This window comes from Hakea prostrata, chromosome 5 (genome assembly GCF_041222555.1).
Source record: "Hakea prostrata isolate BN-2017 chromosome 5, UWA_Hpros_2, whole genome shotgun sequence".
In the NCBI taxonomy this organism is placed as follows: Eukaryota; Viridiplantae; Streptophyta; class Magnoliopsida; order Proteales; family Proteaceae; genus Hakea; species Hakea prostrata.
Window position 1 is genome coordinate 44,419,261 of NC_142604.1, and position 72,089 is coordinate 44,491,349.

A 72,089-nucleotide genomic window follows, 5' to 3' on the forward strand; every position below is an offset into this window, starting at 1 on the left:
TATTTACCTCTTTTCCACACAATCGACTTATGAGAGATTATAGTACTTCTATGAAGAATTTTCATTAGGTCTGGTCAATCTAGAACTAAATTCAATAAGCTAAGTTAAATTAGCTTGTATACATTGGATTATCACAAAGACTTCATTGGAATTTCTTTATCCAATCTTAGTCTTAGTGTTATGAAAATACAAAGTAGGAGATAAGAGTTTTTTGACCTTTTTTTTTTGTGTGGTTTGAAGAGTAAAAGATTTTATTACTCAAAGAATATAGGCTGAAAATGCTAAGAATTACAAATGAATGGTTGAGCAACAAGAATAGTGGAGAAACCCACCAAACTCGCGGAAATTTAAGACGGGGGATAACCCATGGTGAGGAAATCAGCTATATAGTTTTTCAGTCTCATGAGAGTGGCGCAATTGAATTGAAACAAAATCCAAACATCTAGACTTAATATGACTCAAAATTGCTAACACCACCTGGTCAGTCGAGTCAACCATTCCATTCAATCTAGAGATGACCGCAAGACAATCCGAGTATATCATAATCTTCTCCGACCGTAATTCCTTTGCCAATAAAGACACTCCTCTGCAGGCTTTGCCTCCATAGAGAGACCTGAGATAAAAGAAAGAAAAATAAGTGAAGACAACAAATTAACAAAAACCCCCATCAAAATTCCAGATAATCACAACATGTTATCCTTTAGACTAAGAATTACTAACTCCACACTCTACCGGTATATATAATTATTATTATTATTTTTGATAAAATCGGTATATATAATGATATGGTTTAGTTTCTTGACTTTGATTACCCAAAAAAAAATCACTTTACTTTTAAAACGTAAAAATAAATATTTAAACATCAAAAATCGAACGGACTAAATTTTTTCATTTCGATATGTTTCTTTTATTACTAGATTCAAGGTGAGAAATGGTTTTTTTTTTTTTTTAGGGTAAAGTACTTGAAACTTGAAACTTGAACGGATATGGGTGACGGAAGGGTCCCGTTACGTGAGACCAGCTTCTACTGCCATGTGTCCTCTGCTTTTGCCGTTATCTTTCCTTCTCTTCTCTGCAACAAAATTTCAGTACCAAGGTCCAAGCTAAACTAACCAACCACAGTGTCAGAACAAAACACGACAGATGTAACTGACCATCCTCTGTAGTGGGCCCCACCGGCACGTAGGATGCACATAGATCATAATAAGTTTGACAGACAGTTGGTCAAAGTTGTAGTATAGTATACCTCATGCCTTCTTCATCTTTCGACCTTGTGTGACACCGTATCATGGACATCCATATGGTACATTCACAATTTTCTTATCTTCTTCCCTGCATCCCTGGACAGCAATGAATCATGGAGTCAAAGTGATACGGCTCTGAAGGATCTGTATCTATGGCAATTCTTATTGATTGCAATTCCCTATAATTTCCAATTCTCTATATAGGGTTTTCTCTGGTTGATTAGCACTTGAAAGAATAGTGGGTTGGTTAGAAGTGTGGGGTGCTGAAGGATTAGTCGAAGGATCCATGGCAAATAAGGAAATGTAGGAAGTGAAGATTCGCAGAATGAAAATAGAAGCAAGAAGAGTAACGGAAATGACGGATGAATATGTTTGGTGTTTTCGAAGGATGCAGACAGAGTATGGGCGAGAACAAATGGCATAAGATGAATAAATATAAAGGATGAAGTAAAGCGAAAGAGGTTTCTTGAAAAGTGGAGGGAAATATATGATGTTTCAAGATCGATGGTCGTAACTATTCGTAATCGACGCGTGGAATCAATCGGTGGATTTAGAAGCATTACAGTTGAACACGAAGATAATATATATAAAAGGAGTTGGGAGAGATGTGATAATCGCACACTAGGAAAAGACATAATTTATGATCAAATGGCGCAAGAGAGGATAACATCAAGGAAGACAAAAAGTTATATTTAAGAAAGAATAAAAATGTCTGATAGATGAAGATTTCGGCTGATCTGCAAAATGATTTGGGGGCTGAGCACAGTAACCTTATGATTACGATGGATGATTTGATTTTCGAGAAAATTACAGTTTTATGTAAGAGATGGACCATGGATCAACGCACGAGTTAATGATGACTTGGAAACCTGAGGCTACAGTTTTGAAAAATCGTAATTTTTGGAAAAAAGTTACAGGGCATTGATCAAGTGAAGTTCTGCCACGTGGAAGAAATAGTGAAAAGATTAAAATGGCATATCAAGAGTCGACATTTAAAGAGAAAAATATGGAGAAAATTATTCTACTTGAACGATTCTGATGAAATCTATAAGATCATGACAAACACAATATTCTGGAATTACTTGGAAGAAAGATTCAAACCTCCTGACTAGAGTCTCATACCAATTCAACCTGATCAACAGGCTTGGGGGCTCGTGTTGTAACTAAAAAATCCCAATCCCGGTTCATGCCGGTTCACTCCGATCTTATGATGATTTGATTGGTTTTAACTAGCAAAGAAAAGCGATCTATGGGTCCGCCCATGAACTATGAAGAAGGCCTAATCACGGCCATCCAATCCTATGCTATGATCCGACGGTCACGGTTAAAAGCAAGACAGGTGGGAAATTTATATATAAAGGAACAATGAACTCGTTAAGGATAAGTCTCTCAGATCAACTTGAACACTGATACTTTCTAATTTTACTCCATTAGAACACTTCAGAAGCTCTTTCGAGCTCTGAAGCATCGTCTTCACCATTCTGACTAGACCGTCGGAGACGCAATACCGATCAAGACGATCGGCTCAGTTTCTCACTGGTGTTCTATTTTCCAGGAACGAGAAACTGATTGAGGAATCAAGCAAGTTAGATCGAGCCAGATCTTAGTTGGTTTGGTGTGAAACTATGGTCCAAGATCTCCGGAAAATTTAGCACCAACAATATGCAAGATTAGTAGAGTGGTAGAGATTCATATTTTTCAGTGAAGAAGTTGTGGGTTCGATTCTTGCAGACAGCGTCTCCCCCTTGAGGAATGTATTCAAGATGCACATAAGCTGACCCGGATGAACCTCAGCTACAAAAAAGTACACTGTGTGACATTCTTAAATGGGTTTTATTTGTGATGTGAATTTGGTGTGGGAACCTTTTAAAATGTACATATTTTTACCAATCATATCAACTTGAATGCCCAACAGGGGTAAACCTTTTGGACCAACTGAAAGATTTTATAAGGGTTAGAGTCGGACCCTATATACATCTGAAAGATTCTCAATCAGAAGAACTCACTCCAATAGCAAGCTTACAATTCCGTTCAATACAGTTGATGCATGTATTACATTATTACTCATCCATAAATAACAAAAGTGGTACCGAGAAGTAAGCCAATACATGTTATGTACAAATGTTTCAGCTATCAATTATCTCCTTCTTATTTAATGCATGTGATTTTACATAGGAAAAAAAAAAAAATCCTATTTTCCTTTTCATGAAAAGGAAAAATTTTATTTTTCCAAAAAGAAAAAAGGAAAAATTGTATACGTTAGAAATGAGTTTAAATTAAAAACCTGAATGCCACGCTGGCATATAGACTTTTAGGGTTTTAAAATATATATAAGAATATCAAAAGAGTAACCTGGCAAAGTCGCTTGACGAAATCGTGGGATCGAATCCATTTGGTGGAAGATTCTTTTATGCTTTACTTAAGTTGCTTTCCGTTACTATCTTTGCTGTGGTTTTATAATCATATGATTAGGTACAAAGTCTTATCCAGATACAAGTTAAGTTTTCCTGAGGGCTGGATTTCCAGGATTTAATGCCAATAATGACATAAAATAAAATTCAACAAAATAGGACGGTTTATTTTGTATTTATTATAAAATATAGTATTAGTAGCGTTCTTACTCGAATGATATCCTGACCGTTCAACAGAATCCTGCATTTCTCTAATCTTTAATAATTTCATTTATTATTTTCTAATTGTTTAGATTTTCATTCGAAGAATCCGGTTGGTTCGTTATGATCACGAAACACGGAATTAATGAACTTTCGTGTCGGGTGTCTTTGTTGAATTTAACACGCCTTTAAAACCTTTTAGAGGTTCGGTCAAATAAACCATAAACCAAAACCCATGACCGCAGACCCGACTCTGTAACTGTCAGACCCGCATCAGAAAACATGGCTGCCACTCTAGTCCTGGTCTCTTGACCGCTTTGTAACGAAGGCTTTTCCGTTCACATTAGGCAGATTGACCTGGATTTTTTATTTTCACCATTTTACCCCTCTCTTTATGAAAAATTATTTCAAGTCGTCTAGAAGTCTGAGTCACCCAGTAAATAAATAATTATGATCCACGTAAGCAGAATCTTAGAATAAAAGAGGGAACCCGAAGGGAATCAATTGTAGTGGTGGGCTTCACATAATACTTTCCCTCAGAACCTTCAGATTAGCATCTAAGGTGGGGCCATAGTCACAAGCAAGAGCAGAATTAGCCTTCTTTCTGTCTTCTGTTTCTGTGAGACAGACACACATGTTGCCTTGTCCACATACGTGTAGGCCTCTGCACGGACGCAGCACAGATCGTTCAGGCGTACCACGCATCCCGTGCGCGTCCCTAATCTCTCACTCCGTTCATCTCTATACCGAATCTAGTTATGGGCCCCAAATCGATCAACCACTAGTTTGATGCCACGTGGACAATGTACCATGTGTCAATCATGGAGTACCTAGTTGGCTTACCTCCCGTCTTATTACCATATATTCAGCTACATCTTATAAAAGCCGAATTCAGAGAGGAAATAAAACAAAACGAGGAGCACTGGCGCAGAGAATCATTATAGAAGCAAAACAACCGCCCTGGAATTTGTTCCTCGCCACTTGGACTTGTCTGAATACCGGCGAATATCCACCGGAATTTCTTCGCCTCCGGCGACAGGCGAAGTCATCGGAAAGGTCGCTGTCACTGTTCTTCTTCTCTCTTGCTAGTTGCTAGTTCTAGTCAATAGAGGTATAAATAAATAAATAAAATAAATAAAATTAAAATTTTTATGTATTATAAATAGATAAGAACGCAGATATATATCTCTAATAAATATAAATAAGCAAAACCGTCCGCGTGATTTGCATTCTAGCGGGGCAAAGGTGGCTTGGGCTTTCTTCGTTTTATTTCTCTTCTAATTATAGCATCTGAAAGTCTCCGACGAAGCTCCACCACCACCAGTGATGGTTCTTCGTGAATTCTCCGCCATGATTTGAATCATTTTCTGTTTGTCGTTTTTAATCTAATGCATCCTTTCTGCTGCGTCTCCACAGTTTCTGAACGAAATACGGAGCCGCCGTCGGCGGCGTCGGATTCTTCATTGAAGGAGGTTCTCGATATGCCTCCTCACCAACCACAATCGACGAATACGAATACTACAACGAGATCTGATTTAACGAATCGCCACCGTGAGTCTCCTCCCGTCGATCTTAGCAGTAGCAATAGTCACAATTCCAATGGCGGACTTCGCACCAACAGCCATAACTATAATAACGGGGGTGGCGATTTAGCACGGTTGAGTATGAGGTCTGGTGGTACTCCTTCTATGGAGTTGTTGTCGAGGCTTTCGTCGTTGCACGATGCACACGCCGATCATAGAGAGTGTGTGAAGATCAACGATATTGTAGGGAACGGCATCTGTGGAATCCTTTATAAGTGGGTGAATTACGGTAAAGGTTGGAGGCCACGGTGGTTTGTTCTTCAAGACGGTGTTTTGTCTTATTACAAGATCCATGGACCTGATAAGATCGTTGTCAATCAAGAAACTGAGAAAGGATCAAAGGTCATTGGTGAAGAATCGCTCCGTCGGATCAGCCGCCGCAAGAATGGCCAACCACAACTTCGCCGGAAGCCATTCGGTGAAATTCACCTCAAGGTCTCTATTTTCTGTTCTATCTTGCCCCCTTGACTTTAATCATCAGAGGTTAAAATTGCCAATCGTAATTCTGTTGTTTTTTTCTTTAGATTTCGTCGATCCGCGAAAGCAGGTCGGATGACAAAAGATTCTCCATCTTCACTGGCACGAAGAGGCTGCATTTGAGGGCCGATACGAGGGACGATCGAACTGCTTGGATGGAAGCATTGCAGGCTGTGAAGGACATGTTTCCGAGGATCTCAAACAGCGAGTTAATGGCTCCTATGGAGAATGTTGTCGTGTCAACAGAGAAGTTGAGGCAGAGGCTGCTGGATGAGGGCGTCAACGAGACGGCTATTCAGGACACTGAGCAGATCATGAGGAGTGAATTCTCGACGCTTCAGAACCAACTAGTGCTTCTCAAACAGAAACAGTTTCTCCTCTTCGACACACTGCGGCAGTTAGAGGTACATATAATGATTTGTAAAAAACAACTTGCCATTCGAATTCAGGATTGTTCTTCAGTTTCTTCTCCGAGTATTTCTCATACTACGAGTTTGTAGGGCAGAGGTTTGTCATTTCGTCGTTTTTCCCCATGGAATTGACTTTTTGTTTTGTAACAATCTAATTTGATTCTTTCGCATGTTCGTTCTGTATGGAAGTTCAGATATGAACCAGCCTTGAACTCAGATGTATTCTTTTTTACATCTATTTGTTATAAGGAATTTATGATCATCAAATTTTTTTCAGAAATACAATTCTCATGTTTTGATGGGAAGAGAGCTTTGTGGTTTGTGCTACATTTTTTTTGATAAGGTTTATTTTCTTACTTATTTTCTTACTTAAGTTTCTTACTTATTTTCAAGGACACCCGCTACAAATGAGACAAACTGAAGCGGTTTTGATCACCTGTGTTGGTTTAGTTAGTAAAGTCCATCCAAAACAAATCCTAGCTTCCTTCTTGTTTCCCTGTACTCCCTTCTGCTGTTGTTTGACTTCACTATCATGACTTATACCATGCTTTTAGTTTTATTTTCTAGCCGAAATTTGTATTTCTGTCTTGAAGATGTTTTTCTGTTTTATCCAGTTAATGTTTTTATTTATTCTTTCTCTAAGTTAGGTTCTGATTAGGATTATCCATTTTCAACTTATTCACAGCCTTCATTTCGTTCATGGAATTTTCTTTTATATTGTTTGTCACTTTATTAGGTTGTTTGGAAACTAATTATAAGCTGAAAAAGGATATTATCATTGTGAAGTGGAAAAGGCTCAGGGTTATAGTCTTCATTATTTTCAGTGTGTATTTCCTGTCTCTCATCTATGGTGGCATGCAATACTGTATTAGCGCTATAGCTTTCTTTCAGTTATTCATTGCTATTCTACAATTAAAAGTGGATCCTGATGCACTTACGAAACTTTTAGAATTGCATCACTTTCCAAATGCTGTTGTTTGCATTGTCAAGTATTAGCGCTATAGCATTCTTTCAGTTATTTATTGCTATTCTACAATTAAAAGTGGATCCTGATGCACTTACAAAACTTTTAGAATTGCATCACTTTCCAAATGCTGTTGTTCCCATTATCAATGTTTAGAACTTGGTGCTTAGAGCACCAGTCCATTTAATCATCGAACTAATGTTACAATGTGAAATTGGTGGACCTTGTTCTATGTTTCTATGGGGGTGCAGGTGGGTGACGCTGACTTTTATCACAGTTTTTGGCTGCTAAAATGATTTCCCATGAAATTGACAGCTTAAGCAGACCTTAGTGGAGCATACATAAAAAGCCACATCCTGAAAAGAAAAAAGGGAAAAATATAACAAGCTTCAATGTATTCGACTCATTTCAAATAAATAAACTCAAACAAATATTGCTTCCTTGGTAAACTTCCAACCTTGCCAGACCAGTTCTTGGTTCAAGCCTCTAAAGTGGGTCATGTTGGTCCAGCCAGGCTAAGACAACTGCATCACCTAGCCTGAGACATTTTATTTCACTAGTCTGTGCTGTCCAAAACTTTACATTGTTTTAATGCTTTGACTTGTTACTTGGTGAAGGAGCGCATACAACTTATCTTTTGCTGTAGATTATTCGTAGTCTTGGCACAAAAAGGAAATGATAGAACATTGGTGTTGACCATCTACCATAAAACTCATCTCATGACATTACAAGTCCACAACGTAAAAAGATAAATAGTCTATTACAACTTCACTAGATTCTACGGGATACCCAGGCAACCTATACCACCTTCCTTAATTTTTTTTTTTTGGATGAATAAATAATTCATCATTAACAAAAAGAAAGAAAGGGGAAGGGGAAAGAACACAAATGAAGACTAAAGAAAAGAAAATACAGCTAAACAAATGGCTCGAAACCTTATAGGAAAGCTAGAAATGCAATACAAGCAAATTTTAGGCCAAAATGGATAAAAAAACTAGGCTAGTAGGCCAAGCTGCACCGACACAGTATCCAGTCTGTTTGGTGAAAAGGGGCCTCACAGCGGGCATCTCAGCAGGAGCAATGTAGCATTGCAGAGGGCATCATGGTTGTAGCCTTGCAGGATATACTGAAGTTGCAACTGTAGGGCTGACATCATGAATTGGCAACAGGGCAGCTAAAACCAAAGGCAATGACACAGTAGGGCAGTGGCCGTATGTAACAGATGGCAAGGAGTATGTTTGCTAATATGTAAAGATCCTTGTCCCTGGAGACTGAAAGATGGAGGACCAATCTTGCATAGATGAGACTTACACAAACCATGATAGGAGAGAAGAAGAGAGGAAAAGTAGACGAACAGAGAGGAGAAGAGGAGAAAAGAACAGAAAGGGATAAAGGGACACAAACTAATGAATGAAAGTCTGGTACTTTTGCCTACAATTTGTTGGTTATACTTATGGATTGCCCTTTGGAAGTTATCCTTCCAGCATTAGTAGCTTTTAAGAAAATCTGACACTATCCCTATACAGAATTGCTCCAATGACTGCTATATGGCTAGCTGATCATTTTCTAAATCATTTATGGTGTGGCTTTTAAGAGTTGTGTGTTGCCCTTCTCTTGTGTTTATGTATTGTAGTTGGTTGCTTAGATATTTATTTATTTGAATGGAAGGAGACATCCGTTATATCAATGAAAAGATGGAAATTTTATACAGTTTTAGTTCATGAAAGCCCTTTCTCCACTTTGTCTGAGCACAGCAGGATATTTTTTGTGCATTGATCTGAATGCACATAAGATAATGGATTATGTAAAATCTTAATAGTAAACTTCCATACATTGGAAACTCAATGTGTTAGCTACAGGAAGGATGATTTGGCAGATCCAGCTGTTGAATTGGAAGGGCATGGTCAAGATTGGTTACCTGTCAATTTCCATGCCATTTGCCTTCCATGCATTGGCAATTTTCCCTTGTAGGTTTAGTCACCATGGACTTTTCAGGCTTTATAGTTTATACTGTTGCATGGCCAACTTTAAATTAGTTAATACTGACAGGTAATAGGTATCATGGTGTATTTATACATGAAATCTGGGCCCTAGTTGATCCGCTAATGGAAAATATTGGGTCAAAGCACCTATCATCCAATGGTTGAGCATAATTACTGGCTATTACTGGCTACTTTTTGGTGTACTATACATTATAGGTTGCTTGTAATCTGAGCTTATCCATGCATATATTGACTGTACTCACCTAACTTGTGGGGTGTTAATCATGCTGCCACTCGCCCCACCCTGAAAATAAGAATGGGCATATTCCATTAGAACAAGAAAAGAGAAACTGACGTAGTACATAATGTATTAAGACAAACTGATTTTTCTTGCATGCAGATCAAAAGAAACATGTTTAGTGGCAGTATAACTTTTTTCCTCATCCATTATGTGGTACTCATGGCTTTTGTGATTTACAGCCCACCATTTGACTGTTCATTCATATACATCCTGGACCGTCTGAGCTTGCTGTAAAATCAGACATATCTAATAGTTTGAACAGTCTAGTGGCGATAAAAGATTGTTGAGCTACATTTATAGAGCTGTAAAATTCATGTGGACCTGGAGAAAACTTTTAAAACAGTATTGCAGTAATAACTAGTAAAATTGACGCATTTCCACAGGTGTAGTTCAATTTCAGAAGCACTTTGGTTTGAATGTTTCTTAAGGGGCTTGAGGTTGTAACTTGTAAAACATCCACAACGTGTTAAGGGTCAGCTTGGCAGGTGCTAACTCATTCTGTTTTGATGACGTAAACTTCATTCTCCTGGGGGCTAAGGCTTCAGCATCCTCTGAATACTTAGTCACTAAATGCAAATCAAATGCCTAGTTGATAGAACCTAGCTATTTTATTTTCTTTAATTGAGTTTTTAATAGAATCTCTTGCATTTTCTCTGTGCACCTTCTTGGTTTGATGGTATGTAGAAAATCAATAGTTTGGGATTTCCATAAACTTGTTAACCTTAGCCAATTTTCTTTTAATTTCTATGTCATATATGTAGCATGCATCATTATTTTTTTCTCACAAGATTGACAAGGATCATCTAGGACTAGGAGCCAATTTCCAGGATCTAGGATTGCATCATTCTTATTTAAGGTTGGAAAGCATCCAGTTAGGAGCCAATATCCAGGGTCTAGGATGAACTGGTTGGCTTTGGTAGGTCAGAACAGGGCGTGGGGTCCACTTGAGGGTTAGGTGAGGTCATTTTTAGGGTTTTATGGTAACCAGGTTTAGTCAGGTAGCTGATGGTGAAGGTTTTATGGTTTTCAGAAGGATTTTGAATGCTGAATTTTAAGTTTCTGACAAATAGGAATAAGGAGTTGGCTTTTAAAGGAAGCTTCAGGCAAAAATATGTTTTAGGGTTTGAACTTGGAGATGGGGCTTATGGACGGTATTTGATCCAAATTTGAGAGAATTTGGAAGGCTGGGTTATGAGATCTTGAAACTAAGATTTGGATGGATGGATTATGAGACCTTGAAATTAAGGGTTTTCTTGGAAAAAAATTGAGATTATGGAAGTTAGGGATTCAGTGGGAGAACAAACAGCAGTTTGGATCAAGTATGCTGGTGGTTTGCTGATGCTGTGGACAATTTATGGAAGGATTCTAATGGTGGAATTGGTCTGTTGAGGTGTTAGAGTAGGTTACGGTTTGTGGATTATGAAGATTGAAAAGGAGTTTTAAAGATTTGACTTACTGATTGTGATGAATGGCAGGTTGAATGCTCAGAGGTGTCCTTGACTGTAGAAATTAATACTTGTGGAGATCAATTAGGGCAAAGTTTATGTAAAGCTTAAAGAATTTCATGGAGCACTGGGGGGGGGGGGAGAATTCTGTTGCAGTGCCAACCACTGCTTGTTAATAAAACTTTTATCAGTCAAACCATAAGCTCAACTGAGCAATCACATCAATATTTATAGCCACTCGGGCTGACATAGATTTCAAACTTAAATTAGGACTCAAAAATAGAAACCATGGCTCAAAAGGTGACTAAGATTACTGTCCACCTAAACAGTTGTTTAGGAGCCCCCTTCAAACAATGAGTAATAAAATAACTAACAGACTAACTAAAAATTCAATTATAATCCAAACCTTTTGTAGGGAGTATTCCTATACCTATTTTACACCTAATAGTGCTGGTACAATGGTGAACCCAACACCTAACGGTGCTGGTGTCAGGATGATCTCTGCATCCAACACAGTTGTTAGGTAGCCGAGCTGTATCATCTCATCTGGATGTATAATTTCACAAGGATAGACAGAATTTGTCACCAAACTAATTCTATGTTCTGGGATTAATCTTTTTGCATGTCTGCTGAAAGCAAATTGACGTTAGGTTCTTTTGCTTCTCTCTGTATTATGCGTGATCATGAGGGGACATGAATCTAGATGTTCAGTTTGTATTGCATGTATTTTTAATTGGGTTTGCTTCATTTTGAATGTAGAATAGTAGTTGTATGATTAAATTTTCCCTAAATATATACCTCATGACTGAAAGAAGCTCTGAGCCACTTTGTGGGTTCAGCCTTCTGCTTTTTGAGACTTTAATTTCAGTAGCTTTTTTAAAATTTATGTACAAAGATTTTTGATGAAGATTTTTTTCCTTACTGAGGTCTAATCTAACTTTTCTTTTTATTAGCATATTAATGGTTAGAGATACTTAGGAAAAGTATCCACAGCTAATGGTACTTGTTATCTGTAGACTGACTAGCTTACTGTTGCCTTTGACAGTTCTTAGCATGTTTCTTATATTTTTCTAGAAAGCTTTTCATGGATTTATCATATACATGGCTATTAACTTGGCACGTTGACTTGCTATTTTGGCTGTTTTAGCTCTAGTTTCTTCTTATTGATATGCTAAAAAGCTCCATTCTGCATATTTCATTGTGTAGACAGAAAAGGTTGATTTGGAGAATACACTGGTTGATGAAAGCCAAAGACAGTTGAAAGAGCAAGGAGCTTCTTCAAGGTCAAGGCAGGATAAATACAGTGGTATGTATTCATGAAACAGAACTTCATGATTTTTTGCAACTTGCGAAAGTCCAACAATAATTTTTGCTTATGCTAGATGCTTGGACTTGATTTGTGCACCAAACGCCCCTCCCCCCTCTCTTATTCCTTTTAATGATCACTGTCAAAGCTAGCTTTTAATTAATTTATCCTATTTTATTTCGATTTTTTTTCCTATTAAGTGATCTGTAGGGAATGTTTCTGTTATTTGGAAGGTTGATATGTTGATTTATGAATTGGTAAGATTTCTTTTTGTTGCTTTATGATTGACCGGATGATAAAACCCTAATAATATTTCCCAAAAATTTATACAAGAATGCAAGAAATAACAAGATAACACTGGTTTCTATGGTGCCAGTCACCCCCCACACCTCACAGTGGTGTCCCAAGAACTCTCATAAAACATTCGATATCCTCTCCACTCACTTGTCCCTCCTTTTATAACCCTCAATTATCCCTCTATTTATAATTTCAAATAACCCTAACTAACCCTCATTCCACATGGCCTCTCATCCTAGGGTCCTAACACTACTGGCCCCTCGAAAATCACCTTGTCCTCAAGGTGATGGAATTGTTGAAGTTTAGTCGTGTGATGGTGCCGCATAACCGTAGTAAATCAAAATCATCCTCCCAGGCTGAATAACACACCCACTGCTCAAAATCAGACTTGGAGCGTTTTTTTTTTTTTTTGCCCGCAACAAAATTAATACCCATCACACCGCTGCATCTCAAGGAGCCTGCGTGCAGCTGTTGGAAGACGATGGATTTTCCTCAGTCGCTGCAGCCCCAACGTTGCCGCCTCCCTTTCTATTCTGAAGTTCAGAGGTTGAAGACGATGGTTCCCCAACTTGTTGGTTCGGTTGGACCATTTTCTGGCAAGTTCTTGGTTCAGGCTTGGTTTGGGTTTGGGTTTTGACCCGTTTGAGTTATTTGGGTTTAAAGTAATGTTGAAAATGCTTGGATTTTGGGTATACGAAATGGGCCAGGCCCATGAGTGATGATAAAAAGGAGTAAGGTCCAAATACTTAAACCCATGGGTGAAGAGTAATGGGCTGATCGTTGGTTTGATTGTAGGGATTGGGTTTTGGGTTATGAAACTGTAATGGGCCCAAAATAATTCTATTAAATGGGCTAGACATGAACACTTAAAATCATGGGTTAACAAATATGGGTTGGATATTGAGTGAATGAAATATGATGGGCTGGGGATTAATGGAATGGGCTGGGCCCAAGGGGGTTTCTTAGGAAAACGTGCGGCCCAATCTTTGAACTTAGATCTCTTGGTCTCTAAATCTGATTCTAAGCATACCTGAATTGGGCCCGAATTAGAAGCTCCTTGGTCCTTAATGTTTGAACCAAACTGATTGACCGGTTTGGGTTGAGCCGAACCAACCTCAAAAACCCTAAAACTCCATCGTCTTCTTCCTTTCCTGCGAATAGAATTTTTGGCCGCTTGCAACTTGCCGTCGATTGTACTTGGCCTCCTTCTATGCTTCTTCACTTCACTGCATCTCGATTTTATAGCAGAATATTGCTCCTCCACTCTAGTCCGGTAGGTATCTTCACTCAATCCTATCTTCATCTTTTTGCTCCACGTTTGGTGATGTGTGACTTCCGTAGCCGGCAGTACTTCATCCTTCATTCGATACTTCTCAACCTGGTTGTTGTCTATCTCCAAATTTGATGTCGATTGTCTCCCGTCGCTAAACTCACACCTCAAGGCTTCTTTGAATCCCGTCCAAGAAAATGCCGTCCAATTCTTGTGATAGATCCAGTCAAGTGCCTCTCCTTCCAGATGTTGGATCGCTACCCCCAACCACTGCTCTTCCTCGATCTGGTTCTCCCAGCAGAAGAGAAGAACCTCTAAAATCCATCTCTGAACTCCTCCTTCACCAGAAAACGAAGGCAGTGCCATCACCTCCCTGGATCGTTACAGCTCTGATGCCAATTGATAAAACCCTAATAATATTTCCCAAAAATTCATACAAGAATGCAAGAAATAACAAGATAACACTGGTTTCTATGGTGCCAGTCACCCCCCACACCTCACAGTGGTGTCCCAAGAACTCTCATAAAACATTCGATATCCTCTCCACTCATTTGTCCCTCCTTTTATAACCCTCAATTATCCCTCTATTTATAATTTCAAATAACCCTAACTAACCCTCATTCCACATGGCCTCTCATCCTAGGGTCCTAACACCGGATGATAAAATTGACTGCAAGGGCACGGGTTATTTGTGGATGTGCGTTGATCACAGGGAGGTGAGTTCTGGAATTCTCAGAACTAACCTAGGTGCAGTGCACTGATTAACCATTTTATTATGTTGAAGTAAAATAAAGAAAGTACTGAACCAAAAAACTTGTGAACTGGTTGCTGATTTTCCTATGAAGTCTTACCCCAGCAATTTTCGCTGAGTGGCTGTTCCGATGCCTTGACCTTAGGCTACATTTGTGGTGCATTGACCATTGTGCGAAGAACCACCCTTTTGAAAATAGTGAAAGACATGAATTAAAATTAAACTAAATTAACATGCATTAATAAAGTGATACCAGGATTAAAACAAGAATGAATTAATGATTCTAACATAGTTGTCAAAGTGTCCGCCTAGGCAGCCGCCTTGCCGCCCAGGCCCATTTTTGGGTCAAGGCGACACTAGTCAGGCAACCTTTGTCACCTTGGTTTTCATTGCCCTCTATCGCCTAGCCTTGCCTTGTCGCCTTGACAGCTATGTTTCAAAAATTATGCAAGCAGTAAAGAGGTGTGAAATTTTGATGTGGGAAGCACTTAGAAATTGGAATCCATTTATGAAATTTATGAACAATTAATGTGCAATCTAGCTAGTAAATATCAATTTGTAATCCAACATGTCCTATGAGTTATACAACACATACAAAGCATGAAATTATAAGGGAGTCTGTATTGAAATTTGCAATTGCATATACAAAACACAATTAATGGCATACATAATTTTGGACTTGGTTTTGAGTACATGGAATTATAAAAATGCCATCGATTATTCATAAGCCAATCTCAAGTGCGAAGAATTTTTTTTTGGATGAATCAAGTTGCAAGATTTAGTTAATCATGATGTTGAGGGGATGATCAATTTTTTTTTTTAAACACAAAGGCATGCCATTAATTAAAATTATGAGGGGGGGGGGGGAGAAGAGAACGTAACTGAATAAAGAATGAATTTGCATTAACAATCCTTAGTTTTTGCATTTAGGCTTAGTGCAGCTGAATTTCCAATTATTGGAAGTATAATTAAGGTTTCCTAATTGGAGTAGACTCCTCTTTTAGTTATATCTTTTGTTTTCTTATATTCTTTATATTGGTTTCATATTTTGTGTTAGACTTAGGTTTTCTAATATCTAGGATTGGTTTTCTTATTCTATTTGCTTTGTATTTCCTTATCCTACTCAGAGTAGGATTTACTCAGATTGTAGCTATAAATACCCCATTGGGGCTTATGAACGAAGATAACCTTCTAATCAATAATTTCTTCAAATTCCAACATGGTATCAGAGTCTAATTTCTATTAGGGAAGAGAGAGGAAACTAGAGGAATCAAGTCCCTCTCTTTTCCCTCATTGCTGCCGCTGCTACTACCTCTTCCATCGCTGCAACTTGAGCCATCATACCACCAAAACCACATCGCTGCAAGCTGAAAATTCTTGCAAAACCATCACCTTCTAATTTTTTTCTCCATTAATTGCAACTTGGAACTCATCACCTCTTCTTCTTCTTCATTTTGCAACCTAGAACCTTCCATCGAATCACCTCTCGCTACCGTTGCAACTTACAACTGGCAACCCTCCATCGAACCTTTATTGAAACTCCACCTGCCGCTGCAATCTGCAACCTCCAATGAACCTACAACCCACAAATACCGTCACTCAAACCTGTAATTACCTAGGGTCTCTCCTTTTCTGATCTTCTTCTTTTAATCACCATTGAACCAGAACTAGACCTTTTGCCATCTTCAAAATTGCAAGAAATATATTCCATGAGAACTTCTTTAGCCATTGATTCACCATAATCTCATTCTAGATGAAGGCATTTTATACTTCTAAACCAGACCAAACCAGCTTCCATTGAACCGACATGGACCAAACTAGACTAGGGGTCTATTAGTGAATTTGCATATATACAAGGGTTTATTTATAATTTTCCATATGTCCAGGGTCGTTTTTGTGAATTCACATACATCTAGGGGTCTGTTTGTTATTTCTCATATATCCAAGGGTCTTCCTGAAATTTCCCATATATACATGGGTCTTTCTGTAATTTCCGATATATACAGGGGTCTCCTTTGAAAAAAAGAGAAGAAAAAAAAAAAGCACAGAGGAAAAAAGATGCTGTCCTTTATCCTATGAATCCTATTTACCCACTATTTTTTTAATTTTCTTTCACCTCACGTTACCTCTTTAACTTCTCTTTTTTTCAGGTAACTTATTTAATGATATTTTTCTTACCCTAATTTCTATCCATACATTTTCATGCCTACTTTCATCTTACCATTACAATTTCTTCCTTTTCAACTTTACCCATTGGTTTAAATTTTCTCTTCTAAGAGTTCTCATAATTACATTCGGGCCATTATCTTACCCTGGTGGACCGAGGACCATATCATTTAGGGATTTCCTTTGTCATTTTTTTACCCACGTGTAAAGTTACATGTGAGGGAAGATTGAAGATATCTACAATTCAATGTTTATTTTAAGAGTATTGTCTACATTTTTTAGGTCATTATTCAAATGCCTTTCTTTCAGACTTCCTTGTATAAAATTTGACCGCAGTCACTTTCAGACTTCTTTATGCGGAATTTGATCTCTGTTACCTTCGAAAATGTGTCCCTTACCTTGGCAGTATTCCACTTTGGAGATCTAACATTGCTATGGATCTAACTTTTTTGACCTGTGTAGAACTTAATCTCTGTTATTCCTAGTGATTTGCCCCTTACCTCTTGACATCTTCCACTTTGGAGCTCTAACCGTGCTGAAGATTTGGTGTTTGACCTTTGCAGAACTTGATCTCTATTACCTTTGGAGATTGTCACTTATGTTGACAATTTTCCCCTCGCCTTTGGAGATTGTCCCTTAATTTGGCAAATTTTCTCTTTAGAGATCTAACATTGCTACAAATCTGAAGTTTTACTTTTGTACCCTAGGAGTTGTTACCCCAAAAATATATTTTCTCTCAAATTTGCACTAAAATTTGGTCTTTTCAACATTTGAAGATTCTACATTTTTCTTGTGCATTCTTTCTTGAAGACCTAAAGTTGTGGCAGAAATGAGGACAAAGCATGTGGAAGGCTATAAGGTAGACGTAATCTATAAGTTATTAATGAAGTTTGAAGATCAAGTTGCAGATGTTTATTTGGACAGATGTTTTATACTATTTTGGCCAAGTTGGGCATGTGTGATATCCATGCCTCAACTTGAAGGGGAGTATTGGAAGTATAATTAAGGTTTCCTAATTGGAGTAGACTCCTCTTTTAGTTTTTTCTTTTGTTTTCTTATATTCTTTATATTGGTTTCATATTTTGTGTTAGACTAGGTTTTCTAATATCTAGGATTGGTTTTTCTACTCTATTTGCTTTGTATTTCCTTATCCTACTCATATTGTAACTATAAATACCCCATTGGGGCCTATGAATGAAGATAACCTTCTGATCAATAATTTCTTCAATTCCAACACCAATGTTCAGTTGCAATTCTATGTGAAAGTTAAACCTAATACACTTTGTCTATTGTAAAAAATCAAATCGAAGCTAAAAGATTACAACTACAGGAAAGGAAAACCAAAAGAACTATGGAGAGAGGAAAGGAAAGAGTGAGGAGGCGTGAAGTTATTTATAAGAAAGAAGATGTAAGAGAGGGACTTAACATGAATGAGACGTAGATGAGGTGAAAATGTGTGTGAGAGAGAAGAAAATCTCTAATATTTCTTTTTCTTTCTCTTTATTTTATTGTTCTTTTTTGTTTTTCCTTCTTTCTTTCATGGAATTTCATTCAACTCACAGATTCATCTCTCTCAATCTCTCTTCTCCCCAATTTCTCTCTACCTTTTAAGTTCTAACACATCTCATTTCTATATTATTTATCTTCTCCTCTCTCACACACATTTTCACCTCATCTACCTCTCATTCATGTTAAATTTCTCTCTTATATCTCCTTTTCTATATATATATATATATATATATATATATATATATATATATGCACCTCTCATTTGTGTTAAATTCCTCTCTTTTATATATATTCACACACACACTCAGAGACACATTTTTGGAAATCCTAAAATGAAATTCCGAATTCGTCAGAAAGGGGTTTTCATATATCTCTCCATCATGATTTGGACTAAGCCAGTCTAAGAAATAAAGTTGCACTATTTGAAATTACAGATTGAATGAGCCCAATATCCAACCTATGTTGACAAATTCTGGTCAAAATTACCATTTCACCCCCTAGCTGTTCTCTTGCATGGTCCAGACCAGTAATCTGTATAGAAACTTTGGCTTCTTGAATGAGAACCAACTTTTTTCTTAGTGCCTTATGGAATTTCTTCTTTCCTGCCACCCTTGATTGTTAGTCAATTGATCCAAGTGAGCTGCAGGTGGCTTGATCTCCAGATATCATCATCCATATTCATTTAGTAATGTTTTCATGCAGTGCCCTTTAACCTACAAATGTGTGAAAACCAATATTCTGTTGCCGCATTTTTCTGAAATAATGAATAAATACCAATAGGAGCCGCCCTTGGCGCTGCGGTTGGTGGATTACTGTTGTAGCCTGAGGTCAATGTATTGAAAGTTGAAACAACATTTCAGAAACAATTGTTGGGGCAAGGCTGGGTGAAAAGCTGCCCCCCCAGGACTCTGCTTGGGCAGAAGCCTTCAAAGCCTTGTTCATCCTTTCTAGTGAATACCAATGAATAGATAGCTATTTAATATATGTTGTGGTGGTTCTATCATTGAAAAAGTATATAAAAATTGTGGCATAACCAGCCCTTTATTTTTCCTTTTGTTACTCACATTCTCATCATGGAATTACATGGCTGATTCTTTTAACTTTTTTAGGCTGCTGTCACTTTACTTCTTTCAATATGAGTGATTGAAAGGCATTTGATTATTGATGCTTATAGTTTGGATTTGTACTTGGAATGAGGACCAAACCAAACCTATTCCATGGTTAGATCCATAATGTACAAAGTAAAAGGTGTATGAAGACATGCTTTAGTTTGTCTGTCTATACTGCTAATCTTTTAATGGCACCATGTCACCATGTCACCATGTCAGCCCATGAATGCGTACATATCTTATGAGTAGTTAATGGTATCTCTTTTTAATGAAGACAAAGCTACTAAATACAATTATGAAGTTCTAAAAGTTTGAGTATATAGTTATGGTATTTTATGAGTGGCTGAAAGTTAGTTACGAATTTCTCTTGAGCTTAGGGTATGAAAACTGATTGTTAACTGAGAACCTGTTTACATCAAGATGATTATTCTCCTTGGTCATCTGTGCTTCTGTTAGTTACTTTATTCAGTTTCCTTCGTTGTAAGGTTTCAGCATTCTTATGTTCTTATTCCAATTTTTTTTTATTACCCAGAACCAAGTAATAGTGAATCTGAAGATGATAATGAAAGGCATGATGCTGCTGAAGAAGAAACAGATGATGATGACAACGCATTCTTTGACACACGAGATTTTCTCTCATCCAGTTCTTTCAATAGTGGGTCGGACATTCGGAGATCATCATTTGATTCTGATGATGACCTTTATGCTGTTGATTCGGAGGATGGTGTCGATCCCTCAATAAAATCTATTGAAACTAGCTTTCCATATGTTAAGCGGCGTAAGAGGTTGCCCGATCCAGTCGAGAAGGAGAAGGGAGTCAGTCTCTGGTCAATGATTAAAGACAATATCGGCAAGGATCTCACCAAAGTGTGTCTTCCAGTTTATTTTAATGAGCCATTGTCTTCTTTACAAAAATGTTTTGAAGATCTGGAATATTCTTACCTTCTTGATCGAGCTAATGAATGGGGTAAGAGGGTAAGTTTGCCACTGTAACTGAATGGCTTCTCTTACTTTTTAATTGTGCAAAGATATTGCTTGCAAGAAACACCCTCTGGTTTGTGGATTTCTAATATTTATTATTGCATGTCTCACTTTTATTTCTGATTTCTGATCTTGAAAGCCCTTAGAAGTTGTTTGGCATATTCCCTTCATTTAGGGTCATTGAATTACTACGCAGGTGTTTTTTTTCAAATTTACCAGTGATTGAATTATGGATCCTTTAATTATTGTATTTATAAGAGTTACTTGTAATATGCCATGTGACTTGTTGATTCGATCCATGGATGAATTAACCATTAGCATGATCTTCCTTGAAATATGACCTTAACTAGGGTGTTGTGTGTGTCAATTCATGCCAAAGATCCAAAGTGCATCATAAGAGATCTTAGGCCGACATTACAGCCCATGGGTATACTCCTGAAAGATAGTTGAAACCTGTAGATAAAATCTCACCAGCTCATATGCTCTCTCTATTTTGCAATATATTATTTTGTCTTGTTTGGAAACCCTAGCAACAATGACTCATGTAATCTGTGTTAAACCATTTGGGAGCTTCCTGGAGCAAAGTTCCTATGGTTGTGTAAATAATGAGGAGAAAAGACAGAAAAGAGAGAAGAGAAGAGAAAGGAGATGGTTGTGACCTTGGGGATCACCATCCTATGTGAGGCTCCCATTTCATTCAATATATACTATAACCCTATCAATGGCATAAAAGGAAATACACCATAAATAATAGCATTTGTTGTTCATGTGAGCTGTGCTGTGAACTCCTTAATGAATAACTTCTGACAGTTATATTTTCGTTACAAACCACCGGACCAGTTCTGGAGTAAAGAAGTTCTATCAAACTTCGATCAGTTTATTTGGGTTATTTTGAAGATAGTACTTATTTGTTGCAGATCAGAGATGTAAACAAGTACCATCACAGGGGGTAATACCAGACCAGTACAGTGATTTATGGATCTTGTTTAGGGATGGTTTATCCTGTTCAGGTCTGGGTCTCCAGTTGTGGGTCAGTTTCGGGTTATATCTTTATCTTTTCTAACCAGTTTACTTGTGTGGCTGGGAATCCATTTGTTTTAGTTCAATTTCTATTGTGGATTTGAAAAGTCCTAGTCGTAGTTGTCCCATTAAGTATGTGTGTGTGTGTGCTTTCCCCCTCTTCTAGTCATGTTTAGTTTAGCATGTGAATGCTTCTAATTTTTCTTCTGTCAAAAATGAGTCTGTCATTAAGATATAACAATGTAAGCACCCATAAGACCCGCTGATTTTATTGTTATTGAATGATATTGGGCTTTCTGCTCAAAATTATGTGTGATTTAGAATAAGCGTATGTGAGATGAACTCTTAGTGAGTTGCTAAGGTAAGTATTGGAGGGATTCCTGCCTTTTGTGCTTTATCTCTATGGTATGAAGCACAGTATTTTTTTGGTTGAGTCAATAGTTTCTGTATTCTCTTGAACAAAATAATTTTGAAGTGAAATTCTTCATCCTGCAAAGATTATTTTATTTAATTATTTTCCTCCTAAACATTTATTTATTTTCCCTATTAGTCATTATTATTAATTATTTTTCATTTGGTTGGGTTTCCAGTTGTCTGGATTGCTGATACCAAGTGAGTCAATCCTTCAACTGTTAAAGCACTGGCCTTAGGGATGAAGCAAAGCATAGATGACCACGCCCTAAATTCTTTTTGATGTAGAAATGTTTTCACAACCATGAAGATAGTGTTTTATTATCATTAGATTTTTTTTTTCATTTCTGATGTTACCTCCACCTTGCTTACCTGTGGGAAGAAATCGATGGTAGATCGACAAATGGTGGCACCAGATCTGTGAAGGCAACTGCACTTCTTTTATGTTCTTTGGTTTCTTTATTAACTTGATTAGTTTGGATTTTCTGGCAAGAGAATTGTTACTGGACTAATAACGCTAAGCTGGTATAAGATTCCATATCTGTATTATACTTGAGGGTATTATTTATTGATTGATTTATTTTTGGAGTGTAACTGATATGGCTTCACATCTATAGAAGTAGAGTTCCTTTGTATTTTCTTTTTAATCTTGAGTCTTCATCAATGTCGTCTTCATATTCATTTTACCATTTGATGACACATTAAACTGGAGCTGAATATCTTGGAAATGCTTTGGATGGTATATCATTAATTTGAAATGATGCATCTAGTGAATATACTTCTCCAACTTCTAAGCACCTGCTAATTTGATTTTGTAGGGCAATAGCCTGATGAGGATTCTTAATGTAGCAGCTTTTGCTGTTTCTGGATATGCTTCAACTGATGGAAGACATTGCAAACCTTTCAATCCACTTTTAGGGGAGACATATGAGGCTGCGTATCCAGATAAAGGCCTTCGTTTTATCTCGGAAAAGGTCCCATCTTTATTACAGAAACTCTTAAACTAATATAGATTTCCCCCTTGGTTTCAATGTATAATTAGTTACTTTTATTCAGTTTAACTACTGATTTCTGAGACATTGTTTTTCAATGAATTGCTTTTTGAGGTAGTAGGCTGGTATTAAGTATTGATATGCATCAAGTGTATCATTCCCATAGTTATTGACAGTGTTGGTCCAGTACATAGTGAGATATACCATTTGGAAAAGGAGACAAAAAAGGTGATTCATATGTATCTATCTGTATAGGTTGATATGGACTACTACATATTGATTCTGGTCATTATGTAAGCTATATGTTAGCAGCATTGAAAAGATGGGTTTTCTTTTCTCCTTAGAGGAGAAAAATGGAGGGGTTTGAGACGAGAAGGAGAGAGGAGGCATGAAATACATGAGCAAAGGAGAAAGTGGTAGAGGAGGAAAGATCATGGTTGGAAAACTCCTGAGAAAGATATCTCTCTTTTTCCATTTAGCAAGACGAGATGATGTCCAAGATGAGACAATATGCTTATAGCACATAGGTCTCGAGTCTCAACTCAAGTTGTAACTTTGATGATTGTATTATCATTTGAACTCTGAACATGTGCAATGTATTAGACTTGTTGAATTTTGAACTTTGAGCACAATATGAGTATAAAATGTGTACAATAGGTTTCTTTAAGGTTTCTCTTCAGCTGTACAATAGGTTTCTTTAAGGTTTCACTTCAGCGTAGTGGTTTCCCACTTGGGCTCTGAAGTGGAGCTCGCATTTACACAATTTCCCCCCCATAAATCCTTGATCACCAATGTGTTCAGAAGGGCTGAAATAGGATGGTCAACAAAATTTCAGTTTTAAATGACCCTAATGCTCCTCGAGTTGGAAAGAACGTTGGACTCACTTAGCGAGATCTCAAGCCAACTCTCTTTTTTGAGTTGGTGAGATTATGGTTCAAGATCTCGCTCCTTAGCGAGATCTTACCCCTTCCAAAAACTGAGATCTTGACCGAGTTGGCGAGATCTCGGTCGAGATATGGTCTTTTTTGGGCCAACTCAATGGACCATCTTGGTGGGTTTTTAGGGTCCAGGTTGGGATAAAATCTGGTAGCCAAATAGCCTAATTTAGGTTTATGTGAACACATTGGTGGCCTTGGATTTGTGAGAAAACAACCCTAAGTATGAGTTTTAAGTCGACCCTAAGTGTGAAACTGAAGTGCTGCAAGATTGGGGAATGCAAGGTTATACAACATATAATATAGAACCCTTAAGGCTTATAAATGAAAAACAAGTGTACCAAATACATCAAATAACTTAAATGTCATCAAAATTCCATCCATATGCGTATTACAATCTTGACTCTGGAGAATAGAATATTAAAATTATACAAACCATTAGAAGTTCTACATTAAGTCATAACTCATAAGTTCATAAGACGAGCATAGAATGATTAATCTTCCTTTGGTGTTATAGATGTGCTAAGAGCAGTTGCAAGTGAAAAATCCAACTGAAATTTGCACAAAATCTAGCAAAAATTGGGAGTTCCATAAAGATATGGCGAGATTTAAGGAGAGATCTGTGAGATATGGTGAGATCTCGAGCTAGATGTGGGAATCTCACCCTTTGTTGCGTCTCGCCCTTTATCTTGTCTTGCCTGATCTTAAACCATGGATGAGATGAGCCTTGAGATTGAGATCTTGAACCATGGAAAAGACTGGGGTTGCCTCTATTCCTTACAAATGAAGGTATTATATGGGTCACCTGTTGCACAAAGATCATATACTATTTTCCATCTTTAGTGCTTTGTCTTCATTGCTTTCTCTCTCTTAAACATATTACCCTTTTCTTTCTCGTGTGACTTGTCTGTATAATCTACCTAGGATAGTAGCAATTTCTATGGACCTTAAATATTATGTGACAGACTAGAGACATGGTCCACAGCCATGTAGTATGGATTGAGAAATTGCCAGATCTTGTGAGATATCTCAGTTTTTCTGTAGGCGAGGATGAGAAGTTGGTCAAATTAAAAAAAAAATATCAAACAACTTAATGTATAAAAAGGTCATAAATACAGTATCTCCGTTGAGCCGACATTTCGGTTTGAATAGATATCAAACAACTTAATGTATAAAAAGGTCATAAATTTGACATGATTGATAATTCTTGTCTCAACTTGATTTAGTTTCTCTCTCTACTGCTGTTTTCTTGTTCTTCACCTTTTAATGCGATCTTTTTTGGAGTTTTCGTTGAAGTAGCTCCTATGGTTTATTTCTAGCCTACATCTAGCCTACGTCTATAGAGTCTCTAGCCTATAATATTACAAATTTAAATTAATTTATCTAACTTATCAAATGATGTTTGTTAAAATATTTCCAAGGCTTGATCACTTATTTGTTGCATAAATATTTTTTTTTCCAATTTTTTTGCTGGAAAGAGATTTTGCTAATGAAAAAGCTTTTACTGCTACAAAGTACCCCCTTTATTCCAAATAGCCTTTTTTGAATATGCATTTTAGATATAGAACTGCATTTTGGAATTGGCATATTGAAATGACGTGTAATATATTTATTGTTTCAAAAGGCTAAGTGACGTAACCAGTATTGATGCTTGTACTACCGTATAGTAATTTGAATTTTGAACCGTGGTCCCAGATCTCACTCTCGAGGGCAATCTCTCCCTTGTGGAAAAGCGAGATCTCGCTTGAAATTTGGTGTTTTTTCTCGGGCCAACTCGAGTGAACTCCATGAACCGTCTTAGGGGGGTCAGGTTGGGCTCAAAGTTGGTATTTAGCCTATTTTAGGGATGAATATTGTAGGACATTTAAATGAAAAACAAGGTTATAACCATTAGGACATGTAAATGAAAAGCAAGTGATAAGATACATTAAATAACTTAAATACCAACAGAATTCCATCCATGAGTACATTACAACATCACATTCTCGACTTTCAAGAGTCAAATAATACAACCATTATAAGTTCAATAAAAATCATAAGCTCATAAAAGAAGTGTTGGGTATGGCTTATGCTTCTCATTTTGTTGCCAAGGACCTTCCTCCTCACAAGAGGGTCCTATTCGGTGTGGGTTGTAGGGGGCAGCGCCCCAGGCTCGTAGTGGCCTTAGTCATTTTGGGCCTCAAGATTTCCTTTGCAGTTTGCGCTTGGTCCTATGAGTAGCTGCTGTGGCCCTGGTTGAAGAACTCTTCAAATGGCCTATTTGATCTTCTTTTCTTGATGTAGATGTGCTAAACCTTGCTGCAGGTCAAGATTCGGCATCAATTCAGCAAAAAAAGGGGCAAAAATGGAGGTTTGGAAGGTCTTGGTGAGTTGGGAGGCGAGAGACAGCGAGAGAGAGAGAGTGAGATAGGTCAACGTCTTAACCTGTCTGGCTCGAGATAGGGGACTTAAAGCAATTGGGTGGACCAAGATCTTGGTCAAGTTTTAGGATTTCGATTGACTCACCTTGATCTCGTCTTTAGATCTCGCTTTTGTGAGATTTCGGCGAGATCTTGTTCCATGGTTTGAACATCTCTATTGTTATGTTACATATCATAGACTGGATTTATACAAATATACGAGTTCATTACTTTTTTGTAAAAAGTGGCTTCTGTGTGGGGGCATTTAAAATTTTAGTTCATTTCAGCTGTTAAAACTAATCGTCCAAAATGGAACTCTCAGAGTTACTTTTTCCAGCCCTATACCCATCAAATATCTCGAGACAGGTAAAAAAAATGCAACAACTTGTCAAGACCTGGAGTCGACTCAGCTTTTTAGGGCCCAAGTTCCGTCAGATACTCCTGAGATACCCCCCTCCCAACAGGGGGAAAAATGCAACAATTTATCAAAAACTCAAGTCAATTCTGTTTTTTGATCCAATTATATTTGATCCTAGGTACTTATTCTCAGTAGTTACACATACTTGAGGTTTGTTTAATATGCTGCTAATATAGTGGTTAGTATGTTTAGTACATGATTGCTACTCTACACTCAGTTGTATATCCAAAAGTTGTGGAAAAATTTGATGCTGGTACATATGCTCCTTTTTATTCGCATGAGTTACGAAGTTGGTCTGTGCTATATACAGTTACTCCCGCTGTTGGATCTTATGATTCTCAATGCTTTGTTTTGCCACTTGGGATACCTCATTTGGGCTTAAGTCAAATGTTCATGGCCTGCCAACCAATCAAGACAAGCTCTTTTGGACTAGCATAACTATTCTTGGCCCTTAAATGAGTGGTGTGTGTGTTGTCTTCTTGTTCACAGGACCAAAACAAAAACACATGGATGCGTTCATTTCATATTATCTGTCTTCTTCTTCTCTTGTCCCCCCCCCCCTCTCTTTTGATCAAATTTTACTGAGGATGAAATAGCTTATATCAGTTTTACAATTTGACAGGTAAGTCATCACCCTATGATCGTTGCATGCCATTGTGAGGGTACGGGATGGAAATTCTGGGCAGATAGCAATCTTAAAAGTAAATTCTGGGGACGCTCAATTCAACTTGATCCTGTTGGTGTTCTCACCCTTGAGTTTGATGATGGAGAAGTTTTTCAGTGGAGCAAGGTATGAATATGGTAGTTTAGAATTCCTAAGCATATTTTATCATGTAAATTGCCTGCTGAAAAGGGGGCCCTGTTATCAGGTTACTACATCAATTTACAATCTTATACTGGGAAAGCTCTACTGCGACCACTATGGTACAATGCGTATTCAGGGAAATCGTGACTACTCATGTAAATTAAAATTCAAGGAGCAGTCTATCATAGACCGAAATCCTCATCAGGTGACCTATTTCTCATCTTTTGTATTTTCATAGGTATAGGAAGTTTCATTCTTCACTTCTTCTAGTGTACTAGGAACTTGGGGCTCTTATCGATCTGTTCTATGATTGAAATTTCTGGATTCTCTTGGGGGTCTATTGATTCAAATCTCTGATTCATGAATCTGGAATTATCCCGTTTGGTTGTAAAAATCCGTCATGAAATCAACTTTACTGTGGAATCGGACATTCAAGCTTATACATTTGCACACTCACAAAAATCCGCGATCAAATAGTTTTTAATGATTGAACCCGATTTCATTCCCACCAAGCATCTAATTTTATTATAACTCCATAGATTGAAATTTTGATTTGAAATCTCTAGATATTTGAAATCTCCAGACTCATGTAACCAAACAGGCCCTTAATAGTTCGGCTGAATCAGCTGAATACTGTTCTTGAACCTTGTACATTTTTGAATGTGAGGTTAGCAATGATCATGGATTGTATACAACCAGAGATCCTTTGATATGAATCTGTTTCTTGGGTTAGGGGTTTCTTGAGAAGATTCCCTGGAATTGAGGATCCGCCCGGAATCTTCCAGCAGATAGTTCAATAATTGTATGGGATGCCTAAGGGTTGCTCTGAATAGATGGGAGTTGGATGGTAACACTAGGGAAAAATAGATGGGTTCTTATGAGATTCTGAGGAAACCCTAAATTAAAACTATATGGGTTGGGATCAATTGGAAAGGAATAAAATTAGGTTTCAAAATAGAATTGGATTGTGGAAAGATGGATATGGGTTGAATTTTGGGACAAGAGAAAAAGTTAGGGAATGATCATTTTGTGTTGGATCTTGAAAAAAAGATCTTCCTTCGATCTTTCATTCTTTTCCTTTTCTTTTTTTTTCCCTTTCCCTTTTCTTTTGTGTCTTTTCTCTCTTCTCTTTGCTTTTCTTTTTTCTCTTCTTTTCTTTTCTGCTTTTCTTTTCTGTTTCAGATCTGCTGCAAGGCAGAGAGGGGAGGGAAAGAGAGTCCAAGAGAGAGAGAGAGAGAAGAGAGGTTGGGGGCTTCAGAGGGGCAGGGGAGGGTGGGGGATGGGCTGGGAAGGATCGTAGGGGGTAGGTGCAGGGGCTACGGGAGTTGCAGGCGGTGGGGGAAGCTGCTGCTGTGTTGCGGCTGCAAGGGGAAGGGTGCTGAAATGGTGTGCAGAACAGGGGAGCGGCAGGGGAGTGGTTAGGGTTGTTGTGTGGTTGAGGAGGAGGGGCTAAATAGGGCTGTGATGGGGTAGGGAGGTGAGGGAAGGGGTGGGTTGCTGTGCTTACTTGATTCTTGACTGCTTTTGCCATTAATGGTTGCTGGAATTTGTTAAGGCTGTAGAGAACTAGAAGACTTGAAGTAGCTTGAAGAAGGATGTTGAATATTGAAGAAGAACTTAACTAAAAATCCGCCAAGGCCCCCTCAAATAGGAATGCCAGTCCTCAACTCAATAACTTTTCATTCAATAATCAGACTTGAAGAATTACAAAGAACCAATAGGTTGATTTATAGCCCACTAAAATAACTAGACTATAAATGGGATAACTTTATAGATTAGGATCCCACGACATAAACTTTACCCTAGAAATAGAATCTATCAATCTAAAAGACACATGCTAAAAATAAAAGATTAAATAACTTAATACTCTATCTAAGGAAGTTCACTTGAAAAAGAACTCCTTAAGACACTCAACTACTAACTACTAACTCAACAACTAATAAAGACAAATCCTAATCAAAAGAAAATTCCTAAAAGATAGAACACTCCTAAAATATAGGAACCCTTTTTGTAAAAGAGTCTTGTCTAATCCATAACTAATGGAAACCAAGTCAAAAACAACTCAAATACAAATTTTAAAAGTGGATTAGGGCTCTTCTAAGAAGAATGAAATTCTGGAATTTAGATTCCACCAGTAAAATAAGGTCTAAAATACCCAAAATACCCCTGGAATAAGGTTGGGGCAGTTGATTGGGTGGGCCTTGGGGCCCATTTTAGGGTTTGGCCAGGGGGGGTCCCTATGTTTACATCATCTTTTTCTAGAAATGAAACATGTATGTCACTGCATAGGGATTATTCCTCAAAGAATAGAGCAATGGAAAATGAAAAAGAAGCTAATTGGTTAGGGCCCGCCATGATACACAACCAAATTAGTGCGATTGGATGATTTCTGACTTAGGATTAGTGGTTTTCCACTAGTGGTTGCATGGATTATGTAGAGTAATCACTTTGTCAGAGTGTCCTAGTATTGATGTTTCGATATCTAGACCGATTATGGTGGTCTCTTAAATTTATGAAGGTGGTAATGTAGGGTGAGCTGAAGGGGAAGAATTATGAACTTTTCCACATTGTTGTTTGGTTGTCCAAAGAAAGTGCAGGAAATATGGTATATGGCTAGACAAGTAAACTGGCAGTGCAGGCCATACTCAGATTTGCATTCAATAAGGATATTTGGAGGTATCCGTCTGATATGATTCTTAATTGGCGGTGGATATCTAAATGGGGCTACCCAAGGGCCTTGGAAGTGCCAAGCTATAAAGCGTAGCATTTTGCGAGAGGCTGCGGTGTTGAAAGAGGTGGAGTTTAGACATATGTGGAGGGAACAAAACCAGCCAGCAGATTACATGCAGGGGTTCAGCTAAGCCAGCAACAAGTGTGGTGGGATCTTAGTGTCTTCCCTACAGAGCCAGTTGAACTAATTCAAAGGGATAAGGCAGCATATGTTTATTACAGACTGTAATTCGGTTTATGTTCTGGGAATGCCCCTCCTTGTCTGGATTCTTCTCACCCCTCTTTCTGAAGGAGTCCTAGGAGGATGCCTTCTTTGTACTTTTTTCTCTTTAATTAATTAATATAAATCTTACTTATCTAAAAAGGTGGTGTAATCTAAGGGCCAAAAACAAAACTCAAGAGTGGATAACAACAGAATATCAGACCAGCAGATATAAATCTTAAATCCAAAATGAATACTAGGACTTCAATTATAGTTATAATAAGAAATTAGGATTTTATGGCAAACGGGGATGGTATAGCAAGGTTAAGAGAATAGGTGTAATTGACTTAAATGATAGAAGGAACAGAAGGAACAGAAAATAGATGGAGGAAAGTGATGTAGTCTTAGATTGTAGATTGATAAGAGATCATCTGGTGACCAATTCTTCCAGGATAATGAACAGGCAGCTTCGAATGGTCAAAATTGGGTTTATTACTAAAATTTCCCCTGGGAAGAATGGAGTTTTCTGGAAAGATTTCTTGATGTCTGGTTTGTTGACTGGTGCTGTGGGAGATTTGAGTCTTGGAAACGTCTCAATGGGATAATTGGGAAATAACGGATGAGATGGTTGGATGAATCTATGAAGAATTTGGAAATTTGGGAATAATGATAGGTGATGTTTGGGATGAGCTGGGTACTGAGAATTGAGTGTTTTGAGGTTCAGAAGAAGATTGTTTTGTTTTGGGTGATGTATAAGACTATTTCTTTACATGGGTCTCCTAAGCGATGGTTGGGTTGACTTAGATACAATGCGAGGAGATTTTGGGATTCATAAACTAGATATTGGTTAGTTTGTCAAGGAATTTGGTAGTAGGATGATTTCAGGAGATGGTTTGGAAAAATGGGTTGAGAAGGTGGGAATGTTGGATGGACTTGTGAAGGTTTTGGAAATAATGTTTGGAATGATTAAAAAATAGGCTGAACTTACAGGGGAGGAACTGCTTGTTTGTATGTAGGAACTTAAATAAAGATTCAATCCTGAGCTTGACCTTGAATCTTGATAAAATATAAAGGAAATTTTTCAACCAAGCTGAAGGGGAGCTTTCTTTGAGCCTTCCAAGCATCCCACCATCAAGGAGTCAGTTGGATCCACATTAGTCCCACCAATGAATCACCCTGGCTTCCAATGCCAATCCCATCAGCCATGATCAAACATAATATGAAATCTTCATTGGGGAAGAAAACAGAAGCAGAAAAAGATTTTCATTAATGAAATTCATGTCCAATACTTGCTTCCTATTACAACTTAATATGAAACCTCATACATAGATTCATACACTAAAAGAGAATGTTGAGCCAATCCTTAACCTATTAAGTTAAGATGTAATTAATATATTCTTAAGACAAAGTCCCAAACCAAGCCTATAAAGTATTTAAAAGGAGAAACACTAATCCTTTTTTCCTATGTAAAACCCATATTTCAAGTCCGTTAAAATAAAATTTTGAGTTGGGCCATATATGTATTTGGCTTTTTTGTCCCATGTGTTTATTTTATCTACATCAGTAAGGGAAGACAGGAATATACCCTACTAGTCTTGAGTATCCATTCAAAAGAGGCACTGTGATGTAGCCAGACAAATCCACATGCCCACAGGGTGGGGGGTGCACATGTTGTTCCCTGGGATAAGTAATACCCTAGGGCTTTGTAATTGGCCGATTTAATGGACGTAAAACATGGGTATATAAGTGGAGTACGAAAATTTCTGTATACTTTTTTTCCTTCTAATTAGCCCTTAATCCTTATTAGAGTTGATACATATTATTCGTATTATTTAATTAGTCCTTATTAAAGCTTTTTAGAATTTCAAGATCCTGTAATCAGCCCAAGAATTAAGAGAGAAGAAGAAGATAAGTGAAAGAGAAGAAAGAGCTCATGTGTGTGTTGAGACGCTTCCTTATTACATTTTTTATCATGTAAAATCAAATATCAGTTTCAGAAAACTTTCCTAATCTGAACTACAACTAAAAGGAAAGTTACATATTGTATAGAATCTCCCAAATCTATTAAAAAGGAAACTATCTTATGGAGATTACTTGTCAATTAAGCAATGAGAAAACCATATAGTAACAAAATATAATGTAACTAAAATAGAAAGTAACCAAAGTAGAAAAAAAAGCTAAAATAGAAAATGAAACACTAACACTCCCCTCAAGATGGAGTATACATATCAAAGTCTCCAGCTTGAAATTACAAGGACATATCAAGAAACTTCATTACACTTGACTCACTTTAGCATATGAAGCAATAACAGACGCCGATAGACATCAAAAGAACTATGAAACCAGAGTTAAGTTGATGGGGGAGCCCTTATAAGGGTTGAACTATCAAACCCAAGTTAAATTTGAGTTGATTTTTAGTTGTCTAACCGTGTTTTCACTAGGACTTCAGTTGTAAGGCTATAGATAGTGTCCCCATCCCCAACTCTCCCCCTCCCCCACCACCCAACAAATAAAAAAAGGAAAAAAGAACTGGCTCCTCCCCACAACTCACAATAGCCCATAGCCGAAACTTTAAGAACCCCTTTCTTGGTTCCATTTGAGTTGGTTCTCCTAAAATAACTTGGATAATTAACCCTTATTCATTTCAGGCTACATCAGTGGGAGGATTAAGAGCAATTTGATAGGTTGAAGTAATTTCAATAGTAGCAAGAGCCAATTAAGGTCTCAAATTAGAGCCAACTCAAATTTGGCGGAGGATATGGTAGGTTGGAAAAATCGATATCAGGGACTTAAGGTGCTGCTCTGTATTTACTCTAGAAGTGGTTCTAAAATAAAGCTTTACCTAAGAATGGGGGATGTGTGTTGTATGTATTAAGAGAATGATTTTTAAAATTTGAGAATGATATGTTGGGTAAAAGATGGATTCTTGAAACTAGTTAGGGTTTTTAGAAGGTAGCTAATCAGTCCAGGATTAGCACTGCCATGGTCTGATTGACCTGAATCTTGGATCCCACTTAGGGGATGGACAGATCTAATGGTTAGATTGATGTAGGTCTAAATTTGAAATTGGTCTCTTGGGGAACTTATAAATCATGAAAAAGGTAGGATCTAGGGTTTAAGAGGTCCATTGTGGTGAATTATGGCAATTCGCTAGGTTAATGGTGCTGGTGATGTTTCTATGTAGTCCACGGATGGAGGTGGTCCAATGGTTGGTCTGGGCTGGGCGGAAATTCACAATAAACACCTTACTAGTGACTTCAAGAAGGTTTGGTGGTGGAATTGTAGGTTTTTATCAAGAAGGTGGATGATCGGTTATTGGACCTTCAAGAAAACAAGTACTAATAGGGAAAGAAGAGGGGTGGGACATTGAATTCTGATACTTGGTTATAGTCTTCCATAGGCAGCAGCTTGTAAGGCAGATCTTCAGTCGAAGTTTGATTCCACTGCCAATTCTTGGGTTTAAATATTACTCACCAAACTCCTGTCAGCAACTTGGGTTCCAAAGAAGCAAACAACCTGGATATTACTCCCCAGCTAATCAACAACTGTACTTTGAACACCAGAAGCAATCTTCTACAGAGAAAGAGGCAAGAGCCAGCAATATTACAATGCAGAATCAATTAAGTGAAGGTCTAATTTACCTTCCCACTGATGGGGGATAGGGGAGTACATAGTGTATCAACAGTCTGCAAAGCAAAGTTCTATTCCAGATTGGGACGGACTATTACTACGCTAAACAGAAAAAGAAGAGGGGGCTGGTCCTAACTCCTAATTAGCTAATTGAGATATAAAAAAATAAAAAAATAAATAAAAAACTGTATATCCTTAACTTAAATTGGCCCGATAACTCTAGTTAAGCCTTGTGACTTTTAATTTGTGACATCTAAAATGAAATTAAACTAATTATATTACCTGTTTCATACTCATGTAATTGAGTAAACCTTGGAATGAAAGCCCAACTCGTATATACTGACCCTAGGTTAATTTCATTGAAAAGTAGCCCAATTTGGTGTGGACCTGCAACGAAGGGGTTTGTAGCTTCTAGTTCTACAATTCGGAAGAATTTCAGAATATGGAGATTTGTGTGCATGTTCTTGTGTTGAAACATGTGAGGAAGTACAAACTCATGATATAGAATAAAAGAATATTTGACAAGTTTATTTATTACATTTAAGGGGTTAAACATTTTCTGTAGGTTCCATAGAGACAATAAGTTCTTCATCTTGAGTTGGCTGCCAGATACCTGGATGAGAGGGAGCCTTGCAGATGCTTAGAGTTGAATGGTATTGGAGTTTGAAGGATGTCCATTCAGACATTGTAAGGATCTTGGCTTGATTTGCCTAGAACAACAGTCTCTTCAATGGGCCTTTTTGTCCCAAAAAAAAAAAAGGAAAAAGAAAAAAAGAAGAACAGAAGTTGCAGCAGCAGTGAACACTCAAGATGTTGAGAAAAATATTTAATAATTTGATTGTTCTTTATTCCAGTCGATGGGGCCTGTTTATAGCCTTATTTGAGAAGTCCCGTTATGATTGGGTGATGCAGAATTGAAGACATATTTAAGAAGAAAAAGAAGTCCATTAGATTAGGCCCATCAAAGGCCTAAAGCTATCACCCAAATCAGCCCATGGCTTTCATGGGCTAGGACTGTTTTAGTGGGTTAAAGTTAGCCCACATATTTTGATCTTCATGGTCTAGACCTAAGCCCAAGTCTAGTTCTTGAAAAGTTAATAAAAGGGGCTGTGTTTTGAAAATAGAAGAACTCATTGTCAAATGATTTTTCCTTTTTCAACTGTTAGGTAGTAGTTGAGTTATTAATAGGTAGGTGGTGTTAGTGGTGTTAGCTAGTGGTTGGATGTTACCATTAATGTTTATGATTTTTTAGAATGTTATATAAAGAGACTTATGTAAGAGGTAAGGACACACAACTCATCAATTGATATCAAATTGCTTTGTTAGCATTCATTCTCTATGGAGAATCTTTGTGTTTGATCAAGGTAGGTTGGAGTTTGATCCAATCGATCTACTGTGTGGTGTGAAGCCTAGATGTTACATTGTTATTCTCAATTCCCTCGTATTGTCCTTTCAATTTCTTTATCATAATTCTGCCTCTATTTTGAAGATATATTCAACCCGTATTGTTATGCTATTATCCTTATAATACCACTCTAATTTCAGCCCTCTTTCACATCTGAATTCTGTTTCATCTTAAGTCTATCAAATTTGACCCTGTGAAAGGTCTTATTTGGCTACTGTTTTGATCAATCTAATACAATACTACATTACTAGGACTTCAACATATGAAGTCCCATTATGACTGGGACTTGGACATATACTGTAAATATGAAATAAACAGCAGCAGCTACTGTAGGTTTTTATAAGTGGACCTTTATAAGGACTATGGGTCCAACCCATGGGCTTCTTCTTCATTAAGTGAGAGAAGGGGGAAAAACCTGCTATAGAGACTTGGAAAAAGGATTAGACTGTCCCTAGGGTTAGACCGAATTACTTGATGGTCCCTGCCAAAGCAAAATTACATGGCTATGAAAAAAACCAAGTATGAGAGACTTCCACTTGTCTGCATACTGCCCAACACACCGGGCAGAAACCCTAGGGGCTTCACTTGACCTAGGCCCTCCTCTTGGTGAGGGTTTTGGATGGTCAGGTTGAGAGAATTGGAAAGATAGTAAACAGAAACTTGGGTCCAGTTGAGCAGATCAGCCAGATGACTGCTGGAATACAAATCGAGGCATTGGAGCAAGTGTGCCCAGCAGATTCTGAGAGTGGTATCTGGACTTATGTGGCTCTGAAGTTGTTGTAGCAAATCAACTTAGTGGTTCAGCGGTAGCCTTCAATCAACAGGTCACAACAGCACCAGAACTGGACATTGTTTATGGCTGGCTTCTGATATCCAAGAGAGGCCCTCAGAACACTAGCATGAACCTTTTGGAAGGGAGCAGCAAGAAAGAGAGGGGGAGATAGGAAGTTAAAGAGGAGGGATGAAGAGGGATTTACTTTCCCCAGTCAGACACGTATCTGCCTTCCATTGTCCCTTGGACACTGTCACCAACAAAGGTGTAGACACCATGGTCTGATTTGCTGAAAGCAATTTTTTGTGACTGTTTTAATTTTAATTATGGGGAGGCTTCTAAAAGACTTTACAATATATATAGAGGACCATACTTGCTCCTCAAGTTACGAAGAAAAACATATACTTGACTTGGAATAGAAGTTCATGCATAAAGGACCAAGTTTTCCTCCACCCAAAGATGGTTCACAAACCCCTTCTAGGGTTTCCCCATATGCATAACAGCCCTCTCACATGCCTCAGTGAGTATTCCATTCAATGTGGATGGAGAGAAACTTGGTCCATTTATAGAGAACCATACTTGTTCCTCAAGTTTCAGAGAACAAATGAAACCTGACTTAAAATAGAAATTAAGGAACTAGTATCTAGGAATGACAGAATATAGACTACTAATAGTAATTAAATTTTATGAAGTCTTCAGATCTGGTCCACTTGGATGTCTGACGTGTTGCACCTGAACTCTATTGCTTTTGGTCCCACCCTTTAAACTTGTGTCCATACGTTCAGCTTAATAACTTACAAGAATGGCAAAATGATCCCCAGGGTTTGGGAGAACCAGCAACTCCAAGCCCTATCTGGCTGGCCCTGTGGTCCATTGAGCTGGCTCAGAATTGGCTAAACGAACCAGCCCTCCTATTTTGTGTGCTTTTGATGTATACGTTTGGCCTTTTGTTTCTGTAGGTTGCTAGTGACATCCTGGTCATACACCATTAATCAATTTATTTGAAAGATTCAGTTGTCTACTGTTACAGGTACAAGGCGTTGTACAAGATAGGAATGGAAAAACTGTAGCCACTTTATTTGGAAAATGGGATGAGAGCATGCATTATGTTAATGGAGACTGTCCTGGGAAGGGAAAAGGATCGGAATCTCTGTCTCAATCTCACTGTCTTTGGAAGAGAAGCAAACCATCAAATTACCCCACCAGATATAGCTTGACACGTTTTGCAATTACACTAAATGAGCTTACACCTGGATTGAAGGTACAGGGAATGATGAGCTTTCTGTGACCTATCCCATTCGGGGTAACTTTTCTGGATGTGCCTATAAACTTCTCCATTGATGAATAAATTTTTTCTCTTATTTGCAGGAGAAGTTGCCACCTACAGATTCAAGGCTTAGACCTGATCAAAGGTGCCTTGAAAATGGTGAATATGAAATGGCCAATGCCGAGAAGCTGCGGTTAGAACAGAGGCAGCGGCAGGTAAAACCATACTGGGTTTATCGTTTTTCTTTTTCTTTTCCTGTTGGTTTTTACGTGGAAAAGAAATAGTTCTGGAATTACTGAGAAATTTCATGATGTAAATGTAGGCACGAAAGATGCAAGAGAGAGGCTGGAAGCCTCAGTGGTTTGCCCAGGATAAAGGAAGTGATGCATACCACTATATTGGTGGGTATTGGGAAGCTAGAGCACAAGAAAATTGGGAATCTTGTCCTGATATCTTTGGCCAAGTCCCTGCAGATCCAGCATCAGATTGAGTTATGTTTAATTTCCAAGGTGCCTTCTATTTTCTTGTTGTATTTTTTTCAACTCCTGTGTGGGTTACTGTCATTTTCAAGTAATTGAAGTGTCATCTGGCTTGCGTTTACACACTCTAGATTAAGGTACTCGTCAACAAAGTGAAAGCAAGTTATACAAAATTTTCATGTGAGGATGTGGATTCGCTGCGCCGCCATTGTCGGTTATAACTGCATAAACGGGCTTGTGTCAGTGTGGCTTCTTTTTCTGATCGTTAGGCCAGATTTTGAATTGGGTCTCAGATCTGATGAGTCAAAACGTATTCCTGCCAGATCTAACTCACTGTCACTTGTGTTGATTATAGGGTAGTAATTTCTCTTTCTTAACAGGAAACCTTGAATTAGTTTGGGAAGTAACCAAACCATGGATCTGATTTTCATCAAAAGGAACTAGGTAAATTTTACAGGAGAAAAACCAGTGGTCGTTGGTCAATTTAATGAATTCTCGAAGGGGGATAATAACTAACATGATATGGCTATACATAGCATTAATTCGAGCAAACACGCTGAGCATTTAACATTTATTCGTCAGTTATGAATTCCCGTATCAAAATGGAAGTAAATCTACTCCCTAAGGATTGGTGCTACCTCCTTTGCAACGCTTAGGAGAAACCAAATTATGTTTGCTGCTGAAGCTTTAACTTGGCAGGCTAAACGCGGATGATGGTTGCACTGGGAGATATCATCAGGGAACGGTCAGGCTTCGTTCCTAAATGCCTGACATAGCACACTTATGTTGCTGCCTGCACTACGTCACGGAAGAAGAAAGAGAGGTTATTACAACAACCCAAACCCAAGAAGAAATCATAAAGGAATGTGAGGTATTTATTTATTTATTTCGGTTTAAAGGAGCGTGAAGTATAAGGAGAGTATAATATGAATACATAAGGGCCTGTTTGGTTACATGAGTCTGGAGATTTCAAATCTATGGAGTTATAATTTATAAAATTAGATGTTTGGTTGTGGAATGAAATCTTTGGATTCATCCTAAAAAAAATTTGATTGACGTGATTTTTGTGAATGTGCAAATGTATAGCTTTTTTGAAATCTCTGGATTTCACCCCTTACCCATAAATCTACAGATTCACGATTTTAGTGTAAAAATGTGAATCTCTAGATTTCATAAATCTAGAGATTTTTACAACCAAACGGGTATAATTCTCAGATTCATGAATCTAGAGATTTGAAATCTCTGAATTCATGTAACCAAACATGCCCTAAATCAATCCAAAGAATTGCGAATGAATAGAGCCTTCGGGTGATTCGAACGCCATATCGTCGGCAAGAGTCTAGTCAGCTTGGCTTAGTCGAGGGCTGATTATTGATGTTATGTTGATGCTTCTTTTTTTTTTTTTTTTGGTACAAATGCACTTTTTATATATAGGGATAGGGATATTACATATGCCGCCGGTAGGAGTTGAACCCATGACCTCTCCATTTAAAAGCAGGTTCCTAACCATCCTACTACTCCATTGGCAGTTACGTTGATGTTTGTGGAAGGAAGAAATAAAAATGCATTTGGAACCAACGGGGGTTGGTCCAAGTGGTAAGCAGCTTGGTCCGCTTAAACAAGCTTTCGGTGTATCGAAACATTGTGGATGTAAAAAATTCCCACTGGGAAACTCACCCACCACAGCCAGATGTGCGACCCGGGTCGAACACCGGATTAGTCAGGGCAAAGCCTTGGAAACCGAGGTTGGCAACCAAAAAAAAAAAAAAAAAAGCGTTTGGAAAGTGTGAAGTGGAATTCCACCGGTGGGCACACGGATACATCGTCCATCCATAATCCATAGAGGCTTTTTTTTGGGGGTCATTTACAAGGGCTTGACTCAATGGCAATATGACATTCATTTCCAGACTCTGAAGAGGTTAGTTGGTTACAATTTCCTCCATTGGAGAGTATTTTGTACTGCTTTGATCATGAAGATTGTAATCTGCAGCCGTTTGGTTCAACAATTTTTAATTCAATCTGTCGTTGGAAATTTCTATTGACAAGGCATTTCATGTTCTAATGCATTGATGTTGTGTTACAAATTCTTGTGTCAAGGAATACCATATAGCCATGGCACTTACACAAATTATGTTTTCTTCTATATAAATTGTTAAAAAATTCGTAATTATTTCACAATCGGCCACCCATTTGCAAAATTAGTTTTAATTTACTCCATTTGTAACCAAACAACATAAAAAAAGAAGAAATTATTTTCACTACACCACGTTCCTTCACTTTCCTTTGCGATTCCCCTTGCAACCAAACCTACTCAAAAGAATATCTAAGTATATGTATGGGTTTCTCACAATTACCATTTCGAATGCTCAAGTTTAAACTTTTCATATCAAAATTTTCCTCCAGGCCCATATATCCACAAGGATAATGATGGGTTGAATTCAGTTGCCAAAGCCAAACACGACAGGGAACTGAGTTTGTAATTGACAACCCTATTTAAGATCTGAAGTTTCCAACCTTAATTTGCCAAAAGTTGGACTGGCTGACCATGAGTGTGGGCATGGCCGCATGGCCGTGAGGGAGGAGAAGATGGATGCAAAAGATGCTCGTCCTGGTAGGGGCATCTCCATAAATGAACCGAGGTTGGATTCCTGTCATGGAATGAAATCTTGCTGATTCGCCGGCGACATTAAAAAATTTCGTTTCATCCCCTGATTTCGATTCACTAGGGGGCGAAATCGTCGAAATTCGGCGAAATATGCGATATGTTCTTTGGTGATTCCGGTACCTTAGCTCCAGAAAACACATAACAAAAGGAATTTACATAAACGAACAAATTATGATTTACTTTCCCTAATTAACAATCATCTCGCATTTAGTGCGAGAAGACCTTATCACTAGGGGTGTAAACGAATCGGATTCAAATCGTATAGTAGTAATACCATATTTGCATCTTATTATATTCGGACGGATTCGGATAATATCTTATCGGTTTTCAGACGGGTTCAGTCGGATTCGGATGATAATTGAACAATTATTTTGCTAGGTAGATTCTTCTAAATGGGCATGAATACAAATTGAATACAAGTTTTTGACTACCTGTTGACATATTTACCATTTTATTTGTTAGGTTTAAAATTTAAAATTTTAGCAACTTTAGTAGTTATTTTAGTAGAAAATCTAGAAAATTACTCAGATATCTCAAGTTCGGACGGATAATAATCAGTAAGAAAGGAGTATACTATATCCGCATCCTATTAGTATTCGGATATCGGATGAAGATGTGAATTTGGGAGTGGATATTGGTTATCCATTTACACCCGTACTACAACCAAGGAACAAAATATCGTCCGGTTCGCCGGGTTCGTTACCTAGCGAACCGGGCGATATGGCGAAATATCGCCCCCAGGTTCGGTAATTTTCGTCCCTCAGTTTAGGGGTTATTTTTGGTCATTTTGAATCCAAATTTGATGCCTATCCTAATTTGATGCAAATATGTGGTAAATTTGAATTATTTCCTATAAATATTTCCATTTAAATTCTCCTGCCTAGCCACATTTAACATGTTAACTTTTGAGGCCTATATCATTCGGACATAATTAGAATGATTACATATACACTCTGAAGATTCTATTACAAATCCCTTCGTAATTTAAATTGTTTCCATAAATTATTTTATGTATATACTCTTCCCTAACCTCATTTGGCATATTGACTTTTGAGGACTAAATCACTTGGATATAGTTGGTAAGATTGTTCATTAATCTTAAAGATTTTGCTATAAAATGTCGTTCTATCCAAAATGTCGTATTCTATGTAAATTCTCCTCCTAATTACATTTAGCACATTGGTAAGATTAGGATAGAATCGCAAGAGAAATCACCTAAAAATTGTAAGAAATAGCATAAAAATCGCCCAAAAAAAAAAAGAAAAAGAAAAAAGAGTCGATATTTTCTGATCGCTAGAAATAGAGAGATATCGCCGATTTCCTGCCATATCGAATTTCACCAGGAGTTTCGGTTCGCTGAGAATTAAAATTCGGCGATTTTTCTTTCCATGCTTACAAGTAGCATTTTTTTTTTGGAGCTAGCGAGTTGATATTATTTGGGGGTCACCCAGGACCTCCCCGTAGGAGGTTGGGTTGTTAACCGCTTGACTATCCTACCATTGGCTATCAAACCTCTTGCCAAAGTTCTTCGCCTTCATTTCTATTCAATTGTAACAATATAGGTAGACTAACTAAACCCTAATACTTCCTCTGTTTCTTAAGTTGTCCGAGTTTAGTCTGCTTCACTCATAGAGGAGAAGAAGGATTCTGGTATATGGTGCCTTTCCCTTCTCATTATGGTATGGTTAGGTTTTCGTTTTGTTGTCTTAGTTTAATTTCTCTTCTTTTTTTGTCTGTTTTTGGACAAAAAGAAACTTATATTAGGCTCTCCAGTGTCATGCTAGAGCATTAAAAGTGTTTGTAGTAACAAAGGGCGGTGGAGGCTGCTGCCATTAAACCTTAGACAGAGCAAACTTCTTAAACCTCTTAGCGAGGTAATCAGCTAGAAGGTTACAACGCCTATTTACATAAACAAACTCCAAAGAGTTAAAAAAAAAGTCTGAAATTTAGTAATTTCCAAAACGAAGCTACGACTAATCCAGTCCATCGAGTGGAGTTGCCCATTGAGGGCCAAAACCGCAGCTTTATTGTCAGAAAAGATAGCCACACGAGCTAAATGAAATTGCTGTGCCAATGCCACCGAGTCCCCAGTAGCTTCAAATTCCACAAAGAGAGCCGAGTAGCCTATACAATGCTGGGCCTTCGCTGCTACAAAAAACACCTCCAGAATCCCATACTAGACATCTCCAATCTCCAGATTTTGAGGAAGGATCCCATGCTCCATCAGAGTAGATCTTGAAGCATTCCTCAGACTTTTGCATGGATTCCAAAAAGGCTTGCATATGTGTACTTCGTTGATATTGTAGCTCATCATATATCTAAACATTTAGACAAGAGACACATTGAATCTATAAGAGAAGGGAAGCACCTCTAAAAATAAAGGAGTTTCTATCCTTTCAAATAATCCAAATTCCAACATAGGGTACTCCAAATGGAATGTACAAATTCAACATTACTTGAATCCTTGAACCTATCATGAATGAAGTCCATCCAATCTTGAGTGAAACACCAACAAAATCATTTATATCTAGCCTTAGAGGTCAAGCTCGCCTACAATTTTCAGCACGTACGTACACGATGAAATAAGATATGAAAAGTAGATCTTACATGGGAAATACACAACAAACACATGGGATTAAGAGATGCATTCCAGTCAAAAAGGCTCTTGGTGGGGAGGACATCATGGCCTACCTTTCGCAAGAAACTCCTCACCTTTGGAATGGTGTTAATCCTCCACAATTTACTCCAAAAGAAAGTAACCAGAATAGATTGTTGGGACATACCATGTGGTGGGGAGTGTGAGGTAATTGCATGATAAGCCGATTTGACATTGAAGTTCCCACATTTTGTAAGACAACAAGTCCATTCATCTTGAGTAATTTTTGAAAGTATTGGGAGTGTGAAAATGGCTTAGGTCTTTTGATGTCTGAATAATGATCTCAAGAGAGATATTCCATTGTTGTGTGTTCCAATTTATGAGATCATCAACCAAGAAGGAGTGAGTGGGAGGGGAAATTAGAGAAGGGTATGAGCCTGAGGGCCTAGAAAAATATGAGTAGTCAGCCCATTACCCACTTTTCTCAATAGTCCCAACTTCATCCTTCTTGCCATCACACTTTTCGACCCCCAAGAAGCTCCTTGAGGGACCTGGACATGTATAAAAGATTGATTTTTGAGCTACTTGGCCAGCATTGTTGTTGCCCATAAGGAGTGGGGTTATGTTAGCATACACCAACTTTGCTTGGCCAAGAGCTTTATTCAAAGTATAAAAATCTCTAAACCTTAGACCACCCAACTTCTGTGGTAAGAAAAGGGTTTTCCAACAAACCCAATGTATGTCGTTACCTTTCCCATTTTTCACCAGAAATCTCTAATGAGTCTTGTCAATTTATTGCTCAATTCCTTAAGAAGAAAAAACTTTGACATACCATAAGTGGGGTAAGGCTATGGCCTACCAGCCTTAATACGAGAATTTTCTTTCCTGCAGATGATAACAACTTCTCCTTCCAACCAGCAAGCATATTGTGAAGTCTATCATGTATATAGCAAAAGGTCTGTGACTTAGACTTACCAAAAGGCAGATGGGAGTCCTAAGTAAACTCCATGTGAGGAGACCTCAATAATATCAAGCAATGAAGAAATATACCTCGGGGCTCAAATAAGTACCTTACTGCCAAATGGAATGAAAGACTTGGAAGTATTGATATGATGTCCTAAGACTTACATTTACTCTGGAAAAATGTGCCCTATCAGAACAACATTCCTTTGGTCAACAGAGTGAATATCATACGATCATCAGCCAAAAAAAGAAAAAGAAAAGATTAATTTCAGGTCCTTGACTACAAGGACATGTGTCTGGAAGTCTGGGAATGCCTATGTTTGAAGTAAGTCTTTTAGAAAGTGCTTCTTGACCCAATGTAAATAGGTCGGGGCTTATAATGCATCCTTGCCTTAAACCTATAAATGGGATAATCTTCTTTGTTACTTGGCCATTTATTTTAATTTGATACTCAATTGTCGTGATTCACTGCATCACCCATTGGATCCATTGTTCTACAAAATCAAGAAACCTAAAAGTCTCACTAGTAAAAGGCCATTCCTTTTTGTCATATGCCTTACATAGATCAAGTTTTAATGTCGTATATCATTTCTTCAGTGTGACTTTTTAATGAAACATAAATACTCATGTGCTAGGTAAATGTTATCCAAAATGACCCTACTTCGCACAAAAGCACATTGGGTGTCACTAATGAAATGAAGCAATATGTGTTTTAATATGTTAGCTAGGCACTTTGCAATGATCTTGTAGGGGACCGTACACAAACTGATGGATCTCTAATGACTAACTTCTTTGGGATTTTTACTTTTGGGGATAAGAGTGATGACTATTATATTTAAATTCCTTAGAAAGTACCCCCTAGTATAGAAATGTTGTATCCCCAATGAATAATTCTTACCCCAAAATGTCCCAATTCTTATGAAAAATCTAGCTAGAAGGCCATCCACCCTAGGGCCTTTGTTGCCCTTTATTTGGAAAAGGGCTTTCTTAATTTCATCACTTGAGATGGTTTACACAATAAATCAGTATCCAAGTTAGATATGCAAGGCCTTGGACTAGCAAGAAAATGTGTAGGAGAATAGTGTTGGGAAGAGGTACAACATAGAAAAGTGACTGTGAATTTCTCCCACGATATCAAATTCATTTGTCATCCTGTGACCTAAGTTTGTGAAATTAGCATCACTTTGCCTCCTTTGATTGGTGACCGAGTGGAAGAAAGTCAAGTTCTTATCATCAGATTGGAGCCATATTTGGCTCTAGATCTTTGGTGCCAATAATGCTCTTCCTCTTGCATTAGAGCTTTTAATTTAGAAGTGAGTCTAGCCTTGTAGCCATTTGGAGTTAGAGGGCGGTAGGTTTTGGATTTCCTCTAGGTCCTCTTAAGCCTTTGAGATTTCTTTTGTGGCCACTGACATAGTGGCCTTACTCCAAGTCTTTGGGGTTTCTATATAATTCTAGAATATAAAAGTGAGAGATCCATTGCAGCTGGTTGTGCATCCCCTTCATATTTGATTTGTTAAATCAAGATGTTCCTCCCACTTTCATCTTTGATTTGTAAAACTCATAGGCTTCCTCTTGGTTTTGAATATGGTGACCTCTCAAGGTGTGAAATTCCCCAAAAATCCTAACCCAATAACCCATCGTTTCAGGTCCATGAACCCGGAGTTCTAATAGAAGATAACTCTAGACCATTTGAGTTAACTTTGGAAGTTCGAAAATCAAACCTATGGAGTTGGATGACTAGAGGAAGACTCAGACACCTTAATTGAGTTCAAGAGGAGAGAGAAAGTCAGTTTGGAAGACATAAAAGATTTTGACATGCATGAAAACCTATGTTAGAGGACTCACATGCCAAGATAAATTATACCATAGATTGGAAAATGTCTAGAGGTTTCTACCATCTAAAGCCCGTCGAAATCGGCCTTCGTATGAAGAAGCTAGAGGGCTGGTTGCACAATTTGATTAAATGCCCCCTACCTAGTGGAGGGGTATTTTCTGTAATTTTCCTTTTAAAAACCCTATTTTTATGGTTTTCTCACATCGTGAACGAATTTTTTATGCTAGAGGAGGCTGAGAACGTGGGAGAGAAGGAGAGCTTAGAGTTTTGAACAATCTTTGCTCGTTTGGTGGTGTCGAAGTGCAAATCACAAGGAGAATCGTGTGTGGAGGTAAGAAGACTTCTAAAACCCTCTTTGCAACCTTTCTTTTGAAGTATTTATAATGAATACTTGCATTAATGGTGGTAGTTGAAGAATTTGGGCTGTATTAAATGTTTGTTGAAGTCTCCTTTATGCCTCTTAGTCTTATTTAGTGTTGGTTGGTCCAATTTTACCCATTTGAGATTTATCGAACCTCTCTGAGATCCCTGCAAGCAACTCTTTGAGACCCAAATTGGGGCTTTTGTATTGAGGACTAATTGGAATGATCGAAAGGTATTTTTGTGACAATACTAGTGTCCCTTTGATGTCCCAAAAATCCACAAGTGATTGGATTTCGAGAGGAGTACAAAATTGAGCATTTGGGGTTGCAACCCCAAGGGGTGATCGATCGCCCTATCAGGCTTATCCTGTTGCCCCCTGATCTGGGTGTGTGTTTTGTCTCATTTGATGCTTGATAAATTTTTGATTAATGCCTAATTTGATCTACATATTTTCTAGGGTTATTTTGGGTTATTTGCACTCTCAAATTTGTGGGATTCTTGGACAGTGGAGTTTATTATTGTCATTTATAGGTGTGGGATGCATGTTCATATGTCGTGTAGTTAATTTGATTTCATAACTTGCCATTATATCATAAGAGAGACAGTATCATACATTATGCATTTAATTTGATTCTACTTTTTTTTTTCATTTCTACATACATCAATTATCGTCTTATGAATTGCATGAGACTTTGCAGGAGTGAAAGGTAATTCGGTGTTATGGATATGTTACTACTCATTGGAATCTTTTTTCATGTTACTATTTCAATTCATTCAAATAATGTTGTGAATGTGATGTGTTGGAATTTGGTGGTAGATTTCTACCTATATATGTACTTATACCAGCCCAAGGTTGTGGGTTTACCCATTACCCCTGGTGCCTATGCATTTATATAAATTCACTAGGTGCATGGCGGTTAAGTGTCTAGACGTGTTTGGTTAGTAAACCTGATTGAGTGCAACAACCCTTTTGGCAGGGGTATTGAAGTCGAGTGACCCGTGATGGCAGTGGTTGGGTCCTGTGAGCATCATGCACACCCATTATTATCACGTAGTGGTCAGGTTGCATATGTTAGGGTTGGACTCATGCGGCATCCAAAAGATGGCTTGAGTGTCGTGAGGAGACATGAGAGTCATCTGCCCCCAACATATGTGGATGACCATAGGTTTAAGGAATGGTAGTACAAAAGACGATTTGAGTGACGTGAGGAGTAACATTCCTAGGTGGGAAGGATATGTGGACAAAAGGGCACTAGGCATGAGGGAAGATATCCGGAACACATGTAGCATGAGACGTAGTTAACATCTGCATTTGGGCTAGACTTATCTTTGACACATGCCAGTTCTTAGACCAATGGTTGGTGAGAGAGTGGTGATCTAAACCCTAGCCACAGTATGATGTAAAAAGATGTGTTTGAGTACCGTGAGGGAGAATGACGAGACCTCTTAGAGGAGGCTAGGCTGGTGTTGTAAGTTAATGTTTGTCACCATAGAGACTACATTTGTTAGAGTCTAGGATCATACTTGCATCACCATCACTTATTATTTAATTATAACTATATTGTATACAAATGCGTGACTGTTGTGTGATGTGTGATTATATTGATCTCACTAAGTTCTGTGAATTCATCCATTTACGTGTATTTTCTTTTAGATTCTATTTTATGTTATGAGGACTCCTTTTACTTGGAGGGTCCACCGCTGGTTGAGTCCTACGAGGGTTCTACGGGGAGAGGACACGGAGATACATGGAGAGTCGTGTTTTTATTTGGACTGTACCTATGGAGTACAACTCTTCTGAGATTATGGAGATATCATGGGAGAAAGTAGCCGCCATAGTTGCCATTACTTTTGTTCTTTATTTATTCATTAGGCAGAGGCGTTTCTTAGATTCTTGACTTCTTCTCGATAACATTTAGACTTCTGATGTTGAACAATTACTTTTTTTAAACTCTAATTATAATTCTGACTAACTTTGAGATATGATTTGAGGATAATGGTAATAACTTTTGATACCTTATTTCCTTTCTTGTTCTTGGATTATGCTATATTGTATTATGTTGTTATGGATTGATTATGAACTTGATCTTGTAGTGTTATCATCCCCATGGGTATTCGGGTGTATCTGGATCCGGTTGGGTAGGGTGTGACATTGCGTGTGTGGTCTTCGAACCTATCATTGCCATTATATTAGCATGCATTGCCACTAAATGTATTCAACATGGCCACATTAAAACACTCTATTAGTTTTCTTTAATGAGATGCATACTTTTTTTCTTATTGAACCAAGAAAAGAGGGGGTCGAAACACTTTTATTCATATAAAGCACAAGTATCAATGATAGACCTGAAAGAATCTAATTGACTATGATGTTTCGATAAGCCCCCGCCCGCCATTTCTCATCATGGTGCAAGATCTCATTAAAGTCACCTAGAACCATCGATGGAGTAGTTATAGTCTTACTCAATTGGACCAATTCTGCCAAATGATATACCTCCTTTCAACTTTCTGGTCTCCATATACCAGGGTCATTCTGAAATCTATATCAAGGAAAACAACATACATTAGTACATTCATACTATGTTGGGAAGCTGAATAAAGAGTGAGAAATATTACCATTCCAAAGTAAAGCAGTGCCCCCTGATCCACCCACAGGGTTGATTAAATAGCTTTCAATAAATCCCCATGATCAACTTAACTTATTCATGATATTATCTTAGTGCTTAGTCTCCAAAGAAGGACTAAGCATGGTCTGGAATTCTTAAATAGTTTGTGTAAGTATTGCTTAGTCAGGGTTTGACCACTCCATTGCCTATTCTAACATAGTAGATATTGCTTGATCGAGCGCAGCCTGCAAACCCTATTTAAAGCTTCAACAGAAATCAGAGCAGCCTCAGGATTTGTGAAAACTTCCCTCAATAGCAAGATTTGACCTGGGTTATACCCTTCTTGCATGAACTGTTTCGATCAAAATATCATTTCCATATAATCAATAGAACCTAGCACATGTGTAGAAAGCAAATCAACACCTGAACAGAAGAAGTTATTACACTACAAGTGTAACTTCAAAGTCCATTAAATTTATTGAACAATCAATAGAAAAGCAAACTACTATTTAACTACGAAATACCTCACATGTTACAGCTTTTATTTATACTTCAGTTGAAGGTATTAATAGACACCCATTTGACACCTATCATTCAAACAAATACGTAATCAAAATGTAGAATCAAAATACTGAAAACTCCCACAAACACGGTGAGAACCCATTGTGGGTACGGGTAGGTAGATGACAATAACATAAATAAGAGTAAAATATTATAAGAAAGGAAATATTAAGCAAGCCTATTGTAAGAGATGAGTAAATTAACCCAAAAAAAAAAAAAAGGTGAAAGAGAAAACAAGCATTAATGGAAAGACTAGGGTGGATATGAGAGAAGAAGTATCACAGGGCCTGAGAAGAGGATTCTACGTGCAAAGTGATAGCTGGGGATAGAGCATCATGTCAAGTTCCAATGGTTCAAAGTCCATCTGTTGTAGAGATTAACCCTTTTTTGACAAGAGAGAGAGCTAGTAAAATAGTAAAGAGAAAGGAGTACATAGGGATCTTTTTTTTGGTAGACATATTTATAGAGGAACTAACTGTTGTATAGTCTTAGTCCCACATCTAGTAGAAGTGGGAGTTGTTATCCCACATCAAAAAAAAGTGGGAGTTTGTTGAGAGTCTTAGTCCCAATTCGAGTAGATGTGGGAGAAGGTAGGATGGGGAGAGGCTATAAAAGGATGCCTCCCCCTCCACATGTAATTCATCTCAAAATCTTCCTTTTTGTATATTTCTTTATCTATAGTGGAGTTTTCTCTCTTGTCCGTGGTTTTTTCCCTTTAAGGGTTTTCCATGTAAATTTTTGTGTTCTTTTTCTCTTATTTGCTGATTGTTCTATTCGGTGAATTTTTCATAACCCAATAGTAGTATCAGAGCAAGGTTTTTTTTTCATCCTACGGTGGTGCTGCAGAAATTTTTTGAAATCATTATTTTCTTTTCGGGTATCCTATAAAGGTATATTGGGTGATTAAGTGCATGTCTAGGAAAATTTTGTCTAAGGAGTCTGGTATTTAAGCGGACCGGTTGTGTCCCTCTAATCTTTCCTGGAAATATTCCTGGTATACTTTGGTTCAACAATCTACCAATTAAAAGTAATGTGATGAAATACTTTTCACGTGAAATAGTGGGAGTTATTCTGTAGTCAACAACAGTTCGTGATAGAAGCAATGGTAGCAAGGATCGACTTCGGCAAGTTTGACGGCACAAAATTCTCATTATGGAAGATGAAGATGAAGGCATTATTGATAAAGGATAATTGCTTAGAAGCCATCAATAATCGGCCGGCGGAGATCACAGATAACGAAAAGTGGAACAGAATAGATGCAATGGATAGATGCAATGGCCATTTCCAATTTGCATTTGGCATTATCTGATGATATTTTAGCAAGCATAGAAGAGAAGAAAACTGCTGAGGTTTGGGATCATCTCATCAAATTGTATGAAGCCAAGTCACTTCACAACAAAATTTTCTTGAAGATAAAGTTGTATACCTCACGGATGTCAGAATCTACATCAGTTACAAAACACATACATACTCTAACTTCGTTATATTCTCAACTTTTAACGTTGGGACATAATGTTACGCCACAGGAACGTGCTGAAATTTTACTCCAAAGTCTTCCAAACTCATATGACCAAGTCATCATCAATTTAACCAGTAATATCCTCTCTGATTATCTGGTATTTGATGATGTCGCTGCTGTAATTCTTGAAGAAAAAAATAGACCGAAAAACAGGGAAGATAGACATGCAAGCTCACAACAAGCAGAAGCTCTGTCTATGACGCGAGGAAGATCAATGGAACGTGATTCTAGTGAGAGTCACAATCAAGGGAGGTCAAAATCTAGGGGTAAGAAGAATTTCAAGTGCTATAATTGTGGCAGAAGGGGACACTTAAAAAATGAGTGTTGATTAAAAAAGAGTGTAGGGTGTGTTGCTGAAGGAGATATTCTTTACAGCGAAGCAGCAATGGTATCCAATGATAGATTGGAGCTCACTGATGCTTGGATCTTGGATTTGGGAGCAACATTGCACATGACCTCTCGTAGAGATTGGTTTCACACTTATGAACCTATCTCTACAGGGTCTGTGTACATGGGAAATGATCATGCCTTGGAGATTGCTGGAATTGGTACCATCAAATTGAAGATGTATGATGGTATAACACGCACTATTCAAAATGTGCGGCATGTGAAGGGCCTAAAGAAGAATCTATTGTCTTTGGGACTGATGAGCACATTTATGTGTGAAATCTTAAGGCATAAATCATGCATTTTATATACTTAAAGTGGAGTTACCTTGGGTTTTATGTTGTTTTTGCAGATTTTAGGACTTTTCAAGATTTAAGCAAATATTTGGAGTTTTGGGCTTGAATCATGCTATTTTACACGTCAAGAAGTTCATTCAAATTATCAAATGCGAAAATGGGCCTGATCTAGAGCATGATGGGCTAGAGATGTGTGATTATGGGCCAACTCCGAAATATTGAAGAGATAAAGAAGGCAAATTTGATCTACGGCTGAGATTTTAAATCAAATATACAGAGATATTATTGAGAGAGTCCAAATGGAAAAGAGTCCTTGCATACCTCAATATCTTATTTCCTATTTTAGATTTAATTAAAGAAAGAAAAAGAGGAAAAATAATTATATTCAGAAAGAAAAAGAGGAAAAATTCCGTTTTTGAATGCCTCTGTCCAGTTTCGATCAAACCCTTCATCGAACGGTCATCCGATGTCCGATCGTGCTGATTTTTGGAGGAGAGCTTCACGACTACTTAAACCTCAAATCCAACGGTGGAATTATGCATCTGATCTCTAAGTCGGCGCAATTACTACGTCAAAACCCTAATTGGCTGAGTCAGATAGAAACCCTGAGTTTTATTCAAATTCAGCTGTGCTTCATATCTCATGTAAACTCTATAAAAGGAGAGCATACTCCATCAAGGAGAACATGTTCTAGAGCTTAGTAGAAGCATTCTTTCTTCTCTCTTCAGTTTATTTAGGTTTTCTCTAGTTTTCTTTGCTTGCATTAGGGATATTTAAATTTCTAGATTCAATGTTTAGGTTTAATTTTTTTATGTAATGCAATTCAAGTTCAAGCTTCAAGTTCAAGTTTCAATTTTTTTAGATTCGTTTTTCTCTGGGTCTAGCAATTGCAGATTTAAATTATTCTAGATCTAGATCTGGTTGTTAGGGTTGGTTGAGATTCGAATCGTTTGTTCAATTTGCATATAAGTAACCTTCTTTATTAATCTTCTCTCCTCCCTCCATTCCCGCTTCTATCTACCCCTCCATATTCTTAATTTAGGATTTACTTTCAGCATTATTTATTGTTCTCCCTTCCCCTGGATCCTTGATCAGAGATGCCTACAGTCGTGCCTCTCTTTGGTTAAGGCTTCCTTTTTCCTTTTATTGCTTTGTTTATTGCTTTGTTATTTACTTTCTATTATTTACTTTCTGCCTATTCATTCATCATCTCGGACCACATAACCGGAGCAAGCCTACAGTCGTGCCTCTGCTTTTGGTGACGGGTGGTGTTGCATCTGCATTTTAGCTATGAACTAAATTTTACTAACTGCTTTAACATACTAACTGGTTTTACTTTCTTTTCCTTTTTATTTTTATTGTTCACATTTTTTTTCCTGTCTTTTATTTATGCATTGATTGTGTTTAATTTATTTTCGTTTCAATTCGATTGCATTAGACGTATAGATTAGGAGCATTTAGTTTAGTTAATTAGTTAACAAAAATTGAATCATTCCACTCTCACATTACTATTAAGAAGTTGAATTCTAAGTGGTATATCTCCTTGAGATCGACCCGTTAACTACACGATACCGTGCGCTTGCGGTTACTTTTAAATTTCACAAACAGGGACAGTTAGATGAAATTGGGTGCAAGACCCGCATCCAAAATGGAATGATGAGGATCTTCAAAGGAGCGCTAGTTGTAATGAAGGCTGAAAGGGGCTCTGTAAATTTGTACAAATTAATGGGAGAAACGTGTCTGGAGGCAGAAGCATTAGTTGCATCAACCGGTACTGCGGAAGAGATGACAAAAGTGTGGCATAAAAAATTGGGCCACATGTCAGAGCAAGGGTTGATGGTTCTTGCCGAACGGAAATTTCCCCCGGGCCTCACAAAGGTTTCATTACCCTTTTGTGAGCACTGTGTTACAAGTAAGTAGCATAGATTGAAGTTCAATGCTTCTGCTTCTAGGAGTAAACGTAGTATGGAATTAGTTTATTCTGATGTTTGGCAAGCACTGTTACATCTTTGGGAGGAGCAAGGTACTTTGTATCTTTTATTGATGATTATTCAAAAGATGTTGGGTGTTTCCTACAAGAAGAAATCATATGTGTTTTCAGTTTTCAAAACATTTAAAGTACAAATTGAACGAGAAACTAAGAAGAAAATCAAGTGCCTCAGGACGGACAATGGCGGAGAATATACAGGGGATGATTTCGTTGAGTTTTGTAATCAAAAAGGCATCAATAGACAATTCACGGTGGCTTACACTCCTCAATAGAATGGAGTAGCGGAGCTGATGAATAGAACTCTACTCGAAAGAACGAGAGCCATGCTAAGAACTGCAAGTATGGCTAAGTCCTTTTGGGCAGAAACCGTAAACGCTGCCTGCTATGTGATTAATCGATCACCATCAAGATCGATTGATTTGAAAACACCGATGGAGATGTGGACTGGCAAGCCAGTTGATTATTCACGCTTGCACACATTTGGGAGTCCTGTGTACGTGATGTATCATTCCCAACAGACTTGCTTCAGACCCTTATCCGTATTACAAGAGGTTTGTTTGTGATGACTTCATTATTTTGCTGTTGTATGTTGATGATATGTTGGTATCAGGCCCTAACAAAAATTATATCGTAGAATTAAAGACTCAATTGGCTAGGGTATTTGAAATGAAGGACTTGGGACCCGCAAACAAGATTCTAGAGATCCAAATTCATCGAGACAAAAATAACAGGAAGATTTGGCTATCTCAGAAGAGTTACTTAAAGAAAATCTTGCGCCGCTTCAATATGCAAAACTGTAAGCCAGTTTCTACCCCGCTTCCTGTTAATTTCAAGTTATCCTCAAGTATGTGTCCTAGCAATGAAGCAGAGAGGATGGAGATGTCTCGAGTACAGTATGCATCAGCAGTGGGGAGTTTGATGTTCTCTATGATATGTACAGACCAAACATTGCACATGCAGTGGGAGTGGTTAGTCGTCATATGGCGAATCCAGGACTAGAGCATTGGATTACTGTGAAGAGGATCCTAAGATATGTTAAAGGAACCTCAGATGCTGCTCTATGTTATGGGGATCTGAATTTACTGTCAGAGGATATGTTGATTCTAATTTTGCAGGTGATCTTGATAAAAGGAGATCCACTACTGGCTATGTGTTTACAATTGCAGGAGGAGCCGTGGAGTTGGCGGGTATCTAAACTACGAACGGGTGTAGCACTGTCTACAATAGAAGCTGAGTATATGACAACGACACAAGCTTGTAAAGAAGCAATCTGGATAAGAAGATTCATGGAAGAACTTGGGCACAAAGATGAGAAGATTCTCTTGTATTGTGACAGTCAGAGTGCCTTGTACATTGCAAGGAATCCAGCTTTTCATTACAGAACAAAACACATAGAAGTACAATATCATTTTGTTCGTGAAGTGGTGGAAGACGGAAGGGTGGATATGCAGAAAATCCACATGAAAGAGAATCTAGTAGATGCATTGACAAAGGCAATCAACACTGACAAGTTCATTTGGTACAGATCCTTGTATGGCTTGACAGTGACATAGACAACATGGTGGTGGCAAGATAGAAAATGGTGTGGAGATTAATTGGTTCTCAATCTAATCTCCAAGTGGGAGATTGTTGTATAGTCTTAGTCCCACATCTAGTAGAAGTGGGAGTTTTTATCCCACATCGAAAAAAAGTGAGAGTTTGTTGAGAGTTTTAGTCCCAGTTTGAGTAGATGTGGGAGAATGTACGATGGGGAGAGGCTATAAAAGGATGCCTCCTCCTCCACATGTAATTCATCCCAAAATCTTCCCTCTTGTATATTTCTTTATCTATAGTGGAGTTTTCTCTCTTGTCCGTGGTTTTTTCCCTTTAAGGGTTTTCCACGTAAATTCTTGTGTTTTTTTTTAATTATTATTATTATTTTTTTTAATCTTATTTGCTGATTTTCTATTCGGTGGGTTTTTCATAACCCAACACTAACGAGTTACAGACTTAGTTGAGAAACTCATCAACCACGGAGTGTATAAAGACCAATTCGTCAGCTACATTGACATTCTCTCCTAGACCTAGAACAAAAGAAAACTGACATAAAGAAAAAGAAGGTTGCATGTGGAATACATCTTCTAAGTTCTAAGTCAAAATAATGACTTTACAAATTTCTCTAAAAATACAATTGACAATGTTATTTATTTTAATTGCTTTCATTGAGAGTTGAACTCAAGACCTCCCGCTTACTAAACGGGTGCTCTAACCAACTGAGCTATGAAAGCTGCATTTGTTTATTATGGTTGAAACTAAATTCTCAATTACCATTATTCTATAATTGCTATGCGAGTCATATGCCCAAGCGAGCTTTAAGCCGGACCTTGGTGTGTACAAAGGGCTGATTTTGTGGTACTTGGTCTCTATTGTTGTTGCCTAAAAGGAGTGGGGTTGTGTTAGCATACGCCAACTTTGCTCGGCCAAGATACCTTTATTGGAATTATTCAAATTTCTAAACCCCAAACCATCCAACTTCTTTGGTAAGAAAAGGGTTTCCCAACAAACCCAATGTATGCCCTTACCTTATCTCTCTTTGCACTAGAAATCTCTAATGAGTCATGTCAATCTATTATTCAATTCCTTAGGAAGAAGGAAATTTGACATTGCATAAGTGGGTGAGGCTATGGTCATAGTTATAATAAGAATTTCCTTCCTTGTAGGAAATAACAACTTCTCCTTCTAACCTGCCAGCTTATTGTGAAGTTTATCATTAATATAAGAAAAGGTCTATGACTTAGACTTACCGATGGTGGATGGGAGTTCTAAGTAAACTCTATGTGAGGAGACCTCAGTAATATCAGGAAAAGAATAAATACACTTGCGAGCTGAAATAGTTACAATGACACCCCACTCAGTCAGTATCAGTCTTACCCGAATAACCATGTTTGTGATCCATATTCACAAGATCTTGGTTTACAGCCAATCCATAACCACACATACACATTTGCAACCACTTCGACAAACAACTCCCTACAGTGTTGTTTCTCTTTTCAATATCAGACCTCTAGGGTTATTTCTAACTTTGAACCAATGTATTAATACGACTTTTTGGGAAGCGTGAACATGCTCTTTGACTTGCTTTTCAAAGTTGCAAACCATAAGCAAGGTGAGGATGTTCCCTTGCACATAACCAATGTCGCTTTCTTATTTGATTTGAAAGTTGCATAATGATATACATGCTACTATTATAAGTCTTGGGAATGATGATTATGTTCTGAAATTACACAATACAAGATGATTGTTTATGATATTGATGTATGAATTAAACTTGAGGCATTATGGACTTGAGTTGGATTGTGAATTCTGGACGTTGCTTAAAACCTTTTTCTTCTTATGGGGAGTTGTTGTATGTTGTGAATTGGAGAATACCTATTTGGGTGTTTCTGGCTGTGGATATTAGTAGAGGTGGTATGGGACACTATCCTCTGATGCTCCTAGCACTTTTCATGATTACAAATTGCTATGACCAGGTGGTCTAGAAGAGTATGGTTAGGTACCCTATCGGAGGGGAATTGATGTCGAGTGACGCATGGCAGCGGTATTTGGTTGATAGGCTCCCAATACTGCAAGAAGCATGGACACAACATTTCTAAGGGGCATTTATTGGTAGGGTTGCATATAACAAGCTTGGGCTCGTGGGCGCCCAAGAAGGCAAGAAGCATGAGGAGACACGAGAGCTTATTGTCATTATACGTGGATGACCAATAGGGTTAAGGGAAGGTGTAGTCAGAGAAGGAAACATGGACCCTCGATAGGGAAGGATATTGAACCAAGAAGGCAAGAAGCATGAGGGGAGGTATCTGGACCTAGAATGATGTGACTAAGTAGATTACTTGGATTGGGTTAGGCTTATGCATGACACGTGCTAGTTCTCATGTCAATGGTGTGGTGAGAGAGTGATGACCTAAAGCCCAACCATGGTGATAGTCCGAGAAGGATGAATGTACCCTTACCCGAGATCTCAAAAATGATAACCAACCCGTGAGAGATCAGAGTGACGAGACCTACCCAGAGGAGGCTTGGTTCTATCTTAATGTTTATCTACCATATAGAGACTAGCATCCATTAGAGTATAGTTGCATTGTTGCATTCCACTTCATGTTATATTGCTCTATGTGATGTATTGATTTAGACTGTGATATTGGTTATTTGTTCATGAACTACTTGCTGAGTTCTTTTGAGTTCACCCTTCAAGAAATTTGTTGTTTTAGATGACTATGCAAGTGAAGAAGAGATCATGAGCTCCGGTTCGGAGATATTTTTGGTTTACTATATAGTTGAGGAAGCAATGGGAACTGACAGTGACTTGTGTTATGATCCCAATACTAGTATGGAGCACTATTATGGTTCCGATCAACAATGATAGAAGATGCCTCATTCACCAATGGGACTACGAGCTAAAGATTGATCTTACATTATAGGTATACAAATGATTGGAGAAGAAAGCAAAACATTAGAAGACTTAGGAGTTTTGATTATACTTTATCATTTCTAGTTGATTACTCTAGTTTTGTCATCACTTCCACACTCTGATTTGGTTTTAAGATATTTCTGAGATCCTTGTTACTTGATTTTTTCCCTTATTAATACTTATGACATTGATTTTATTCTTGCTTATGATTAGACTATTGTGTGGACCTAATTTGTTAGGTTGTGGATCATTCCCTGCTGGGTGGATGTGACACCTCTAGCATAAAAAAAATTGTTTATGAGGTGAGAAAACCATAAAATAGGTTTTTAAAGGCAAAAAAAAACCCCTCTTTTGGGTGGGGGCAGTTGATCAAACCATACAACCGGCCCTCTAACTTCTTCATACAAAGGTTGATTTCAATAGGCGTTGAAGGGTAAAAACCTCTAAACATTTCCCAATCAATGGTATACTTTACTTTGGCATTCAAATCCTCTATCATTGATTTTTGTGCTTACCAAAATCTCCATTTTGTGCCTTTTGTGTTGACTTTAACTCTCCTCTTGAAGTCAAGTAAGGTGGTTGGATCTTCTTCTAGCTCCTTCAACTCCATAGGTTCGATTTCTAAACTCCCAAACTCAACTCATATGGTTCAGAGTTGCCTCCTACTAGAATTCCGGGTTCGCAGACTTGAAATGATGGGTTATCAAATTAAGATTTTAGAGAATTTCACCATTTGTGTAAATATAGCTTAGTCAGGGGTTGACCATTCCCTTGACTATTCCAGCATAGTATCCCCCATTTATCACCCAAAGTTTGATTGTGGGTAGCCTGCCCACCCTATTTGAAGCTTCAACATAAATCAAGGTAGTCTCAGAATTTGTGAAAACTTCCCCCAATAGCAGAATTTGATGTGGGTATACCCTTCTTGCATGAACTATTTCGATCAAAATATCAATTCCATATAATCAACAAAACCTAGCATATGTGTAGAAAGCAAATCAACATTTGAATAGAAGTTGTTATTACACCACTAGTGTAACTTCAAAGTCTAATAAATTTATTGAACAATCAATAGAAAAGCAAACTACTATTTAACTACTAAATACATCACATGTTACAGCTTTTATTTATACTTCCGTTGCAAGCATTAATAGACACCTACCATTCAAACAAATACATAATCAAAATGTAGAATCAAAATAGTGAAAACTCCCACAAACATGGTAAGAAACCACAAGGGTGTCAATTCGGTAGGTAACGGTAATTTGGTACAGTATGGTGCGGTATTGAATTTGAAAACCTCAAACCATAACCATACCGTACCATATTTATATGGTATGGTATGAAAATGGTATTTTAAAAAACGGTACAATATGAAACCGGTATAAAATCGGTATGGAAAAACGGCACGGTTCGGTATACAATAAGGTTTTGTTACGGTATTGTATGGGAACAAGTGAGAAAAATCAAACCTAAACAGAAAACTAACAGCAAATTACTTAAAATTCAAATATCTCAACCCAGTAGCGTGAGGTTGAATTGTCATTGAATTAATACAACCACCATTTTATGTCCAATCTAATCATATAACACTCACGAATGTCAATGCATTTTCTTGCTCTATGGCTGTATTTAATGCAAAGAGAACTCCATGAGCTTCTGCTTTCCTTTGCAAGTGAGCTCAAAAGTGCAGGTATCACCTACCTTCAAGCCATTTGATGCACATATCTGAGTCCAAACACTGAATATGTAGACATGGCCATCACTCTTCTTATGGTTCAATTTTGCTTTCCATTGTATTCCTTTTCCATCTCTGAGTATTGTCTTGCATGTCTTCCCTATTATACCATTTAGTCTTGCAAAATACCCCGGGACATACTGAAAAGAAAATTCAAAAACATAGTAAATTTGAGGATAAAAACTATAGAATACAAGATTTTTTCAGCCGTACTTAAAATATCACTGATGAATACATTGAAAATCCAATGCATATGCCAATTGACAAGAATACTCCTGTTAGAAGAAAATTATGTACATGACAGCTTGACAGGTGGTGATAAAAAATACATGATAAACCATTAGCAGCTCTTAAGATAGGCTGAAGGACATGGATGAGAAAAAAATGGAGATAACATTAGCTATTTTAGAATTCAAACTTGCCTACATGTTTGTCTGTTCTCTCCTATACAAGACAACATTATTTAGGCTTCCAATATAACGAAGCACCCATGTAAATTTCATATTTAAAATGCTGGGAAAATTGCAAATACAAATGAAACGCTATGCTTTCTTGGCTCTTGCTGGTAGGAGGTTAATGGTTATTAGGCAAGTAGGCAACCTGTTTGGTGGGGAAACAAATAATAGAAATACAATCCCAAATTAGCACAAGTTGTTTAGAGACAAACTGGTTAAGATCTACAGAAATGGAAGAACCATCCATTACAACTATGGTCCTTTAGCACCTTGGTTATTCACCTATTAGGGTTTAAAAGTTAAACTAAAATTACAAAACTAACCTTAAAAATGGTATTCGATATGGTCCGGTATTTGGTAATTCGGTGCGGTATACGGTATGTACCAACGATATACAGTCTGAAACCATAATCGTTTCAATTACAAAAATTTTAAAAAATACACCAAAAAAAAAATAAAATAGAGAGGGTGGGGTGGTAAAAGGGGGGGGGATGTAAGGTTAAAAAAATGCGGGGTACCGCAACCAAACCCCCCCACAAAGGAAAGGAAAAAAAATATAATAGAAAAAAGAAAAAAATATTATAAGTGTTATAAAATAAAGAGAAAATATATTAGATACAAAGAAGAAAGACAAGATGAGTTCAATCAGAAGTGATTCATTCAATTGAGTGTATTACATATTTATAGTAGAAGGAACATCTACTCTGATATGGAAATACAATATATGATTCTTGCACACAATAAAGATATTCTTGATATGGAAAGATAGATTGCCGCCCAAGATAGAAGGTACATAGAATGGAAATATTGACTTGCCAATATTGTGTAATGAGATGGTTGTGATCTTCACCAATATTGCATCCCGAGGTAATTGAGATCTTCAATTGGAAGTACAATCTCTTTGGGGTAATGGACATCCATAATAAATATTATTTATAACACTCCCCCTTGGATGTCCATCAATAGATAATGTACCTCGTTAAAACCTTACTAAGAAAAACCCTATGGGAAAAAAATCTTAGTGAAGGAAAAAGAGTATACATATCTAAATAATACGTATTGGTAGCTGCCTCATTAAAAACCTTACCGGGAAAACCCGAGTGGGACAAAACCTTGGTTAAGGGAAAAAGAGTGCAAAGCACGTATTTTACTCCCCCTGATGATAACATCATTGAGTATCTTTGAATACGTACATTCCATTATCATATACCAACTTCTCAACATTTGAAGTAGGCAACGCCTCAATAAATAAACCTGTCAAGTTATCACTTGAACGAATTCAATGAACATATATTTCACCATTTCATTGAAGATCAAGAGTGAAGAAGAATTTCAGTGAAATATGCTTCGTTCTATCTTCTTTGATGTATCATCCCTTCAATTGAGCTTTGCATGCAAAGATAATCTTCATATAATATTGTTGAAATTCCTTCTTCTAGTAGAAGACTGCATGCTTCATGATTGTGTTGTATCATTGATCTTAACCAAATATAAAATAGTTAACATTCACTTGAAAATAAATAGCATGTTTGAGATCTAGTTTTATGTAGATCAGATAAATATCCTGCATCTGCAAAACTAGTAAGTTGATATCCACATTCATAAAATAATATCATGTCAATAATTTCTCGAATATACTGAAATATATGTTTTATAACATTTCAGTGTCTTCGTATTGGAGAATAAATAAATCTTGTTAATACACTTATAGAAAATGCTACATCCGATTGTGTATTATCAGCAAGATACATTAATGCCCCAATAGCACTAAGATATGGTACTTCAGGACCAAGAAATTCTTCACTGTTTTCTTGGGGTCGAAATGAATCTTTCTTTATATTGAGCGATCTCACAACCATTGGGGTACTCAATGGATGTATTTTATCTAGATAAAATCTCTTCAAAATATTCTCTATATAAGTTGATTGATGAACGAATATTTCATTCGTCAAATGCTCAATTTATAAATCAAGACAAAACATTGTCTTTTCAAGATTTTCATTTCAACTTTCTTAAAATAATCTACTACTTTTGGAAACTCTTCAGGAGTTTCGATGATATTTAAATCATCATCATATATACTTACTAAAATTAGATCCATATCCTTTAATAAAGGCACAATAATAAATTGGATCATTTTTATGCTTTTCATTTAGTAAATATCCACTAAGGAGATTACCATATATGCCTTGGTAATCTTTGAAACCTTATTGAGCAAACTTCCTAGGAATTTTTATATGCTTCAGTCATTTTGAATCCTTCAAGGATTTTCATATATATATTTTACACTCGAGTGAGCCATATAAATAGGCTTTAATAATATCCATTAGACGCATGTCAAAATTTCCATATACTGCCAGATTAATAAGATATCTGAAGGTGATTGCATCCACCACAAGAGAACATGTTTCCATGTAATCAATGCCAGGCATCTGCGAAAATTCTTGTGCCATAATTCATGATTTATATATCACGATTTCATTCTTTTTCTCATTTCATTTTTTCGCAGAAAACTCGATTGTACCCCACTGGCTTTATACCTTCAGATGTTGGACTACATGTCCAAAAACTTTATTTTGCAAGCAAATTCAATTTTGCTTGAATTGCGTCTTTACATTTTGGCCAATCATTTCTTGATTTATATTTATCAACAAATTTATATTCAAGATCCTCGTCTTGATGTATTATTTCAACAATAACATAATATACAAAAATGTTGTCGACAACTTTATCTTTTCGGTTCCATCTTTTTCCTGCAATGACATAACTAATCGAGATCTCTTCATTATTTTCAGGTACCTGAACCTCTTCTGGGTTTCATAGAAAGTTATGTCTTCAGGATTTTCATAATCAATTGTCTCCATTTTATGATCATTTTGATCATTTGCTCCTTTCTTTTTTTCTAGGATTTTATCCTTAGAACCGATTGATCTTCCACATTTAAAACGTGGTTTAATTTCATTTGCACTGATAGATTGTCCTGCTGGGACATCAATTCTAATTGGAGCATTTACAAATGGAATATGAGATTTAGTAACTCTTAGCAGGTCAGCAAATCTGGCAATTGATTCACAATATTTATTGCATTATCCTTTGAACTTCAAATTCACAGTGCTCAGTGCGAGGATCTAATGAGATAGTGATAATGCATTACAATCAATCTCTTTTTCCAATTGTTTATTCTCTCCCCCTCATGTTGGAAAAACTAATTCATTAAATAAATCTCCTATCATTGGCAATATATTGCATTATATAAGGAGATTTATATCCAACATATATTCCCAACTTTATTTGGGAACTCATCTTTGTGCTCTGTGGTGGAGCAATTAGAACATAAGCCGCACATCCAAAAATTTTAAGATGAGAAATATTTGGCTTCTGACCATAAGCCAATTGTAATAGGGAGAATTTATGACAACCTTTTGGCCCGATGCGTACAAATGATGCTTTGTTCTCATAAACAATGGTTTAGCAATTAATTGGAGACAATTAATAAATAATTTTACCAAACCATTTTGGATATAAACATGAGTAACAGAGCTATTCAACCGTGATCTCGGTTGTTATACAATAATCATAAAGCCCGAGATGTAAATTCACCAAAGCATTATCAAGACAAACTGTCTTTATCTTATAATTCATAAATTATGCTCTTAATCTCATTATTTGAGCAAACAATCTCGCAAACACCAAATTGCGAGTTCATAATGAACATACATGTGACCACTTTATAGATGCATCTATTAAAATCATATATTATCTGAATGGTCCACATGATGGGTGAATGGGCCCATACATTTCACCCTCTATACGTTTCAAAAACGTAGAATGTTCAATCTCAACTTTAGCTGGTGAATATTAATAATAAATATTTCTTGAGAACAAACAATACAAGAAAATTCACTTAATTGAAGAATCTTCCGGTTCTTCAATGGATGACAATTGAATTTTCAATAATTTTTCGCATCATACTTGATCCGGTATGGTCCAACCGGTCATGCCAAATAATAAAATTATTGGAATCAATGTTCATTTGATTTACCCAAGCATGTGTTTCAACCATGCGATATTCGTGTAGTACAAATTGGGAGAAATATCTAATAACTTTGTATAGATATTTACTTATACCATTATTTGTAGTCTCAATCGGATAATAATTTTGGCAAATAGCTTTGAAACTTAATAAGTTTCTTTGAGACTTACTACAAAATAATGAATTATTTATAACCAATTTTATCTCCCGGATAATAATAGTTTAGCTCTTCCGGAGCTTCCAATCAATGTTGTACTACCGATTTTATATGAACATTGGCTTCCGTATCATCAAATAAGAGAAATATGTATATTTTTCTCTCAAGATAATATGGGTCACAAAGATATAAGAGAATATTCACATTCTTCATCAAAATGAAACAAAATATATTAAAAGATATATAGAAAGTCAATAAAAAAAAATTTATAGAAGAAAAAGATTAAATTTAAGATAAACTAACATATGAGATGAGATTTGAAGAGAAAAGAATTACATAATCAAATCTTCAACTATTATCTTCAAAGAAGTTTGCAGCATCTAGATATGTAGTACATGTGAGGCCATCAAAATCATTCCTTTTATAGGCAAAAATTGCTCAAGTATCATGATTTTGGAAAATCTAATTTATCTCCACATTATTTTTATTTCTTTAATTAAGGCTTGACAAAGCTTAATTAAATATTGTGGAGTATGATAGATACATGTCTAATAGCTTTTATACCAAATCGGTAAAAAATATTATCTTCACTTCTTGAATTGTTATATTGAGAATCCTTATTATTCTCTTATTTACTTCCATAATAATGACGGTAATTATTCCGTCTTTTGCCTCATCCTCTTCCACAGTCATGACCATAATTTTAATTTTGCCTTCTTTCAGGCATATCATGAATTGTTGCATTCACTTCAGGGAATGGAACAGAACCAATAAGACGAGCTTCATGACTTTTCATTAATAGTCCATTATTTTACTCAGCCACAAATAGGCATGATATCATTCAGAGTATTTCTTAAAACTCCTTTTACAATATTACTATTGTAACAACAAATCTGAAACTTGAAAATTTGCTGGGATATTTTCATGAATAATATTTTCTCCTTATAATTTCAAAAGAGAATTAATTTCAAAAACTACTGAATCGTATTTATTTACGCTTTCAAATCTTGCAACTTCATGTGCATCTCGTAGAACTCTTTATTTACGGTTTCAAATCTTGCAACTTCAAGTGCATCTCAGAATCGTACTTATTTACGCTTTCAAATCTTGCAACTTCATGTGCATCTCAGAAACGTATTTATTTACGCTTTCAAATCTTGCAACTTCATGTGCATCTGCAGAACTGTATTTATTTACAGTTTCAAATCTTGCAACTTCATGTGCATCTGCAGAACTGTATTTATTTACAGTTTCAAATCTTGCAACTTCATGTGCATCTGCAGAACTGTATTCATTTACAGTTTCAAATCTTTCAACTTCATGTGCATCTGTAGAACTATATTCATTTACAATTTCAAATCTTGGAACTTCAGATGCATTTAACAATCTTTGTGGTGCAAAGCTAGCAGCCACTATATACAATAAATAAAACCACAATCATTAAAGCAACATAATATCTTATTATTTGATTGATTCTTATATTCAATAAAACACATACCTTTTATCATGATGCACTTACATTTCAAGATGGACAAGGTAAACTCCATTGTTTACAAAAACGTGCGAGGAGATCGATCATTATTTTCACTTTGGAATAGAAAACATAATGATACATTGTCTCACTGTCTTTCTTCTCAAAACGCAATACTTCGAGCGGATTCGTTCTTCGAGCGGAATCGTGCTGATAACGTGTTATAAAATAAAGAGAAAATATATTAGATACAAAGAAGAAAGACAAGATGAGTTCAATCAGAAGTGATTCATTCAATTGAGTGTATTACATATTTATAGTAGAAGGAACATCTACTCTGATATGGAAATACAATATATGATTCTTGCACACAATAAAGATATTCTTGATATGGAAAGATAGATTGCCGCCCAAGATAGAAGGTACATAGAATGGAAATATTGACTGCCAATATTGTGTAATGAGATGGTTGTGATCTTCACCAATATTGCATCCTGAGGTAATTGAGATCTTCAATTGGAAGTACAATCTCTTTGGGGTAATGGACATCCATAATAAATTTTTTTTTTTTTTTAATAATATTTTTATAAAAAAAAAAAAAAAAAAAAAAAAAATAAAAAAAAAAAAAAAAAAAAAAAAAAAAAAAAAAAAAAAGAAGGGGGGGAGGAAAAAAAAAAAAAAAAAAAAAAAAAAAAAAAAAGAGGAGAATAATAAGCAAAGGAAGAAAAAGGGGGAAAGGCCCCCCCCCCCCCAAAATACAGTTGAAAATAATAATAATTTAATTGCTTTCATTGAGAGTTGAACTCAAGACCTCCCGCTTACTAAACGGGTGCTCTAACCAACTGAGCTATGAAAGCTGCACTTGTTAATTTTGGTCGAAACTAAATTCTCAACTATTATTATTCTATGTTGATCAATATGCTTGAGTGAGTCTTGAGCCGAACCTTGGTGTGTATAAAGGGCTTATTTTGTTGTACTTGTTCTCCATTGTTGTTGCCTAAAAGGAGTGGGGTTTTGTTAGCATACGTCAACTTTGCTTGGCCAAGAGAGCTTTATTGAAGTTATTCAAATTTCTAAACCCCAAACCACCCAACTTCTTTAGTAAGCAAAGGGGTTCCTAACAAACCCAATGTATGATGTACCTTCTCCCTCTTTCCACTAGAAATCTCTAATGAGTCATGTCAATCTATTGTTCAATTCCTTAGGAAGAAGCAAATTTGACATTGCATAAGTGGGTAAGGCTGTGTTCACATTTTTAATAAGAATTTCCTTTTATGTAGGAGATAACAACCTCTCCTTCAAATCACCCAACTTATTGTGAAGTTTATTATGAGTATAAGAAAAGGACTAAGACTTAAGACTTACCAAAGGTGGATGGGAGTCCAAAGTAAACTCTATGTGAATAGACCTCAATAATATCAAGCAAAGAAGAAATGCACCTACGAGCTAAAATACCCATGGTTGTGATTCATAATCACTAGATATTGGTTTACGGCCAATCCATAACCACAAATACATGATAGCAAAATCAAAAGAGCAAGGAATAATAACAAGTATCAAAATATACAATTATCAATAGTGATAATCAAAGTTAGAGTTAAATCAACAAAAGTCTAAGTTGTAGTATCAAATTCATAAGATAGTGTTTAAAAGTGTATTTAGTAGTATTGCCTAAAAAGTAAGTAGAAAATCTCCCTTAGGTCATTCCCTCAGGAATTCAAGAACTTGACTTGTCACTATTTCTAAGTACGTCCATCATTTTGAAATTCAAAATTGGTCCATCAAGAATTTTTCCTCATTAGTATCCTCAGATCTTTGAGGTCTAAGAATTCCCACATTTCTTTTGATGGAACCAATAAGCTATACACACCATAAAGTGTGTCAATCAAGCCGTTTAGAACATAGTTCCAGCATAGGAAATGAAATTGTTTCCACAAGTCAACAATCTGCACCACTAGTGCATTTGACCCATCCTCTCCAACAGTAGGAAGATCACATTTTAAGAATCATACTAGATATAATGTTGTTAAACAAAACAATATCTTTTATATCCAAGTTTAAGGTTCAACCCTTCAAACTTTTAAATCTATTTTCACTTAAAAGAAAGAGTACATAAACTTGATACCAATAGAAAACAATTATAATTGTGATCAATATCCAATTTCAAGAACACACTCTTTTTGCTATTTTATGCCAAGATACTTTATGAGCATAAGAGATTACAATATCCATATGACTCAATAATCCCATACCAAAGTGGAAAAATAAAATTGGAGTTATACATATTGATCACATTAGAATATTATCTAGCCCATATGTCTATGCAATTCATCCGTCCTATAATGCAATTATGGAGCCATAATATCCAAAATATTCTCTTTCGAAATAACAAGATATATTGGTATAACAATCACGTGAACCAAGTAAAGACACTTAGTCATGAAAATTTGTAAACCCAATGAACTGGTATAGTTTCAAAAGAACCATGCCTTCAATTCTGTTATGAAACAATAAACTCAAAGCTAACAACTTTGATCATTCAGAGTTTTTTGCATCAATCCAATAAAGCAAATCATATTAAATAAAACATGGCAATGTTGGGTAACTACCTTGAACAAAGTATCTATGAGAAGAATAAAATGCACAAGAAGAACTTCAAATCTTCTTTTATTTCCATACATCTTAACGGATTTTTGGCGGTCACAAATCAATATGTACTAGATGAACTAATTGAAATCATAATTTCAAAACACCTAGTATATGAAACTAATAAGAACTAATATAATGGTCCCTTTAGCTTGAGTAAGCAATTCTTTGAAAAAAAAGTTTACTTACCCATTTTTTGCACAGGAAGATGAAAAACCATATAATCAATACACATCATCATCTTCTCTTCCTTTCAACTTTATTTCTCCTTACATTAAATATATAGAGAAAGTAAAGTAAATAACATTATAACCTATAATGATAGGTTAACATTCTAAACAACCAAATAAATAGATGAAAACCCATGGTAGTCATCCTTGTAAATTCATTCTCAGAATTTAAGGAAGGTCTTCATACTAAAGCAACAACCATTATGTAATATCTCAATGAGGTGTTTCATTAGAATTACATATAACAAGCAAACATATAACAGTCTTGTACTGATGTTTCAAACATCAAAATTTGTGGAAATATCACATGGTCCCCCTTCATTAGATCTTTAGAATAAGAGCATCAAGCAACTTTGATAGTAGCTCATGGAGTTTCTTAACAATTAAAGTGTCTAAGAAACTTTCAGCCCTTACCATGGTGTCTAATAAATCAACTGAAGAGAATAACCTCTCAGCAATAAAGTCAAGATGGCTTTCACCATGCTTGCACTAATCACTAAGTATTTCAACCACGGCTACCGTCCACTCATTTACACCATCATCTGCAATAAGTAATTTATCTTTCCAGAAACTCAAAAGATTATCAAGAACTAGCCCATCAAAGGTTTTCATCTTCTCATCCAGAGGTTGGATCTCCTCTATTCTTTTACGCTTGGAACAAGAACCCTTGTCTTATACCTTAAATAATCTGTTTTAAGATTGTTAGCCAAAATTGATAATATAATAAGGGGAATAAAGAATTATGAGAAGAATTTGGAAAGACATGTATACAGAACCTGAACCGAAAGGAGAATAATAAAGGGAAACCGTCGAGGTACGTCAGATACTTTCCTTAAAACAGATTCGTCCCCTCCACAGTGTACTTGAGGATTCAATGGACGTCTGTCTTCCAGGATACAACGACGAACAACGGAATACTTAATACAAAGTAGACCGCTACGACGAACTTGTTAAGTGTCTTCTTTCTATCACCGGAACACCACAAAATAACAAGACTCTCAAAGAACTTTAGCAAGACTCTAAAAATAGAAAGAAGGAATAAACCCAAAACTTTCTTCTTGTCAAAAAGAACTTCATTCAACCATTAACAAAAACCACAAAACACTATGAAGACTTTCAAAGCTCTTTAACAAAATTCTTAAAACACAAGAAAGAAAAACCACAAAACAACAACCATCTTCATTAAGGGGGAATCCGTATTTATAGAGGAGGTCTATGTCTCTTTAACTAGCTTGATAGATGAAAAGTCATAGTCACTTATTGCCAAACTTAATGAAATAAGTTATGGGAAATGAAAAGCTTTTAGCCTTTAAGAAACAAGCTAGGAAATGAGAAGTTTCTTGGGAAATCAAGAGTCTTAAAACCCTCCATTAATCACAATAGGGAAATGAGAAGTTTATTTATTAGGAAATAAAATGTCTCATAATCTTCAATCATGAACTCTCCTTGGGAGATGAAACATCAAATAGTCCATACGTATTCCCATAACCCTTTATTCATGACCTCTCATCAGGGGGAGTAAAATACGTGCTACACTCTTTTTCCCTTAACCAAGGTTTTGTCTCACTGGGTTTTCCTGGTAAGGTTTTAATGAGGTAGCTACCAATACGTATTATTTAGATATGTATACTCTTTTTCCTTCACTAAGTTTTTTTCCCATAGGGTTTTTTCTTAGTAAGGTTTTAACGAGGTACATTATCTATTGATGGACATCCAAGGGGGAGTGTTATAAATAATATTGATTGTGGATATCCATCACCCCCCAATAGACAATACTTCCAATTGAAGATCTCAACCACCTCAGCATACAATCTTGGTGATTCACATTCTTATCTTAATTGAAGATTACAGTGATCTCAACACACAATGTTGGCAGTCAATATTTCCATTCTATGCACCTTCTATCTTAGGTGGCAATCTATCTTTCCATATCAAGAATATTTTATTGTGTGTAAGAATCATATATTGTATTTCTTTGTAAACTCTGATATTTCCATATTAGAGTAGATGTTCCTTCTACTATAAATATGTAATGCACTATCAATTGAATGGACTAGTTCTGATTGAACTCATCTTGTCTTTCTCAATATCTTCTTTATTTTATACCATTGACTATTCCAGCATAGTATCTTCATTTATAACTTGATGTTGATTAAGGGTAGCCTGCCCCCATCCTATTTGCAGATTCAACAGACATCAAAGCAATCTCAAAATTTGTGGAGACTTCCCCCAACAAGAAGTTTGACCTAGGTGATACCCTTCTTGCAAAGGGCTTTTTCAATCAAAGCATCATTTCCATATAATCAACAGAACTTAGCATAGGTGTAGAAAGTAAATCAACACCTGAATAGAAGAAGGAATTACACCAATAGTGTAAATTCAAAAAGTCTAAATACATTTGTTTAACAGATACCCATTTGACACCAATCATTCAAACAAATACATAATCAAAATGTAGAATCAAAACAGTGAAAACTTCCACAAACATGCTGAGAACCCACCACGGCTAGGGGTGGGTTGATCATGACAATAGCAATAGCAGAAACAAGAGTAAATTATTGTAAGAAGAGAAACATAAGCAAACTTATTGAAAATGAACAATAACTTTCTTTTAAAAAAAAAAAGTGAAAGAGAAAACAAGCCTTAATGGCAAGGGTAGGGGAAATAGAAAAGAAGTATCACAGGCCTGAGGAGGATTCGCGTGCAAGGTGATTGCTAAGGATAGAGCATTGCTGTCAAGTTCTAATGGTTCAGTGTCCATCTATTGCAGAGATTTATCCTTTTTTTTTGACAAGAGACCAAGAGTAACTAAAATACTAAAGAGAAAGGGGAATATAGGGATATCTGCAATTAATTTAGCACCACCAGTAGATATGAGTAACACCTGTAAGAACATAAGAGTGAGAATAAAAGCAATAAAAAACCAAAAACCAAAGGAAATTGTCAGCAATAAATTTACGCTTGGTGCTCTAACCAACTGAGCTATGAAAGCTGAATTACTTGTTCATGTGACACTGCTTGTTTAATATGATTTTATAACCACTGAGTGAGTAATGCAGCTAGCCCCGGAAACCCTTCAAAACCTGGGGTGGGCTGTCCCCCTCTTAATCGTATGTAACCTTCAAATTTTCTTTTCCTTTTTTGTGGTTGCAGGGAGGGGGTGGGTTCCCAGGGCCTGTGAGTTTAAAGTATTGATACTTCAATTTATTTTTTTGCATGTTTTAATTAATGCAAGACATTTTTTTTCTGGCAAT

General features: G+C 36.9%; 1 protein-coding gene and 2 non-coding genes across 6 annotated transcripts; 1 reads left to right on the forward strand and 2 right to left on the reverse strand.

The window, feature by feature from the left end:
- Window positions 1-4,794: 4,794 nt before the first annotated feature.
- Window positions 4,795-38,708, forward strand: LOC149016067 (oxysterol-binding protein-related protein 1C-like). Of its 4 annotated transcripts, none has more exons than XM_089157194.1 (11): window positions 4,795-4,967; window positions 5,273-5,874; window positions 5,964-6,320; window positions 12,225-12,324; window positions 19,959-20,401; window positions 22,657-22,812; window positions 27,205-27,372; window positions 27,452-27,592; window positions 37,157-37,387; window positions 37,495-37,608; window positions 37,716-38,708. In XM_089157194.1, exons 2-11 carry the CDS (start codon window positions 5,338-5,340, stop codon window positions 37,881-37,883), a joined length of 2,415 nt encoding a protein of 804 aa, XP_089013320.1. In that variant the 5' UTR covers window positions 4,795-4,967; window positions 5,273-5,337; the 3' UTR covers window positions 37,884-38,708. The 4 variants fall into 4 exon arrangements, with proteins under 4 accessions (XP_089013320.1, XP_089013321.1, XP_089013319.1 ...); XM_089157195.1 differs by having other exon boundaries at window positions 4,795-4,912; XM_089157193.1 differs by lacking the exon at window positions 4,795-4,967 and adding an exon at window positions 5,022-5,101.
- A 17,140-nt stretch (window positions 38,709-55,848) lies between these two features.
- Window positions 55,849-55,922, reverse strand: TRNAT-AGU (transfer RNA threonine (anticodon AGU)). The gene has a single exon. It is a non-coding gene; the product is annotated as a tRNA-Thr (tRNA).
- A 10,820-nt stretch (window positions 55,923-66,742) lies between these two features.
- On the reverse strand, window positions 66,743-66,816 carry TRNAT-AGU (transfer RNA threonine (anticodon AGU)). Its single transcript has one exon. It is a non-coding gene; the product is annotated as a tRNA-Thr (tRNA).
- Window positions 66,817-72,089: the final 5,273 nt, after the last annotated feature.

Coding starts and splice junctions, on each gene's coding strand:
- LOC149016067 (XM_089157192.1), top strand. CDS start 5,245: ATGCATCCTTTCTGCTGCGTCTCCACAGTTTCTGAACGAAATACGGAG. Junction 5,875..5,963: donor TCGGTGAAATTCACCTCAAG/GTCTCTATTTTC, acceptor TTTTTTCTTTAG/ATTTCGTCGATCCGCGAAAG. Junction 37,388..37,494: donor AGCTTACACCTGGATTGAAG/GTACAGGGAATG, acceptor TCTTATTTGCAG/GAGAAGTTGCCACCTACAGA.